We start from the raw sequence: 70,039 nt of genomic DNA on the forward strand, positions 1-70,039 counted from the left end.
TGAGAGGGAGTTAACAGTCCACGGAGGAGAGGGGGCAATCAGCCCACAGAGGAGAGGGGGCGATCAGCCCACGGATGAGAGGGGTGAACAGTCCACGGACGAGAGGGGGCGAACAGCCCACGGAGGAGAGGGGGTGAACAGCCCACGGATGAGGCACAAGCAATCGCCAGGTGGCTGTGACGGCGATTGTCTCGAAGCAATCAGCTGTGACAATGAGCGGGAGATTCGGGGATCAGGGCAAGTGGAGTAAGCCAGAGACGAGAAGAAAAACACAGGCTGATCTCACTGTCAAGTCCAGAAAGATGATGGAAAAGAAGACGAGGAGACGGAGGCGGCGAGCAGAGCAGGGGCACCAGGAGGAGCGGGACCGGGGAAGACGTGGGTCCCAGGGCGCAATGCTGCGGTTCCGGAGGGCTAGGGAGTTTCAAGAGCCAGGGAGGAGCCCCAGGACCGAGGCTGGGAAGATGGCGTCGCCTGCTGGGAACCTGCCGAGAGGAGAGATTTTAGGTATTCTCACCACCGAGAGAAAATCAATAAAACAGAGGCAAGAAAGGAAACTAGGGGATGATGGGTGTGCTAATGTTGTCGACTCTGGCAATCATTTCACTGTGCTGTATGTAAAGCAAGACAAATGCATCAAAGCATCGTGTTGAGCAGCTTAAGTAAAAAAGCCAGAGTTGTTAAAGAAATAACTAAAGTATTACCAATTTTCTGGAGACTGGTGTTGTGGCATAGCAAGCTAAGTGGCCACCTGCAGTGCCTGCATCCTGTATGGGTGCCACTTCAAGTGTTCAAGTCCTGGCTGCTCCACTTCTAATCCAGCTCCCTGCTAATGCACTTGGGAAAGCAGTGGAAGGTGGCCCAAGTACTTGGGCCCCTGCACCCATGTCAGAGGCCTGGAAGAAGCTCCTGGCTCCCGGCTTCGGACCCACACAGTTCCAGCCATTGTGCCTATTTGGGGAGTGAACCAGCAGATGGAAGACCTCTCTCTCTGTCTGTAACTCTGCCTTTCAAACAAATAAATCTTTAAAAAGCAAGAAAGAAAGGGGATGGCTTGACCAAGGGGACACACATCTTGACGCGGGACACAGGGTATTACTTAGGGAAGTCTGGGTTTAAGCAGTAAGAGCAAAGCAAGCCAACTACTTGCCTCCTTCCCACGCTCTTTTTCTTCAAGCTGAGTCCTGGGCAAGGTCCAGGTGACCGTGCAGGGGTGACTGAATGACAGGGCACATTCAGGTCAGACGCCTGCCCAGCAGGGCGGTCATCGGGAATCAGTGAGGGGCCGAGAGCCCCCGCTGCTTGCAGTTCTCCCAGCTTCAGCCCCCGCCCCGCCCCTGCGGTCCCCACAGAGCACAGGGAAACCCAGAGACCTGCCTTCGTCACTTCTAGTGCAGAGCTTCTAGTCAGTGCTGTACCAGGTGAGGACGTTAAGAACAACAGAACGAGGGAGGAAGAAATGAAAGGGTCCCCATGTGCCGGTGACCCTGACTGTCTGTGTAGAAAGTCCCAAGGGATCTACAGAGATTCCAGGAAGACTTAGTGCTGGGTCACAGGATGCGAGATAAACATACAGAACCGACAAGGTCGCCATGCACTAGCAACGAGCATGGGAACGCCAGTCAGAAGTACAAGTTTGCTCTGGTTTGGGCTGGTTTGGGTTGCTCCTAACGCCTATGTTGGAACTTAAATACCATGGTCATGGCTGTAGGAGGTGGGGCCTTTGGGGCCAGCACTGTGGTGCAGTGGGTTAAAGCCCTGGCCTACAGTGCCGACATCCCATATGGGCGCCGGTTCGAGTCCTGGTTGCTCCACTTTCAATCCAGCTCTCTGCTATTGCCTGGGAAAGAGGTGCAAGATGGCCCAAGTCCTTGGGTCCCTGCACCCATGTGGAAGACCCCAAAGAAGCTCCTGGCTTTTGGCTTCAGATCGGTGCAGCTCTGGCCATTGCGGCCACCTGGGGAGTGAACCAGCGGATGGAAGACCTCTCTCTCTGTCTCTACCTCTCTCTGTAACTCTGTCTTTCAAATAAATAAAATAACTCATTAAAAAAAAAAAAAAGAAGTGGAGCCTTTGGAAGGTGATTAGGTCATTCAAGGGATTAATGTCCTTATAAAAGGTTTCACTCTCTCGCCCTTCCATTCCACATCATTATATAAATATATTATATATTATATGTAATGTATAGTTATGCATGTAACTATATCTAATATGTAGGTATATATGTAACTTAAATAATTGCTAAATAGATGTACTTGGGTATAAATATATATAATATATTAATACATAATGTTAGTATAATATATTGTTATGTATGTGACTATACATAATATATAGGTGTGTATGTAGCTTAAATAATCGCTAAATAAGTAGAAGTACTTGGGTATAAATTTAACAAAACGTGTCTAGATCCTACATGTTGAAAGCACAACATTGATAAAAAGAAAAAGCAAGAAATTCTAAATAAATGGAGACACATACTGTGTTCACGTATTAGAAGACTCGACACAGTTAAGATGCAATTTCTCTCCAATCTGACACATAAATTTAACATAGTTCCACCCCAGCAGGGGTTTTTGTAGATATAGACAATATTCTTACTCGCCCATGAAAGTCAAAACAACCAGAATAGCTAAAATTTTTGAAACAGAAGAATGGAGAGGGGAGAATCTGCCTGCCCCGCTTCAAGACTTACTGCGTGGCTACAACAGTCAAGACTGCGAAGACGCAGGGTCAGCCGAAGGACACACACGCAGATCAAGGGAGCAGAGCAAAGAGCCAGAAAGAGACCAGCGCAAACGCCTAACTGATTTGTTAAAGATTTATTTATTTATTTATTTGAGAGGCAGAGTTACAGACAGACAGAGGGAGAGACAGAGAGAGAGGTATCTTCCATGTGCTGGTTCACTCCCCAAATGGCTGCAATGGCCAGAGCTCAGCCAATCCAAAGCCAGCAGCCAGGAGCCAGCAGCCAGGAGCCAGGAGCTTCTTCGAGGTCTCCCATGTGGGTGCAGGGGTCCAAGGACTTAGACCATCTTCCACTGCTTTCCCAGGCCATTAGCAGAGAGCTGGATAAGAAGTGGAGGCCCCGGCCGGCGCCGTGGCTCACTAGGCTAATCCTCTGCCTTGAGGCGCCGGCACACCGGGTTCTAGTCCCGCTCGGGGCACCGGATTCTGTCCCGGTTGCCCCTCTTCCAGGCCAGCTCTCTGCTGTGGCCAGGGAGTGCAGTGGAGGATGGCCCAAGTGCTTGGGCCCTGCACCCCATGGGAGACCAGGAGAAGTACCTGGCTCCTGCCATCGGATCAGCGCGGTGCACTGGCCGCAGCGCACGGGCCGCGGCGGCCATTGGAGGGTGAACCAACGGCAAAAGGAAGACCTTTCTCTCTGTCTCTCTCTCTCACTGTCCACTCTGCCTTTCAAAAAAAAAAAAAGATTAAAAAAAAAAAAAGAAGTGGAGGCCCCGGGACCCGAACTGGCGTCCACATGGGATGCCAACACTGCAGGCTGAACCTATTACGGCCCAGAGCCGGCCCCCTAATTGATTTTTGACATAGATGTAAAAGCAACTCAGCGCAGGAAAGATACAAGACTTTCCAAGAACTGGTGCCACAGCAGGTGGGTAATCTCAGGCAAAATTGGAACCTCTGCTGAATCTTACATCTTATGTAAAACTTAACTCGAAATGCAGAACATAAAGCCATAAATCTTTTAGAAGTATAAAGGAGAAAATCTTCAGGATCTCAAGCTAGGCTAAGAGTTCTGACACTTGACAGCACAAAATACAGTCCCTAGGAATCAAATGGATAGACTGGACTCACGAAGACGTAGAGGGATGGCTTTGTACATGATCCTCTGAAGGGTTGGAAAGACAAGCCATGGACTGCGAGAAAACATTTGCCCACCACTCTGTGTTGGAGGAATTGTTTCTAATCTATAAAAAGAACTCTGAAAACTCAAGGGTACAAACAAATAATCTAATTAGAAAAGTGTGAAAAACTTGACTCCATATTTTACTAAAAAGGATGCACAGATGGCAAACGGGCACTTGGAGAGCTGCCTGCCATCATTAGCCATTAGGAAAAAGCCAAGTAAACCCACAGTGAGCCATTCCTACACGGCTCTCCAAGTGGCTACATCACCACATCATCACCCACCCGGCCTGTGTCAGCCAGGGCTCTCCAGGGAAACAGAAGCAGCAGGAAATACACAGATATATAAGAGCAGATTTCACTGTTAGGATTTTATTTATTGAGAGGAAGAGAGAAAAGCAGGGAGACAGTTGGACAGAGATCTTCCCTCTACTGGTTCACTCTGTAAATGCCCCTGACAGCAGGCCTGGGACCCACACCCGTGCCCCTCACATGGGTGCGGGAACCCAAACACTTGAGCCGTTATCTGCTGCCTCCCAGGATGCACAGTATAAGGAAGCTGGAATGGGAAGTGGAGCTGAGATGCAAACCCAGGGGCTCTGAGGTGTGGGAGTCCAAGTGTTGTTTGAACTTCTAGGGGGGCCGGCACCGTGGCTCACTTGGTTAATCCTCCGTCTGTGGCGCCGGCATCCCCTATGGGCGCCGGGTTCTAGTCCTGGTTGCTCTTCTTCCAGTCCAGCTCTCTGCTGTGGCCTGGGAAGGCAGTGGAGGATGGCCCAAGTCCTTGGGCCCCTGCACCTGCATGGGAGACCAGGAAGAAGCTCCTGGCTCCTGGCTTCAGATCGGCGTGGCGCCGGCCATGGTGGCCATTTGGGGAGTGAACCAATGGAAGGAAGATCTTTCTCTCTGTCTCTCTCTCTCACTGTCTATAACTCCACCTGTCAAATAAATAAATCAAAAGCAAAACAAAACGAAACTGCTAGGCCAGCTGCCCACTCCGGAGAGGAGGTTTGCTGGAGAGAACTGGCTCTGGTCGTTTGTGGGGACTGCGACATTCCACTGTCTGCCGTCTGCATGCCAGGGGCTTAGTGATGTCACCCACCACAGACTGAGCACCAGGGAGCCCAGGGTGAGGCTCCTAGTCCGGGAGCAGAAGATGAAGAGGTGAGATGAGATGTCCCAGTCCAAGCAGCCAGGCAGGCTGAAAGGTGAGTTCCTTCTTCCTCCTGCCCTGGGCCTGGATTAGAAGATGCCTGCCCACGGGGAGCAGCTCACTACTGTGTCCACTGCCGACTCCATCCAGAAACACGTTCGTGGCTGGGCCTGGAAGTAATGTTTACCCCCATCACCCACGGGCAGCCAAGTTGACCCCAAAATTAACCATCACGCTGCAAGTGCTGAGGAGGCTGGGTAGGCGTCTCTTACTCACTGCTGGTGGGATGCGAGCCGGTGCAAAACGGTTTCTTTAAAGGCAAAAACTGCAGCCACCGTATGCTCAGGCAGCCGGAGTTCTGGCCACTGCTCACAGAGAAATGAAGACTGGTTCACGCAAAAACTCGTACATGAGCCCAACGACCCGGAAGAACTTCCGAAGGGCTGTGCTGGGGGACAAATGTTGATCCCTGTGGGAATGTCACCCTGGCCCCTGGGAGCACGGGTGGGTCTCCGCAGTGAGGCTCCTGGACACAACTTCCCATCCGGGACACACCCAGCGGCTGAGCGGTTCTACCACTTCCCGCAGCGGGGTGGCCTGAACGCTCACCGGGGGTGACCGGGTGGTTAACGTCGCAGCATCGTGCCAGCTGCACCATCCACAGCTGGCGCTCTCGCTGACCTAGGGCATCGCTGTCACCTCCTTTACAGATGAGGACACGGAGGCTCAGTGCAGTCACACCTTGCTCTGTCCAGTGCTGGGGCCAGCAGCACGGCGGGAAAGCCAGGGGCCCCGTGCCTGCCAGATGCTAGGTGTCCGGTCGACGCCCGCCAGCTGCAAGGCAGCACCGCCCCCAGCCTAGGCCCCGGGGCCCCGGGCTGGGCTCCCAGAGCTCTGGACTCGAGTTCCAGGCCCGTGTTTGCGCCAACGAGCTGCGCGACGCCAAGCCTCAGTTTCCCCACGCGGCCCACCCGGGCAGCGCGCGAGGGTTCTGCGGGCCCCACCCCGGGGTGGGGCTGGGGCTGGTCACGTGCAGGGGCGCGGGTCCCTCGAGCCCCGCCCCGCCCTCGGGGTCCCAGCGCACTCGCTGTCTGGAGCGCGGAGCGCGGAGCGCGGTGCAGGCTCGGGACGCGAAGCCACACTGGGGCTGCGAGGTGTGCGCCGCCGCCGCGGGGTCCGGGGGCGCCTGCTCGCGGCTCCGCCCGCTCCCCCAGCAGCAGCAGGAGCAACAGCAGCGAGGAACCGCGGCGGCAGCGACACCATGGACCTGTCCTTTATGGCCGCGCAGGTAACGGGCGCCTTTCCCCCCCACCGCGAGCCTCGGCGGGGCGCGGCGGGAGGGGCTGGGGCTGGGGCCGCGGCGCCTCGCCGGGATCCGCTTTGTCCCGAGCCAGGCACCCCGACCTGGTGCGCGGCCCGGGCTGGGGCGGGCGAGGCGCCCTGCTAGTCCACATACCGAGCTGCTCCACCCAGGCCCTGCTGGCTAGGGGGAGGCTGCGAGGACCCCGGGCAGCATGGCAGCATTCCCTACCCATCCCCCACCGGCTGCCCCCTACGCGAACCTGGGTGTGGACGGACTCGCTTCTCCCACTCCTTGTTTTCGCGAGCCTCGCTCCTCACCGCCTCGCAGCGGAGACCGACCCTTTGTGCCCGGCCATGCTGGCCTCCTCCGTGTTTGCTTTGTGCTGAGTCCGTGTAGCCATGAGTGCCTTCTTCCCCACCCACCGCACAAAGCAGGCTCCCAAGAGACCTCTCGCCACCTGATTGTGCTCCCCTCGAGTTCTGAGTTCGGGGATCCCTGTGTCTCTGAGCCTTAACTCTCCTGAGCCGGAACAAAGGGAAACACCGCCTTTCTCCAGCCCAACGTGGCCCCTGGGAACGCCAGGGGCTGACTGCTGCGTCTGGCTCCAGAAGGAGCCACATGGGGTCTGGGGGACGAAGCCTTGGTCCACCCGATCAGACTTTGGGTTCTGGGGGCCTGTGGGCTGGCTGTGCTGGGAGCAGAGGGCCAGAGAGGGCCAGGGAAGGCCCAGGCTCCCTCGTGTGCCCTGGGCAGGAGCAGGGACCCCACCTGCTGCAGAGAATGAAGTCCAGGGGACACTCTCTTGGTCCCCAGGCGTCACCTGCAGTGGAAGCCTCTAAGTGCATTTATCATTTCTTTATGGTGAAAATGCGCAGAGTCCTTTCTTCTAGGTTTCTAACAAGCTTTGTGTAATACTTTGTCATCACCCACGGACACCCTACTACGCTACAGCACCCTTGAACTTCTCTCCCCTCTAACTATGGCTTAGCACCCACTATCAGAAAGAAATGGTAAATGTTGGAGGAGATACATGTGTTTACCCGATTTGGATATCACACAATGGATACCCGGATGGAAACATCGCACACTGCTCCATAAATATATACAGTTTTCATGTGTCACTTTAAAATAACCAAAAAAAAAAAAAAAGAGCAGCAGAATCCACACTGTATGTGCACAGGAAGTCTCTGCGCTGGCTCTGGAACCCAGGGAACTGCTGCCATTTCCATGGTTACAAAATAAATTGATCATTGCTATCCCTGGGCTGGCTAGAGCATCTCGGTTGCTATGGTAACACGAGGCTTTGCTCAACACCTGCAGGCGGAACCAGCACAGAGACCGGCTTCTTTCTGTTCTCGTTTGTTTACAATTCAAATGTCACTCGGTCAGTTTATTGCTGCTGGCAGATGCTTAGCGCCTGTTAAACGCTTGGTATTCTGCTGGTGCAAGAAACAGAAGCATGAAGTGCACACAGATGCAGGAGACATTAAGGTTTGGTGAGCGCCTACTGTGTGCCCGGTGCCAGGCACTCAGCACCCTTTATTCCAGTAACTCTTTACAAGTCTCTGACCCAGAGCCTGTCGCCCCCACTTCACATCAGCCAGATGAGAGGATTTGCCTCAGCGTGCCATTAGTAAGGAGGACAGCTGGACTTCAGAGCCGAGCCACTGGGGTCTCCACCTCACTGTGTCACCCCGAGAAAGACACAGAACAGGAAGGGGCTGGGCAGATTCCAGGGTGACACAGCTCTTTCCCCGCCACGTGGAAAGTGGTCTCTGAAGCTCCTAGTGGGCGTACCCCTGTGGGTCGCTCTCCGGCGTTGGTCTGTCCCGTCTACCCTCAGGTGGGGGCAGTGTGTGGCCAGAGCCCCGGGCGTGGTGTCTGGTGCTGTCCCTGCAGGCACTCCTTCTCTGCGCAAAGGGCAGCTTGCAGAGAAGGTTAGTGCAGTCCATCCACGTGTCCAGCAAACGCTGATGGCCTGCCCTGCAGCAGGCACCGGGAAGGGGATCCGGGAGACCGAGGTGAGGGGGCGTGGCTCTCCTCTCTGGGTGATTCCAGAGTGCCGGAGAAGTGCTGGGTCCGGCCAAGGCGCAGCAGGGAATGGGCCAGATGTGGGGCCAAGCTGGGGGCCTGGCACGTAGTAGGTCTTCAGAAAAGCATTTCTTAGAAGAATGGGTGGGATCAAGGCCAGGTGGATGCTAATAATAATAATCACTTTAAACAGACAGTAAAGGGAAGACAGTGTGAGATATGCAGTGCCCTCGCAGGTTGGGCATTCATCTTCGGCTCTGCGGCTGACTCCAGCTTCCTGTCAGTGCAGATCCTGCAAGGCAGAGGTGACAGCTCAAGTAATTGGGTGCCTGCCACCCACCGGGGAGACCTGGATTGTGTTGCTGGCTCCCAGCTTCAGCCTCCCAACGGGAGCCATTGCAGGCGTTTGGGGAGTGAGCCAGCAGGTGGGAGCACTCTGTCTTTGTATCTATCTCCCACTCTGTCTTTTTGCCTGCCAAATAAATAAATAAATAAGCAAACACACCTGCTGCAGGTGGGAACCTGTACTGGGCAGGTGTGCCTTTACCGTCCCCATCGGAGTCAGGGGAGAAGTGAGGAGCCAGGGAGGCTCAGCTGCCAGCCAGGACCAGGATGGAGCGGACGGGCACACGCCTCCTTCCGTGGTCCATGCTCGACTGCGAGGGCAGTCCAGGAACCTGGGCACCAGAGGCCCTCTGCAGGCCGGCTGAAGCTCATCCATCCACCGATTTTGCAGAATATTGTGCTCATGTGCATTCTGAAACAAAATCTTAAAGAGGTTCCCATTCATTCCTTTGGGTGACAAATGACCCCTTAAAACAACAGAGATGCGTTCTTCCCAAGTCCTGGAGGCCAGGAGCCCACCCTCAGGCCTCTCTGAAGGCACTGGGAGACGATCCTCCCAGGCCTGTCTCTCTGAGGTCCTGGTGTTGCCTGCAGTCCTGGATGGAGCTCCTGGGCCTGTGGACGCCACACTCAGCCTCTGCTTCTGTCGTCACGTGGCATTCTGCCTGTGCGGTGGCTCCAATTTTTTTTGAATATTTTATTTATTTGAAAGGTGGAATTACAAAGAGGCAGAGAGAGAGAGAGAGAGAGAGAGAGAGAGAGAGAGGGAGAGAGAGGTCTTCCATCCGCTGGTTCGCTCCCCAGATGGCCACAATGGCTGGAGCTGCGTCAATCCGAAGCCAGGAGCCGGGAGCTTCCTCCAGGTCTCCCACGGGGGTGCAGGGGCCCAAGCTCTAGGACCATCTTGCACTGCTTCCCCAGGCCATAGCAGAGAGCTGGATCAGAAGTGGAGCAGCCAGGACTTGAACCGGCGTCCATATGGGATGCCAGCACTGCAGGTGGCAGCTGTACCCACTACGCCACAGCACCGGCCCTGCAACTCCTCTTCTTATAAGGACACCAGTCACAGTGGCCCAGGACCCACCCTCATGCTACATCTTGGTGGCAACTGCAGAGATTCTGTTTCCAAATAAGGTCACATGCAAAGGGACGGGGGTTAGAATTCAACATATCTTTGGAAAGGGACACGACTCTACCCATTTGGGGGTCTGATGACTCATAGAAGATAAAGATCTTGGCTGTCGGATTAGTGACCATTGTTCATAGGCAGTGAACAGTCCACTTCTCTTGATCTTAGTTTCACCATCTGTGAAATGGGCACAAGACTGCCTTCCTTAGGGAACTGTTCATTTAGTCATTCAGCAAGTGCTTCCTGTGTGTCAGGCCCTTCCTACATGAAATGCTGGGTGACGAGGTGGGACAGAGGCGCTGTGCTGTGACACGTGACAGGAGGAAGGTAAACACAGGTGCTCTGGGGGCCCAGGAGAGCCACTGACCCCGCTCAGGAGGTCGGAGAAGGCTTCTGGAGGTGGGGCTCGAGCTGAATTTGAAGGCTGCATTGCTGTTATGCAGATGTAGGAGTGAGGGCATTCCAGGCAAAGTGGAGGCACGGAGCTTGCAGGAGCTGTGGGAGGTGGGAGGTGCAAGTGCTGTGTGGTTGGAGCAGAGGGGGCAGGTGACGAGGGAGGAGGAGACAAGGCCAGGGAGCTGGGCTGGGGTGGGGTGGGCAGAGACCCCGTGGAATGGAGTAGAGTAGGGCGGAGGCTGTGTTGGCCTGGAATGCGGGGCCTGGTTGGAGGGGGCACTGGGAGCTGTCCCCGAGCTCCAGCCCCTTGCCCGTGCACACACACACAGGCCCGGGGCTGCAGGTGCCTCTGGCTTTTAAAGAAACCTGAACCCCTGTGTTCACGTGCAGCCTGGGTTTTGCAGCGCTGGCCAAAGCTAATTAGAACAGAGCTCCGACCACAGTGAGTCCCTCGCGTTGAGTTCCTCGCTGCTTGTCGCTTCTGTTACTTAGTGGCTTACGGCCATCGAGATTCCGCTCACGGTTCTATGGGGCCAGAATCCGGGAAGGACTCGGCTCAACGGTTTGATTCTGCAGCGGTGGCACCAGCAGGGTCAGCTGGAGACGCTGGCGCCCAGACGTGCAGAACACAGCTTCTGGGCGCGTGTCTGGTGCCCCCAGGCCACTCGGCCCCCGGCTGCCATCTTGAAGCAGTTTCTTCCAGTGGCGTGGGCTTCCTCCCAGCTCAGAGGTCTCAGGGTCTCTGTTCCTTGCACAGCACCGGCTTCCCCGACAGCGACCGTCCCAGCAACTACAAGTCACAAAGATACAGGCTTCCTAGGACCCAGCCTGGGAGCCCTGGGCGTCCCCCAGTGTTCTCTTGGCCTAAGGGCAGCCCAGGTTAGGGGGAGGGGACTCGGACTGCAGCTGTCGATGGGGGAGCTGGGGGCACGGGTGTCTGGAGGGGAGGGAGGACTGGACAGGGCCGTCTTTGGAGACCAGGACCACATGGGCCAAACAGAACAGGGGTGCCGGCTGGATTCATCCTGGGGCTGCCAGTGGCTTTCTCTAGGGCAAACAGGTGTCTGTAGATCTTGGCCAAGCCCCGTGCACTGCGGCTGGGAGAGGATCCAGTGACTACTGAGGAAGGGGGCCATCTCCTTACAGGCTGTGCCCTGTGGAATGGCTGCTGTGGGACCATTTTCCTCTGGGTCTCCCACGTGGGTGCAGGGGCCCAGGCACTTGGGCCATCTTCTCTCTTTTTTTTTTTTTTTGACAGGCAGAGTGGACAGTGAGAGAGAGAGACAGAGAGAAAGATCTTCCTTTTGCCGTTGGTTCACCCTCCAATGGCCTCCGCGTCCTGCGCTCTGCGGCCGGCGCACTACGCTGATCCGATGGCAGGAGCCAGGTACTTATCCTGGTCTCCCATGGGGTGCAGGACCCAAGCACTTGGGCCATCCTCCACTGCGCTCCGTGGCCACAGCAGAGAGCTGGCCTGGAAGAGGGGCAACTGGGACAGAATCTGGCGCCCCGACCAGGACTAGAACCGGTGTGCCGGCGCCGCAAGGCGGAGGATTAGCCTAATGAGCCACAGCGCCGGCCCTTGGGCCATCTTCTACTGCTTTCCCAGGCCATAGCAGAGAGCTGGATGGGAAGTGGAAGATTCCTGTGCTTGAGGGCTGGGAATCCACCACTTCTGTCCTCAATGCACAGCTCTGGGTGAGGGGCACAGTCTCGCCTGGAGCGCCCCGGTGACGCCGGGCCTGTGTTCCCGGGAGAATGTCCCGTGCGGGTCTCACAGTGGCTGAGCCGCCGGCAGGTCCCCTGCCAGCCCCCTTCTTCTCACCCCTGGACCAGGGGAGACTCTCAGTTAATTTGCATGTTTAAATATGCTTATTATTTGTTTAAGAGGCAGAGAGGAGTCGGGGTAGAGAGAGAGAGAGAGAGAGAGGGAGGGAGTTCCTGTCTGCTGGCTCATTCTCCAGCACCCACAACAGTGGGCTGAGCTGGAGCAGAGGCTGGGAGGTGGGAGCTTAGCCCTGTCTCCTTGTGAGCGGCAATGGCCCAGCTGCTTGAGCCGTGAGCACCGCTTCCCGGGTCTGCACTGGCGGGAACTTGGAGTCCGGTGCCAGAGGCTGGAACGGATCCCAGACACCCTGATGTGCAGGTGTCCTAACCCCTAGGATGCTAATTTGCATTTTAATCATTTTTTTTATGAGGGAAAAAATCATGGAAGGCACCTGGTAGTAGCTGAGAGGCGAATCTGGTACCTCTTGAAATGGCCATAGTTACAAGCAAGGGCCTGGTGGATGATCTGACGGATCTGCAAGGAACTAGCAAAGGCTAGTCCCCACTGCTGGCTCCGAAAACTGAACGGGAGGGGGTCTGGCAATCTGCTACTTTTTCCTAAAGAATTATCATTAAAATACAAGTTGTCTATTATCTCAAAAAAAAGTTTAAGATTTATCTGTTTGAAAGGTAGAGTTACGGAGAGAGGGAGAGACAGAGACAGAGATCTTCCATCCTGTGGTTCACTCCCCAGTCAGGGCTGGGCCACGTTGAAGCCAGGAGCCTGGAGCTTCATCAGGTCTCCCCTGGATCTCCCACGTGGGTGCAGGGGCCCGAGCACTTGTGCCGTCCTCTGCTGCTTTCCAAGGCACATTAGCTGGGAGCTGGATCTCAAGTGGAGCAGCCGGGACTTGAACCAGCAGCCATATGGGATGCCAGCATTGCAGGTGGTGGCTTAACCCACTGCACCACAATGCCGGCCCCTCTGCTTGAAATCCTTACTTAGAAGATGTAAATATTTTATTCTGATTAGGTCTTCCTGGGAGACGTCACAAGGCTGCATTTTTGTAAGGGGAGTGTGAGCATTAAGGAAACAAAAATCTAGAGAAATTTCGTAGGCCGGGTTCCCAGGCAGTGTCTGAAGCCTCTGGGCCTTTGGCTGGCGACAGGGGTTATGTCTCTGAGCTAAGACACTGGGGCGAGTCTCCAGGGAGGCTGGAGTGTTTGTGGGCACCTGCTGTGTGCTCTGCCATGTGTGGGGGCTCCTCCACCCCCAAGAGATGGAGACCCAGCCCTGGTGACCCCTCCTCGGCCCCTCCCATTCAGGACTGCCCCTTACCACGTGCTGGGAAGGCTCTCGGCCAGCCCTGTGTGGAACCAGGCCCAGGATCTCACCAAACCCTTACGATAGCCCCTTGGAGCTGGCACTTTTCAAGTCCATTTTCCAGGTGAAGAAACTGAGGCTTAAGGAGACAAAATTACTTGCCCAAAGCACACATCTGGGATTCAAACTCACGTGCCACTTCAACCTATTATTTAAAAAAAATATTTATTTGAAAGAGAGAGAGGGAGAGAGAGAGAGAGAGAGAGTAAGAGAGAGAGAGAGAGTAAGAGAGAGAATCTTCCACCCAAGTGCCGGCAACAGCTGGGGATGGGCCACGCCGCAGTCAGGAACCCGGGGAGCTCAGTCTGATTCTCCTGCGTGTGTGGATGAACAGGAAGTTGGAGTCAGAAGGGGACCGTGAACTGAAACCCAGGCGCTCTGATACGCATGTGGGTGTCTCCCGCAGCTTCTTTTTAAAAAAATATTTATTTTTTATTTATTTGAGAGCAGAGTCACAGTGAGAGGAGGAGAGAGATATTCCATCCACAGGTTCAGCCCCCCAAGACGGCCACCATAGCCAGGGCTGGGCCAGGCGGAAGCCAGCAGCCCGGAGCTGATTCTGGATCTCCCACACAGGTGCAGGGTCCTGAGCGCTTGGGCCATCCTCTGCTGCTTTCCCAGGCGCATTAGCGGGGAGCTGGATTGGAAGTGGAGCAGCCAGGACTCGATCCAGTGCCCATATGGGATGTTGGTACCACAGGCAGAGGCTTAACCTACTGCGCCGGGGCACTAGCCCCTCAGATAAGTTTAAAGTCACAGAAACACGGGCAGGAAGGCACCGTGATTTCTCAGGAAGGCAGGCTGCCCGTCATCAGCATCCCTCACCGTGCAGTACTTTTTGCCTCCGCTGAGGAGCCTGCACCCACGCGGCCCTGTGGGGCTCACCCGTGGTGGTGGCCGCGCTCTGGGTTGGGCAGCCCTGTAATGCAGGGGCCTCACGTGTGTATTTTCAGGGTCTGGCACCTGTTTATCGCTCCTCCCCCGCAGTCACTGGCGACCGCTGACATGTCCGCCATCCCTATGGTTTTACCCTTTGCTCTGTGGTTGGACTCAAACCGCTGACAGCCGTTTCATACTGGCTTCCTGCCCTTAGACGTGTGCACTTGGGTTTCCTCTGCGTCTCTTCGTGGCTCCGTCGCTCATTTGTTTCCGGCGCTCAGTCTTCTGGGTGGGCCACGGTTTATGTATCCGTTCGCTGAGCACAGAACATCTTGGTTGCTTTCGCGGGTTGCCATTCGAGAGTAAAGCTGCCGAAAGTGCTGCAGAGCCGGCTCTTGTCTGGACAGACGGTGCAGAGCCTATTTTTAAAATCCACTCTGCCTGTCTGCTCTTCAGTGCAGAGCTCACGTCGTGTGCACTGGACGCGTGTGCTCAGAGGGGCGGTTGGATGTAAACGGCCCGCGGTAGCTCCTGGAGCTGTCTCCTGTTTTCCTCATCTGTTCTCTGCTCGTTTTGGCCTTCTTTTGGATTGCGACAGTGTCCCCATACTGGCCCCTCTGTTAGCTTATCACACACAACTCTTCTATTATTGAGATAATATTATGTTCTGTTATTGAGATAATAATATGTTTAGCGTCCGCGCTGGCTCCAGGGGCAGACACGCACTTGACCTGCAGCAGGGAGGTCGCGGCAGGCTGCTGGGTCTCCCCACTCGGTTTCCTGCTCCTGTTGTCACACGTCTCACTTCTCCGCACAGGGGCACTTGAAAAAGCCAGCGACGATGGCATTAAAAGCCAAGTTTATTTTGGTCCCAAAAGGTTTTGAAATCCATGCATATGAGGGATCTTTAAACGTTCAGGGGAGTGGATGAAAAACCAGAGAGATATCAGGATCTTTTATACCAGAGTAACCTCACCTTTCTTTGTTTTCCACACATGTTTTGAAGCGCCCTAGTATGTTACAAATCGCATACTGGACTGTTGTTGCTTTAGTTTAGCACTTTGCAGATCCATTTTACAGGTTAAGAAACTGAGGCTTAAGGAGACAAAATTACTTGCTGAAAGCACATATTTGGGAATCAAACTCACAGTGCTGCTCCAATCTATTACTTTATTTTATTTTAAAATTTTATTTTATTTATTTGAAAGTCAGAGTTACACAGAGAGAGAAGGAGAAGCAGAGAGAGAGAGAGAGAGAGAGAGAGAGAGGTCTTCCATCCGCTGATTCACTCCTGAGTTGGCCACAACAACTGGAGCTGAGCCAATCCAAAGCCAGGAGCCAGGAGCTTCTTCCAGGTCTCCCACACGGGTGCAGGGGCCCAAGGACACGGGCCATATTCTACTGCTTTCCCAGGCCACAGCAGAGACCTGGATCGGAAGTGGAGCAGCCAGGACTCAAACCGGCGCCCATATGGGATGCCAGCACTGCAGGTGGTGGCCTTATTCACTACACCACAGCACTGGCCCCTCCAATCTATTATTTTAAAAAATCACATTTATTTGAAACACTGAGAGAGAGAGAGAGAGAGGTCTTCTATCTGCTGGTTCACTCCCCAAGTGGCTAAAGCGGCCAAGGCTGGACCAGGCCATATTCAGGAGCCAGGAGCTTCATCCAGATCTCCCAGCTGTGTGACAGGGGCCCAAGCACTTGGTCCATCTTCTGCTGCTTTCCCCAGGTCACTGTCAGGGAGCTGGATTGGAAATGGAGCAGCCAGGACTTGAACTGTTGTACATATGAGATGTCAGCATCGCAGGCTGCAGCTTAGCCTACTTATGCCACACTGCCGGTCCCCTCTGACTGTCCAAGGTTTCCTCCTTGTCACTGGCTTTGAGTAATCTGAGTCTGAGCTCCCTTAGCGCCATGTGTCTTGGATTTGGGATTTGCGGAGTTTCTTGCATTCTGGGTTTATATTTTGCAACATGATTGGAAATTCCACACACAGTTTTTTCTGTCCCCTCTTTGTTCTTTGGCGATTCTGTTTGTACATATAGGCCACCTGAGGTTGCCTCACAGCCCACTGATGCTCTCTTCATTTTTTAAAATCTTTTTTTCTGTTAATGTTTCATTTGCATAGTTATTATTGTTCATTATTCCAATTCAGAGCTGTTAATCTCTGCAATATCTAGTCTGCTAATAATTCCAGCCAGCGTGTTTTTCGTTTCAGACATTGTAGCTTTCATCTCTAGAAGATTTTTTTAAGATTTATTTTATTTATTTGAAAGGCAGAGTTAGAGAGAGGCAGAAGAGAGAAAGGTCTTCTGTCCATTGATTCACTCCCCAAATGGCCGCAATGGCCAGAGCTGGGCTGATCCAAAGCCAGTAGCTTGTTCAGGGTCTCCTACGTGGGTACAGGGCCCCAAGGACTTGGGCCATCTTCTGCTGCTTTCCCAGGCCACAGCAGAGAGCTGGATTGGCAGTGGAGCAGCTGGGACTCAAACCGGTGCCCATATGGGACACTGGCACTGCAGACGGTGGCTTTACCTGCTACGCCACAGCGCTGGCCCCTCTAGAAGATTTTGAGTCTTTAAAAAAAAGTCTTCCATTCTCTTCTTAACATGTTCAGTGCTTCCTCTAGCTTTTTGGAATGGCTACAGCTGTTTTAACGTTTATCTGCTAATTCTAAATCTATCAGCTCTGGGTGGTTTTGATTGATTGTCTTGTCTCCTCCAGTGTTCATGTTTTCTTGCTGTTCTGCATGCGTCATAATTCTGGACTGATGCCCGGCGTGGGAGTTGCACCTTGTTCGATGCGAGCTGTTTCTGTATTCCTGTACACATTCTCGGGCTTTGTTTTCAGCTGCCCGGGTGAGCGTGTGTGTGTGTGTGTGTGTGTGTGGTCAGGTGTTGCTTTTATCAGGCAAGACCAGAGCTATGTTTAGTCTAGGGTTTATTACTCCCTCCACGGAGGCGAGGCTGTTCTACGTATGCTACCCAGTGTCCTGGGAGCTGAGATTTTCCAAGTGGCTGGTGGAGACCGGCCCTGTTTCTGCCCTGTATGGGTGCCAGGCACTGCTCTCTGTGGTGCCCTGGGTGATTCTCTTCCTGCCTCTGCACACGCGTGTGCTGGTCTGTCCTGGGCCGCGTGTGGGAGCGGTGCCTGTGCACACGTGTGCTGGTCAGTCCTGGGCCACGTGTGGGAGCGGTGCCTGTGCACACACGTGCTGTTCAGTCCTGGGCCACGTGTGGGAGTGCTGCCTGTGCACACGCGTGCTGGTCAGTCCTGGGCCGAGAGCGGGTGTGCTGTCTGTGCACATGCGTGCTGGTCAGTCCTGGGCCGAGAGCGGGTGTGCTGTCTGTGCACACACGTGCTCGTCAGTCCTGGGCCACATGTGTGAGCCTGCCTGGCTCCCTGCAGCACAGCCCGGAAGCCTTCTCCAGGCAGTAAAGCGGCCGGGTATAAGGCTCACCTTGTCTATATCCCGGCTCTCGAAGGTCATTGCCCTTTATTGCCTGATTCCATAGTATTGAAAAACGTGTTCCGATATTTGATTTTGTTTTTAGTTGGGAGAGTGAATCCGGTCCCTCTTGCTGCACCTTGTCTTGAAGCAGATTTTCTTCAGCCTGTGTTGCTGTTCTTATTGTTTTTTTATTAGAGAGCGAGCGAGCGAGAGCACTTTCATCTCCTGGTTCACTCCTCAAATGCCCACAATGGCCAGGGGGCCAAAGCCGAGAGCCGGGAACATAGCGCAGGTCTCCCACGTGGGTGGCAGGGGCCCAACTGCTTGAGCCGTCACTGGTGCCTCCCGGGGTCGGCATGAGCAGGAGGCTGGAGTCAGGAGCCAGAGCCAGGACTTGAGCCAGGTGCTCTGAACGAGCCATGGGCCTCCTAGCCAGATGCAAACCACCCACCCCAAGCCTGTGTTCTGAACAACCATCTTTCCGCCCCTCCTTCTCCCCTCCTGGGCAAAGGAATGTGACGCATCCCTTGGGAACACCGCCCCCGTGTCCCGGCTCTGGATCCTTGCTCCAACACTGCTTCCTGTCTTCGGGATGCCGACAGGCCTCACAGGTGAGCTGCAGGTGGCAGTTAGAAAGCCAAGTCATGCACGCACCTGCTGGGTTCCTTTGCCGCCTGTCTTGGCTGCTTGGGTTTCTTCCAAGTGCTCCGTGACAGCGCACATCTGGGAGCCGGGGTAGGCTCTGTGCTGGCCGCCAGAAACGGGCAGCTCTGGGATCAGGGCAGGGTTCCCCAAGGGGTCCCTCCCTGCCAGGCCCCTGGCCCCTGGGACCCCTCACTCAGGAAAGGATGGAGGCGAGGGGTGGGGAGCAGCTGGCTCCAGCCCCCCACTCAGCCCCCAGCTAGGACCCCGCGGGGACCCCTGTCTCTCTCCCCACAGGAAGCTCTGCCAGCTGATTGGAAATGCACTGAGAGCCGCCTGCCAGCAGCATGGGGGTGACGAGTGAGCTCTCCAGGGCCTCCTGCGCCCCCTCTTTGCCAAGTCGTAGCAGTACCTCCTGCGTCTCCTCACCCTTCTTCGACTTCCTGCCAGCCCTGCCTCCCGCCCCCCCCCACCATGGGGAGTCCCACTGCACCTGCTGTGTGTCCCCATAGCCACATCAGTCAGGCACGGCTGGCCCTGCAGACAGGCTGTGTTGGGAGTGTGGAGAGACCAAAAAGAAGCGATCACGGCCTTCCGTCATCTTCGTCAGCGTCACCCACGTGGCACCAACACACGTGCTGCATGGAGCGGCACCCTCTCACGTGAACAGTGAGGCAGGAGCCTGCCGCAGCCGGGGCGGGGTCCTGCACACCCACCCTGGAAGTGCAGGTCTGCCAGCACACCCACTGTACAGAGCGGGGCTCTGAGGCTCAGAGCCTGGGGTCTTCCCAGAGCCACCCAGGTGGGAGGCGGCTAAGCTGGGGTCCACACTGGGTCTGAGCCAAGAGCTCATGGTCCAGCAGCGACAGCTGATGGATCGCAGAGTGTTAGGACGAAACCGATTTGAGCGGCCGTGTCTGGCCCGGCCCTCCCTGGAGCCTGTGTGGGCAGAGTGGCCTCCGGCGGACGTGGCTGTCCCAGGGCTCAGACAGGCTGGTGCCCAAGGCTGGAGGAAGGGAAGCTTGCTCCTCTGGGGGAGGAGTCGTCCCTGCCCCTCAGTCCTGGCGCCCTGCCTGCTTTCTCCGGAGCCTGCCCCTCAGTCCTGGCGCCCTGCCCGCTTTCCCCGGAGCCGTCCTCTCATCCAAGGCCCCCGGAAGGCCAAGGCTACTGTACCGTTTATGTCAGGATTGCTCCCCCCAGCCCAGGGCCAGAGCTGATGAATATTTAATGAGGGATTCAGGGGCGGGCAGAGCTCAGTGGAAGCAGGAGAAGACTGGATCGAAGTCAGGTCTCGTGCCACCTTGCCGAGCAGCCCTGGGTCTGGGCTCCGGCTTTGCCCGGAGCCACCAGCTCATGAGCCAGCAGCCCCAGCTGCGCCCCGCGTCCCGTCCCTGAAACTTCCCGGCCCCAGCGCCGCCAGCTCCCGGCTCCTCCCGTGCAGAGGGTGCGCCGTGTGCGGGGCTCGGCGCTCTGGGCTTTCCTGGCTGCATTTTTTTCTTTTCTTTTTTTTTTTTTTTGACAGGCAGAGTGGACAGTGAGAGAGAGAGACAGAGAGAAAGGTCTTCCTTTGCCGTTGGTTCACCCTCCAATGGCCACCACGGCCGGCGCACTGCGGCCGGCGCACCGCGCTGATCCGATGGCAGGAGCCAGGAGCCAGGTGCTTTTTCCTGGTCTCCCATGGGGTGCAGGGCCCAAGGACTTGGGCCATCCTCCACTGCACTCCTGGGCCACAGCAGAGAGCTGGCCTGGAAGAGGGGCAACCGGGACAGAATCCGGCGCCCCGACCGGGACTAGAACCCGGTGTGCCGGCGCCGCTAGGCGGAGGATTAGCCTAGTGAGCCGTGGCGCCGGCCCGACTGCACTTTTTTCATCCTGGGACCAGTCCCGTGGTGTGAACCTGCGAGGTGGCCAGTGAGGAGATGGAGCCCAGAGAGGTGGACGCTCGCTCGAGGTCTTGCGGCCGATGGCTCATGGGGCGTTGCTTGCGGCCCTTGCAGCTCTGAGGGACTTTGCACGACTTCAGACTTTTGGTGCTGAAACCAGGACAGTGCCGAGGTCGCTGGGACGATCGGTCACTGTGGTGAGAGGCCATCGAGGCTCGGAAGGGCTCTGGGATCCCTGCTGGAAGGCTGAAGCGCTCTGCCAGGGTGTGGCGCCCCTTCCCTTCCCTTCCCTTTGTAGCTCACTCCTACTCTTGCTCTGTAAAATGCGTGGGGCCGTGGGACCTGTCCCTGGAATGAGCGCTTTCTCTGCTCCATTCATCTCCCCAAACAGGCACCGAGTGTGGAGTAGGCCCTGTCCTGGGCCCCGCAACGGTGCGGAGCAACACTGAAGTTCCTGCCCTCCCTGGAGCCTGGAGGTGCCTTGTCCTGACACCCCGTCACTTCCCGTGAAAGGCGACAACCTACGGCCCCTACTGTCTGCTCACCTATGGCTACCTGGGAAATGTCACACAACCCCTTGGTAGCAGGTGGCCCAGCTCCTCCCCATGCACCTCTGCATGCGTCAAGGTCGGCACACGTGTAGCTCATCTCCCTGTTTCAATGCACAAGTTCACATGGGAGCTACTCGTTCCAGTGTTTAGCGTGTGTGACTACCAGGACAGAGCGTGTGGGATGGGCACGTGGACCACCGCGGGAGGTGGGAGTCCCTGAGAGTCCCCTTGAGGTACGTGCACACATGGGTAGCTTCCTTATTAGGCACCAGGTAACCTGCCTGTGACCAATGATGCCTTTGGCTGAGCAAGATTCAAGGCAATGAACTCTTAGGGTAAATCTGCAGCCCGCTCGCCAGTCCTCAAGGGAGCTCTGTTCCAACGCCTCGCTCAAATGAGGAGGTGACCAGAGCTGAGGGTGGAGCCTCCCTCCAGCTGACCTGGCCCTCCGCCCGTGTGGAGTCAGAGCTGCAGGCTGCGTTCCCTGCCCACTCACTGGGTCTCCTCCCAACATGCCCACAGTCCGGGGCTGGGCTGGGCTGTGCTCCCCCAGGTCAAGTAAGGGGCAGGGGCTGGGAGTGACATGATGTGACTGTGTCCGCCCCCCCGGCAGGGGACAGAGCTTGGCGCCTCCTGCCCTCCACCAACCACACTGAATGTCGCCAGCCGCAGTTGCTCCTGGTGAATCGAGAGTGAACAGACCCAGGCAGGGAGCTCTGCTCCTTTCCCTCCTCCCCCGCCCCACCCCCAACCCCTCCACAAGGGCCAAGGCTGTGATCACAGCCTCCCAGGGGCGCCTCTGGGCCAGGGAGGCGCCAGCGTTCAGCTGCCAAGGAGGCGTCTTCTTCCCGGGGAAAATGCCTCCCGGCAGCCCGGGCAGCCGCAGCGTCCTGCCGCGCTCTCAGACTCCCCCGGGAGAGCCCCAGATCCTCTCCAGGTGCGGTTGGACCAGGCTTTCCCGTGGGGAGGCCAGCTCCGTCTACACCCGGGCTGGCAAGCACGTTCATCCGGGGATGCCCCTGCAGACTCTCGGGAGGCAGACAAGCGAGCTTCTGAGAGAATTTCCTCTCCACCAGGGCTTCGTTTTACCCAAACGAGCCAGGGAGCATTTATTGAGTGCCTGCTGTATGCAAAGCATGCACGATCAAAGAGACAGTGCAGTTCTTTCTGAGTCACGCGGGGGTGGTGTCAGCACACAAAAATATGACCTTTACCCCCTGCCAGGAAAGAGCTGCTCACCGATGCTTGCAGAAGGTCCAGGAGGTGGTGAGGCAGGGCCATCAGTCACGTGGGATTCAAAGCTGCCGCTGTGGGTCATGGTCTCTGCTCTTCCAGCTCCTGGCTCCACCCTCTCTGTCCCTGGTGCAGCTCCCCCACCCCCACCCCACGCTTGGGACGCCTGCATCCCTCACCGGAGTCCTGGGTCGAGTCTTGGCTCCCCTGCTTCCCGGTCAGTTTCCTGCCAGTGAATACCCGGGGAGACCTGGGTTGATTTCCAGGCCCCCGGCCTTGGCCTGGCCCAGCACCTGCTGGGGTGGGCATGGAGGGAGGGGACCCGTCGATGGAAGATCTGTCCCTCTCTCTGTCTCTACCTTCCAACAAATAAGCAAGACTTTGTTTTAAAAAAGTCCTTCCTGACCTTGGCATCCTTTCTGAGGCACAGCCAAGTCGTTTTCCTGGCATTTGGCTTCCCCCCTGCCGGAATCCTGCCCAGGCCCACTCTGCTGAGCTGGTCACCTCCTTCTCCTGCTCCTCCCACGTGCTGGGGTGGGGGGTGGGGGTGGGGGCTGGACGCCATCTTTCTCCGGCTTCTGACCCTGTTGTGGCACCAGAATGACCGTGAGTGACGCTGAGCCTATTGAGCCGCGGCGCCGGCCCACTCCTGTTGTCTTGTGTTTGCTTAACTGCTGCCACCAGTGAGGACGGCAGGAGCTCCCAGGGGTGGAACCCTCAAAGGCGTGGCCGCCTCAACATGCACGGGAAGCCACAGCATGTGGGGGAGCTCACTGGGGCAGTGGGGGGCGTGGAGTCATCTCCAGAGGGTCTCCGCCAGACTCCTCTAAAACCAAGCTGGGGCTCTGGAGTTCCCCCAAGACCCCCAAGGTCTCACTGTGGCCCGTGGTCTGCCCAGCCCACCCCCCTGCGTGCCTGTCTTCCCCGCTGGGCAAATGTCCGTTTATCATCGCTGATCACAGCCACGCTCTGCAGCGACCGCGTTCTCTCCTGCTGCGTCGGCTGTTACTACGGCAACGGTTTCCAGCAGGGTGAACTTGCTTTTCCCTCTGATTCTGGAATGCTCTCAGGCTTTCCAACAATATTCGTCTTTTCCCGAGTCCTGTGGGTCCGGGCGTGTGGGGCACACAGCGGAGAGCTGCCCCCACCCCGTGTGTATCTGCTGCAGAAACGGCTTGCTCACGGCAAGTAATTGAGCAAACTTTCTAAAATAGGAAATGTGCTGAACATCTGTCTTGCTGGGCACTGGGACCAAAGAGAACCCAGACTTTGCTCCCATCCCAGACGAGCTCACGGTGTCAAAGATCAAGTTCACCGTGAACTGGGCTATGTGCGATGTGCTGTAACCATGTGTGATGGCTCCAGGAGTCTCCCTGTGCGTGGGCGTCCCGGTGTCTTCCTGCCCGGGCGCATCTAGGCTGCCGTGGCGATGCCACCCGCCTTCCCTGCCCACACAAACGCTCTCTCGGTCCACTGCGATGCTGGCATGCAGACGTGGCCACGTGCTGTGGCTCTGGCATGCGCTGTGGGGTGATGCGCTTCCTTCCCACGTGTGCCTCAGTTTCCCTGCCTGGAAACGAGGATGATGATGGCAGCACCCACCTCAGCAGACTGCCAGTGGTGCCCAGGAGACGCACGGAGCGCCCACACATGCCTGACGCTGAACACCGGCTTTTCTTTGGCCTGCATTCACCTCATTTTGTAAGGCGGGCTCTCCAGCACAGGAGCTTGAGCCCAGAAGGGCAGCTTACGAGGGGGCCTGGGGCTGTGTTTGTGTTGGGGGAGGGGGCTGCGCATTTCCATGGAAGGGCAGAATCGCCTTCTTCTAACAACAGAGCCAAGTTGAGACCAGCTCTCTGCAGGGCTACGCCCAAAGCATGACAGGGCTGGCTCAGCCTTCGGGGGGGACTGGGGACCGGGAGGGGGCCTGGACGCCACTCCCAGGAGTGGGATTTGAGTGATCTTGGGTGAGGTGCCCAGAACCTGGGCCTGGGGGACTCTCAGGCCAGCCTCCGTGGTGTTCACTCCAGCTGGCAGCCTCCCCAGCTGCAGAACGAGGCGGAAGCCACCGGCAAGTGCCCTCCCAGGGAGCAGGAAGGGACTTCTCCCTTCCAGACAAGATCAAAGCAGGGTCCATCAGGATGAGCACGCGTATGACGGAGGGCCCACCACCGGTAGGCTCTGCTGGCACTGGTGGGGATGGCGCAGCCCCAGCCAGCAGCCAGAGCCTATGCACCAGGCTTCCAAAGAAAAGCAACTTTGTGTCCACGGGCGCTGCGCCTCCTGCCGTGCGTTCTGTGCGCAGGCACTGAGCCAAGCACTAGCAGACCTGGTGATCCATCCACCTGACTGCGCCGGGGGTGACTCGATTCGGCACTGTTTCCAGGGCGTTCGTGACTGTTTCTGGATGAGGTTAGCATTTGGACTCAGTAAAGCAGGTGAATTGCCCTCGCTGCCGTGGGCAGGCCGCCTGCTCTCTGTCCAGGGCCTGAATAGAATGACAAGGTGGAGGAGAGAGGGACTTGGCTCTTGCTGCCCACCTGCTAGAGGTGAGACCTGGGTCTTGTCCTGTTCTTGGACTGGGATAGGCACCATCGGCTCCCCTGGTCCCTAGGCCTTCTGGCGCCAACTGAATCACACCATGGCTTTCCCCGGTCTCCGAGGGGGCAGATGGCCCATGGGGGCCTGTGTGACCATGTGGGGGCAGTGGGAGCTGGGGCCGCAGCAGGGGCAGTGAGGGCTGGGGCCGCACTGTGGGCAGGTAGGATGACTTTTGGGGCTTCAGCCGGCTCCACAGGTCTCCTGATCCACCTGCTGCTTGTCTCTCAGAGTTGGTGGAATTCTGTGGGGTTCTTAGTTATGATCTGTTACAGGCTTGCTCCATCTGGCCGGCACCAGCAGGCCTTCTTTTTTTGTTTGTTTGTTTGTTTGTTTGTTTTTACTTTTTTATTTTTACTTTTGTGTATTGGTCCCCTGGGTGCAGGGTTAGAATCCTCACACTTAGACAGGAAGCAACTCAGGAATGGAAGCGGCCCAGCCAGGAGGCACAGCTGGGCCAGAACCAGCGCTACCTCCTCCTGCGGGAAACCCGACAGCAGGTGCCGTGCGCTCCTTCACGGCCACACAGCACTGCCCTCCCCAGGCCGGGAGACCCTGGACACCATTCACGCTGCCTCCTAGGAGCCTGGGCCGACCTGAATCCACAGGGAGGAGACAGGAGCTCGGAAGCCAATCTGGCTCGTGCCTGGTCCTCCGCTCTGTGGGCTTCAGATGCGGTGCAGGGCCCACCGTTTCTCCCTTCCTTTCGTCGTGTCCCTGGTGGAACTCACATCGAATCAGCCAGATCTGGGTGTTTGCACGTAGTCGGATGGCACTCGGGACGCCTGTATCTCGTGTAAGAGCACCTGCTCTGCTTCTGATCCAGCTTCCTGCTGATGCGCACTGTGGGAGGCAGGTGACGGCTCAAGTAGTTGGGTCCCTGCCACCCACATGGGGGACACAGATGGAGTTTCAGCTCCCGGCTTCAACCTGGCCCCGCCCTGGCTGATGCAGGCATTTGGGGAAAGAGCCAGCAGATGAGAGGTATCTCCCTCCATCTCCTCTGCCTTCAAATAAATTTTAAATGACTAAACAGATCCAAAAAATGGGAAAAGAAGATGGGCAGAGCCCCATGGGGTGAGACCTGGGGAGGCGGCAGGTCCAGCTCCCTGCCCTGAGCAACTCGGCTCCACGCAGCAGGGCCAGCGAGCACAGCACCTCCGAGGACCGCGTGTGTGATTGCACACTGGCAGCCGGGCAGCCGGTGAGTGTGGTGCCTCCGAGGACCGCGTGTGTGATTGCACACTGGCAGTCAGGCCGGGGCCTCATCCTACGCTTGCCTCTTCAGCCCACGTGATGACCCCCACTCTGTCCTGCGTGAATGCCTGCCTGCACCACAGCGATCCTGCCGCCTTCATCCTGCGTTTAGGGGCAGGCGATACACTCTATGACTGTGTGTCTTAGTCTGTAGCTTTGTAAAGGTCAAGCTCTTCAAGGCCAGAGGTCATTGGGAACCCCCTGGCTTCCCCAGGGTCTGTCCAACACCTCCTGCTGCAGAGTGGGCATTCGGCGTTTGTTGAATGACTATCCAATAGATGGCTGGCACTCTGCGTTGATCCATTCTTTATATTTAGGCCATAGAGACCCTCCAAGAATTTGTCTGTGAGAGAAGTTACCGCATTTGGGCTCTGGCTGGAGGCTTCTCTGGAATTCCTGATAAACTAGGTCACCCAGATGGCAGGGGCCACAGATGGTGTTCTCAGAAGAGGTAAAACCCAAGGCCCAGCCAGCGCCGTGGCTCAATAGGCTAATCCTCCACCTAGCGGCGCTGGCACACCGGGTTCTAGTCCCGGTCGGGGCACCGGATTCTGTCCCGGTTGCTCCTCTTCCAGGCCAGCTCTCTGCTGTGGCCAGGGAGTGCAGTGGAGGATGGCCCAGGTGCTTGGGCCCTGTACCCCATGGGAGACCAGGAGGAGCACCTGGCTCCTGGCTCCTGGCTTCGGATCAGCGCGGTGCGCCGGTCGCAGCGCGCCAGCTGTGGTGGCCATTGGAGGGTGAACCAACGGCAAAGGAAGACCTTTCTCTCTGTCTCTCTCTCTCACTATCCACTCTGCCTGTAAAAAAAAAAAAAAAAAAAAAAAAAAAAAACAAACAAGGCCTGGGGCCCGCGCAAATTCTGAAACAGCGGCGTTTCTCAGGTGGGAGGTGGGCCCTGCACGAAGTTGTCAGGTGTGGAGGAGGAAAATGGAGGGCGCCAGGTTTAACTTGAACGCTTGGTGGGCTGTGAGCAGCCCGTAGCCTGCTCCGTCCAGTGCAGGGATGGGATATACTTACTCTGGGAACGCCGTGGCTGCTGCGGTTTAACTGGGCAGCCTGTGTTTTCCCTGGGGATTTTATCCAAGGGCTTCTCTGACAGTCCCGGCCTCGCAGACTCTCCCTGGAGGCCCCCCTGTAACGGATTCCGGCCTCTCTGCATTTAGCAAGGACTTCTGAGCACCAGGCTCCCCAGCAAGCAAGGCCCAGAGAGGGGTCGGGCTGGAGCAGGGCCAGAACCCAAGTCTGGGGCCCAGAGCCAGGCGGCAGCTTCAAGCCCACAGGGAGCAATGCGGATGCTTCTGCCGCTCAGAGGTCACCCGCAAAACCCACCGCCCAGAAGCCTCGCATCCCACCTGCGGCTGGGCCAGGAGGCCGCCGGCCATGCGGGCTGGCCTGGATCCAAGCCTGGACCCAAGGGGGCCCCGGGTGTCGGCAGCAAGCCCGCCTCACAGAACCCCACGAACAACGTCCCTTCTCTCTCCTTCCCCTCCTCACTGTGCAAGAAACACCCGCCCAGCCCTCGTCTGGAGGCTTTGCGATAGAGATGTCCTCTGTCCCTGCTCTGACACGGGGGAGGCTTCTGTGAGCTGCACCCCCCCCCCGCAGTGACAGAGGGGCCCCGGGGGCTGGCCCACTCCTCGGAGCAGCTCTGCTTCCTGGGGGCAGGCGGAGGCTGTGTGGGTGGACATGGCCCTGCAGGCCCCGGGTCAGGGAGGGGGCACTCCATCTGACTCGCTCCACCAGCTTGTGGGCAAAATGAGTGCGAGGTTCGGCTTTCGATTGTACCTCTCGTGTAGTATTGCTAGGTCGAATATCCCTTACCTGAGACGCTTGGGAGCAGGATTCCCACACGCTGTGAGACAGCAGGGGCGGGGACCCAAGTCCAAACCCAGAATTCTTTTCGCTTTATGGACACCTTGGACATGTAGTTGAAGGTCGCTTTATGCAATTACTCTCTACTTGCTTGAGAGACAGAGACACACAGAGCTCCCATCTAATGGTTCACTCCCCAAATGCCCACAACAGTCAGGGCTGAGACAGGTTGAAGCCAGGAGCCAGGAGCCAGGAGCTTCCTCCAGGTCTGCTAAGTGGGTGGCAGGGACCCATGTATTTGAGCCACTCTCTGCTGCCTTCCAGGGTGCATGCAACAGGAAGCTGGATTGGAAGCAGAGGTGGGGCTCAGTGCCAGTCACTCTGATTGCCTGGAATGGCCAGGGCTGGGCCAGGTGACCTCAGTCCAGATCTCCCATGTGGATGCAGGGACCCAGCTCCTGAGCCATCACCGCAGCCTCCAGGGTCCCTATCAGCGGGAAGCTGGAGTCAGGAGCGGACACGAGGCGCTGACCCTGGTACTGCAGTGCAGGGATGTGCATCCTAACCGGCATCTTCACTCCTGGGCCAGACGCCTTGCCCCCTGTAGGATCATGCCTAGTGCACCTGCACTTTGCCTGCAGTTGGTCACACGAGGTCAAGTGTGGAAGTTTCCAGGCGTGGCATCACATTGGTGCTCCATTCAGATGTGGGAGCATTTTGGATTCGGGGCTCTCAGCCTGTGTGAACTGTTGTTACAGTCTCATTTGTGTTTGTCAGTCTATTTATATTCACACGGTGTGTTATAATATGTACCTGTATAAATGTGCCACTGGAGGGATTTGCATGCTATGAGCACCGCCCAGTCGCCAGCAGCCCCCAGCAAGGCATGGGGCCCAGCGCCCCCTCGTGGCCACTTTCAGTCACTACACCCTGGAACATAACTGCTCCTCAGAGCACAAGCCCATCTCAGGTCGCCCTTCTCAGCTGAGCCAGGTGCTCAGGGGCCGCTTGTTGACTTGTCAGCATGGATGAAGCCTGGGACCACCTCACAGTAGCCATCCAAGCACCCTTGTGCACCTCCCTGTGCTCCAGGGCCCAGCATGGAGTCTGACCCTGGAGCCAGGGAGGCTATGTGAGGGTAGGATGCATCCACACTCCATCCAGACACACCTGGCTCCACCACGCATCGGTGCTGTGGCCGTAATCACTGCTTGCCCATCTCTGCAATGGGTATATGAGGGCACGTTCATGGAGGGGCAGGTGTGGTGGCAAAGTGGGTTAAGCCACTGAGTGGAGGGCATGATCCCCAATCGGAGTGACTGGCACTGAGCCCCACCTCTGCTTCCAATCCAGCTTCCTGTTGCATGCACCCTGGAAGGCAGCAGAGAGTGGCTCAAATACATGGGCCCCTGCCACCCACTTAGCAGACCTGGAGGAAGCTCCTGGCTCCTGGCTTCAACCTGTCTCAGCCCTGACTTGTGGGGAGCAACCCAGACTAGACTAAGTTACTGGAATTAAGACTTATTCTATGCATCTGCTCTCCCACAATATGGCGCTGGGAGAGGAGAAAACAGCTTCTACACAGCTGCCTCCAGTTCAGCCAATAAACTGTAGGACTTGCTCCTGATTGGAGGAGAGCAGCGTACTCGGCGTGTGGGCAGCCGAGTTGGGATTGGCAGAGGAGGACTATATAGGAGGAGAGAGACGGCATGCACCAGGAACATCTAAGGGGAACATCTAAGGGGAACACCTGTGCAGCCCCCGAGAGAGCCGGCCGGCGGTGTGCCGCTCCCCTGCGGAAGTGGGGAAAGTGGCCAGGGGGAACCGCCCTTCCACGGAGGTGGAAGGGACGGCAGCCAACCCGGGAAGAACCAGCAGCAAACCCGGGGAGGGCCGAGCAGACGAAAGAACAGCGCAGGGTCCTGTGTCGTTCCTCCACGAAGAGGGGGAGCGACATAATGGTGCCGTGACTCGGATAGGAAACTTAGGACGAATAGGAAACCTAGGAGGGAAGAAACGGGAAGAAATGGGAAAATACCGGAGAGAGAGACTAGCAAACAGCCTAGGGAAAAGCCGGACGAAAAAGGTGCCGGAAGAAGCTATTGAAAGCCTAGGCATAGACTCAGATACAGACTACAGGGGGAAGCTGGGAGAAATCTCTAAGGGCGAAAGTGAAAGCTAGAACAAACAGACTTGGATACGGACTGTGGGGAGAAGCCAGGAGAAATGAGGGAGGAATATTGTTGGAAGAAAGCTTGGGGAAACATACCGGGTAGAGAAAAATGTTAGGGAAATTGAAGCCGCGGGGGGCAGGCCGAGGCGGAGACGAAAGCCACTTTGGGATTCTCAAGTTAGCCCGGGAATAAGGGGCGAAAAGTTAAAACCAGAAGCGGAAACGTAAGCCAGGATGGAATCCGTCTGATTAGCCTGGGGAGCAAAGGACGGGAAGCCAAGTCGTGGGGCGGAAACGTGAGCTGGGTTGAATTCGCCAGGTTAGCCCGGGGAACTTAGATTGAATGCTAGTGGCGGAGATGTAAGCTACGCTGTGTGACTCGCGGAGGCTGCCGCGCGCAGAGAGAGCGTGCGGGGCACAAGTAGATAGGGAACGCTGGGCTGGTGCGAGGCCGTGGTGTGTCGCTCCCCCCCTTCGTGGAGGAACGACACAAGACCCTGCGCTGTTCTTTCGTCTGCTCGGCCTTCCCCGGGTTTGCTGCTGGTTCTTCCCGGGTTGGCTACTATCCCTTCCACCTCCGTGGAAGGGCAGTTCCCCCTAGCCACATTCCCCACTTCCGCAGGGGAGCGGCACACCGCCGGCCGGCTCTTCTCGGGGGCTGCACAGGTGTTCCCCTTAGATGTTCCCCTTAGATGTTCCTGGTGCATGCCGTCTCTCTCCTCCTTTATAGTCCTCCTCCGCCAATCCTAACTCGGCTGCCCACACGCCGAGTACGCTGCTCTCCAATCAGGAGCAAGTCCTACAGTTTATTGGTTGAACTGGAGGCAGCTGTGCGGAAGCTGTTTACTTCTCTCCCAGCGCCATATTGTGGGAGAGCAGATGCATAGAATAAGTCTTAATTCCAGTAACTCAGTCCAGTCCGGGCTGCTCCCCACAGTGGTGCAGGCGCAAAGCCGGGAAGCCGCACAGATGAGAGAGGCGCGGGCTGAAGCGGCTCAGAGCCGGGAAGCCGCCGCGGGGCGGGTGCCGAGAAGCAGCCTCGGGGCGGGCGCCGGGAAGCCGCAGGGATAAGAGAAACAGAAGTTTAGAAGTAAAATGAGAGAAATAGGAATGCTGGTAGATAGAAGTAAAATAGGAGAAATAGGAATGCCCGGAGATAGAGAAACAGAAAAATAAGGCCTCCCATCAACATGGCAATGAGAGAGCTTGGATTCGGTCTGCCTGATTAGTAAGGCGGTAAGCACCAGCAGGCGGCTCGACCAGAGTATGAGCTGCAGGTCACCGAAGATAGGCACGAACCAACACTAATAAGTCTCCCCACAAGACGGCAATGAGAAGGCTTGGATTCGGTTTGCCTAATAGGGCTTGTAAGCACCTGCAGGCAGAGCAGAGCATGCGCTGCAGGGCACCGAACACAGGCACGCATCAGCGCCTAAAAACCTCCTCACAACATGGCGAAGAGAGGACCCGGATTCGGTTTGCCTGATTGATAGGACTTGTAAGAACCTGTGGGCAACTCTAGCAAGCAGAGCAGAGTGTGTGCCGTGGGGCACCGAAGACAGGCGCGTATCAATGCCAAAAAATAAAAAGAAAGGGGGATCTGTGGGGAGCAACCCGGACTAGACTAAGTTACTGGAATTAAGACTTATTCTATGCATCTGCTCTCCCACAATATGGCGCTGGGAGAGAAGAAAACAGCTTCTACACAGCTGCCTCCAGTTCAGCCAATAAACTGTAGGACTTGCTCCTGATTGGAGGAGAGCAGCGTACTTGGCGTGTGGGCAGCCGAGTTGGGATTGGCAGAGGAGGACTATATAGGAGGAGAGAGACGGCATGCACCAGGAACATCTAAGGGGAACATCTAAGGGGAACACCTGTGCAGCCCCCGAGAGAGCCGGCCGGCGGTGTGCCGCTCCCCTGCGGAAGTGGGGAAAGTGGCCAGGGGGAACTGCCCTTCCACGGAGGTGGAAGGGACGGCAGCCAACCCGGGAAGAACCAGCAGCAAACCCGGGGAGGGCCGAGCAGACGAAAGAACAGCGCAGGGTCCTGTGTCGTTCCTCCACGAAGAGGGGGAGCGACACTGACTGTTGTGGGCATTTGGGGAGTGGACCAGTGGACAGAGCTCTCCCCTTCCCTCTTCTCCCACTCCCTCTCCCACTCTCTTGTCACGCCTTTCAAAGACGTAAAAACAAACTTTTTTAAGTTCACGGGGGAAATGGGATGAGAAGATAAGTTTGGGAGCAGATGCTATAGTTGGGTAGGTTAAGCTGCCGCTTGGGGTGGCCTTATCCCAGAGAGGAGTGCCAGCTCGAGTCTCCTCCTCCACTCTGATCCAGGCTCGCGCTCACGCACCCGGGAGTTAGTTGGTAGAAGCTGGCCCTCGCACTTGGGTTCCCACCACACACGCGAGAGACCTAGAGGGAGTTTCTGACCCAGACCTTGCTGTTTCAGGCATTTGGGGAGTGAACCAGCAGGAAGGAGATTCTCTCTCTCTCCCTCCCTCCCTCCCTCCCTCCCTCCTTCTGCCTTTCAAATAAATAAATCTTTTCGAAGGAGATAAGTTGAGCAGAAAAGCCTCTTGACCTCGATCCGCAGCTTTTTCAGGATGGCCTTTCTCGTGAGCGCTCTGTCGTGCCCTCGGTGGGACGCTGAGGCCGGGAAGAGCGCGGTTTCCTGTCTCCAGCTCTCCGCCTGCCCGCCGCAGGGCCCCGGCTGATGGCTGCAGGTCTTGGCAGATGCACACCCATCGAGGGCGTTGGCTGCGCCATGCTCCCACACCCAGGTCCCAGGCAGGACAAACATCTGTTATGGGCCACACAAGGGCCAGCGCCAGCCCTGGGGCTTCCTGCACACCCGTGTTCTCGCGGGAACTTGGGCTGCTGGGCGGGGAGTAGGGAGGGGCCTTCTGGATGCTGGGTCCTGGGTCACTGCCCCCTCCCCGTCCACGCGGGAGTGCTGGCAGCAGATACAGGAAGATCTGTTGCCGGGGCACCGATTAAAACCCAGCGAGACTTTGAGGTCCAATTAGGAGTCTTCATTAGCCGGCTGGCCACTAACTTTCCCACAGAGCAAGTCCGGGGTAGACGGCAGCGAGTTGCAGTAGTCGGGGCGGGGTGTGGGGGGAGTTTTAAAGACAAAACCACATTCTGTTATCCGCAGTTAATCGTGCGGGCAAGGTGAGCAGGAGGGAGCAGTCAGCCAATCAGCAATCAACACCTATCCCCGCCTGACGTCAGTGGCTGGTGCCAGGGGTCCCGCATCTGATGCCCTCCGGTACCGGTACCGACTGTCTCCTTGATGTTCAATCAACACAACCCGCACGCCTTTACCTTACTTTTACTGGCTTGAGGTTTTAAATTTTTAGAACGCCCCACCTTGTCACAGTTCCAATCCCAAGATGCAGCAAGCCAGCATCCTCACGTGTGCGGCTCTGGCGGGGGGTGGAGGGGAGTCGGAACCCCCCAGGGAAGGGGGAGTCTGAGCTCTCTGTGCGCCAGGAGCTGTAAGGTGCTCGGGAATTGTGTACCCGGAGATCCGCTGTAAGAGGTGTGTACACCCGGAGACACAAATCCAAACGGTGTGCACGGAGACCTGTTTATGATGGAGGGGGGCTGGTTCCTAAGCCTCCAACCCTAGGGAAATGGGTAGAGTACGGCCCGCCTCCGTGAGTGGATTCTGTGCAGCTGTTGCGATGGAACGCTGGGCAATGTGCTGAGTTTGGGGAGCCACACGTCTGCGTCGTCTCCTCTCACGCACACTCACGCACTCAGAGGCTCTGTCAGCAAGCCCACGGTGCTGATGCCCCACGCACCCCGTGCTGAGCAGTGTGAGTTATGTTTGGGGTCCCAAAGCCATCAGGGCATTGGACAGGGCCTGGCGGGGTGGGGCGGGGGCTGTGCGTGTCCATGAGCTACCAGCCAGCTCAAGGTGGGCACAAGGATGACAGCGTCCCCTTCAAGAGACAGCTGTGGATCCTGCCGTTTATCCACAGAAATGCTTTGTCAAATGTGTTGCGACAAAGCCACGTTGTGAGGTGGCCGGGAGAGGCCGGCGGGTCCGGGGCTCATCTTCTCTGTCTTCCTTCCCAGCTGCCCATGATGGGAGGGGCGTTCATGGACTCACCCAATGAGGACTTCAGCACCGAGTACTCCCTGTTCAACTCCTCGGCCAACGTCCACGCGGCCGCCAACGGCCAGGGCCAGCCGGACGAGCCCCCGCGGTCCTCCAACGACGCCGTCCTGCTGTGGATCGCCATCATCGCCACGCTGGGCAACATCGTGGTGGTGGGCGTGGTGTACGCCTTCACCTTCTGACGGAGTGCGGCCGTGGCTGCGCCTGGCACTTCCTGATGCCAGGGCTGAGCGTTCCGGCCATGCACGCACAGCCCCGTTGGGTGCAGCGGTCTCCAGGCATCCGGAATTTCTCTGGTTTCAAAGAGTCCCTGCTGTGGCCGAGCTGGTTCAGAAAACATGGGGACCTGGGCTTCGGGCTCCCAGAGGTCTGACCGGGCAGGGGCTGCAAGGAGCAGGTGGTCAGGGAAGCTTTGCCGCAGCATCCCCAGGCCACGAGGCCGGGGTCCTGCAGGACAGACGAGGCTGGTCGGTGCAGACTTCTCAGACCCGCTGTGTGGGGGCCGGGGCAGGGCGGCCCTCAGAATCCTGAGCTCGCACCCTGGTCTTGGATTCGCCATCTGCCCCTTGGCATTGTTCATGGCCGTCTTGACTGTCCCAGTTCCACTTAGAAATGGTACCTTTGTCCCCAGACGCCTGGCCTCTCACACGACCCAAGCCCGTCAGGAGCTGCAGGCTAAGGCAAGAGGAAATCCGGGGCTGCCAGGGCTCCCCCCTGCCCCACTCAGTGTCACGACCATCATGGGGTTTTAGAGATGAAGCAGACGCGTGTCCGCGGAGGGCACGGAGAGGGGAGGGGGACAGGCTCTGCTGTGGCCTGGGCCAGCATGTTTCCTAACTGTGCACCCAGCACTCCCTCGGCCTGGCGGAGCATGCCCGGGGGCAAGCCGGGGCCTCTGCAGCCACAGGGGGCCTTGAAGCTGGTGCGAGGTGGGCAGTTCGTTCACGCGCCTGGATTCCAGCCTCGGGGTGCAGCCGTGCGCGCTCCCGCGGGTGTGAGCGTCTCCCCTGAGCCAGCTCCCTCAATTTCTGACAAATCCATGCTGGGGGTCCTGAGTTGAGATGCAGGGTGGGGGGACGGGACTGGGAGGCAGCCACGGCTTCCACCCCACGAGGGCAGACGAGGAGGGGAAGGCCCCTGAGAGCCGTGCACCTGCAGCCCCCGTCTGCCTCCTTGCTCCTGCCCGTGCCGCGTAAGAGATGCACACATCTGCCTCTGTGGCGAGGAACCTAAAAGGCGGGTGCAGAGGCCCTCCTGTGTGTCCGGGGCAGGGACAGGAAAGCCGGGCTTGGTGCTGTGCTCTCAGGAGACACGTGTGTCCCTGATGACCGAGGTGGCTGCAGTCTCTGGAGCTGCCCTGATGACGGTATTGCCGCCTGGGCCGCCAGCCCTCGTTGGCCACGTCTGACCCTGCAGTCCCACATCCATCTACAAACGCTTCTGTTCCAACAGAGGCCGAGAGAGCTGGGGAGAACCAGCCCGAGGCCTGTAGCAGGGACAAGGGACGTGGGGCCGGCTGCCCGGACGCCTGGATCCTGGCCAGGGCAGGAGGCTGCCTGGGGGTTAGCGATGGAGCGCACCGGGGCTTGTGCAGGTGCGCCCTGGCTGCTTCCCCGCAGGCCCCACCTCCAAACCCCAGCTGGGCCTTTCTTGCATGGACGCCTCCGTGGAGAAGCCGGGGCCAGGGCAGAGGCCGGGGGATGCTTGCTGCCTGGTGGGGGTCACTCCAGTGCCCTGATTCTTCACCTCCTGCCCCAGCATCACAGGGGAGCCTGCAGCCCCGTGCAGAGTTGGGTGGCGGCCCCGTTCTGCAGGCGGCCCGGGGGGCTGGTGTTGGGAGAGTGGTGTCTGCCAGCCGTGGTAGAGGGAGAGGAGAGGAAGTGTCCGGGTCTGGAAGGGGCTCCGGCGTCCAACCCCAGTCCAGCTTCTGTGTCTGTGCTTCCCAGCGGCAGAGCCGTGGGCGGCCAGGCGTGCTGGAGGCCGGGGGCACTGCCTCACGCAGATGGCCAAGGCTTGCTCGGGGCCACCTGGTCTTGGTCTGCTGTAGTCTCCTTATCTGCTTTTCCACCCTAACGGTGAGGAGGGCTGTGCGTGTCGGAGTCCAGTGCAGGAGAGATGGAGAGGCCCGGCCTCGGTGCCTGCCCGCGTGCTCCGGTGCCCTCAGCCCCTGCCCCTGCACGCGGACCCCCGAGGCCTGCGGTTCTGCCCGGTGCAGCCCTGAGAGACCAGTTTCCTCAGAGCCAGGAGCCCCCCTAGGGGCCCCATGTGGAGGGGGGTCCCGGAAGTGCTGAGTCAGGGCGGGGGACAGCCCTGCTGTGTCAGCCGGCTGCAGCCAGGGACAGGGACCCTCCTGTCTGGAACCACAGCCAGGGGCCCCATTCTGGTTTCTCCCTGTGCGTCAGGCTCAGAGCCCCTGTGACCTGCTGAGTCAGTGCTGAGGAAGGAAGGGGCCTGCCCCCCCCTTCACGTTCTGGAATGTTCTCGTGCTTGCCCCCGCGCACCCCTGCATTTCTCCTCTGTGAGCCAGGAGGGTCCCAGCCTGGGCTCCTGCCCACCCGCGGGGCGGGAGTGTGCTGCTGTCACACAAGGCCTCTGAGACGCCTCGCCTGGACGCCTGGCAGGGCCAGCGCCCCCTCCTGCCCTGGGCTGTCACTGCTGCCCCTCCCCCTTTCCATGAAGTCAAGGTTAAGAATGAGTGCAGCTCCTCTCCCACTGTGCCCTCTCCCCGACAGGACCCCCAGCTGGCTGGGAGGGGCATGGAGAGGAGGGCCAGCACCACGCAGCTGGGCGTGCACCAGGCCATGGGCCAGCCTGTTTCAACTGAAGGCCTGCGTACCCAACGGGTCTCGTTAGTCCAGAGCCTGGAGACCCTCAGCCACAGCAGCCTGCGGCTGGCACTGCTGCCTGGTGCCCCCTGCCTCAGCAGTGTGATAATATCGTCAGGAATTATTGTCACTGTTCCTGGTGTTGTGTGCTGGATCTTATCACATGTAATTCTCAGATCGCCTGTAGGGGGCAGGAGTGAGCACACAGTGAGGCGTCCTGTTTGTTGAGAAAACTCAGGCCAGGCCATGTGCCCAAGAGCCCACAGCTCCCAGGAGCTGCAGTTCCGACCCAGGCTTGTTGGCTCCACGAGTCACCTGGCTGCCCTGTGTCTCTCCGTGGTGGGGTGGGGTGGGGGCCTCTGGGGCTAGGGCTGAGGTTTGGCCCCGTGGAGCCTGTGGCCAGGTTGCCCATTGCAGTGAGCGTGGAAAGTGGCTGGTGGCACTGCACGCATCCTGCCTAGAGCCACGGACGCTCACAGCGGTAAGCACTCCCCAGGGCTTCTCGGGGGAGAGCAGCTGAGGGCACCCAGAGATAGTGGCGAGCTGGCGACTTCCGGGCATCGGGCCCGGGGCTCCATGTCCCAGGGCATGCGTGGCTCCAGGAAGCAGAGGGACCCCCTCATGAGCAGCTCAGCCCTGGGATGGAAGTGGGTTCCCAGCCAGCTGTCGCCAGCTCCCTTTGCTGCTGTCCCAAAAGCAAGTCCCGGGGTGGGCTCAGCTGCTGGGACAGGGAGCCCAGGGAGTGGCCTGAGGGAGCCAAGGGGCTCTGGATGGCCCGTATGCACCTGTCGCAACCTCTCCTGCCCAGCCCTGACCGTGGTCACTCTGAGAGCTATGGGGGGGAGGGCGGGGGGAGGGGCTGGGTCCCGAGATGGCAGGAGGAACGGGGTGGGGGGCGGCCTCTCTGCGAAGCCGGGGGCCAGGTTGACAGCACCGCCCCACCTCCCAGTGCAGCCGTCCGGGACTGGAGTGGGCGCTTAACGTCTTTCTTTAGGGGATGGGCCGGGATGGGGGGAGATGGAGGAGAAAGCCATGTAAAGCGTGGTTATCACAGAAGAAAGAAGGACCCAGTGAGAAGATGGTGCCGTCGTAAGCACCGCAGAATGGGCGGAAGCACAGAGAATCGACCGCATGGGCAGGAGTGAAGTCCTGAGCCGCCGTGAATGCCACCTGTTTTCCTATCAGGAGATAAGAGCTGGGGGCGGGGACAGCCGCCCCGGCAGATGCTGGCCTTGGGACCCCCGCGGTGGCGACGGCCCCTCCAAACACGCTTCTGTTCATCCTCTGTCTTGGCTCCTTTTCCAAGCTGGCTTCCGGCCTCCCTGAGGAGGTCTGAGACCTGTCCTGCCCGGCACATCTGTAGAGCGCTTAGGGGATCCCAGGGCCCCCGTGCACCGAGGACCCCGCCGCGTGGCTGAGCCCCCGCGCACCAGCAGTCTCTCTGCCAGTGTCAATGAACCAGAGAATCGCTCATCCGAGTTCAAGCGCGGTCGTCAACGCGGATGCTTCTGATCCGGCCGCTGCCGGCTGGGAGGAAGGGAGCGCTGGAGGAAACTGAGGCACCAAGCAGTCCTGGAGCTTGGCCAGGGGTCTGGCGGGGGGCAGCGCGGTCTCGAGCCCGAGGATCCCGCCTGCAGCATGTCTGGTGACTCCGCAGAGCTAGCTGTCCTCTGCTGTGGACAGTTTTGCCTCCCTGGGGGCAGAGATGGTTTTGGTCGTTGCAACTTGGGGCAGGAGAGGCTGGATCCTAGCATCCTGTGGGTAGAGGCCAGGAGGTTGATAGCAACCACAGCCCCCCATGATGGAGAATCACCCAGCCTCAAGATGGCAGCTGTGCCAAGCTCGGGACCCCTCCACCAGACCAGACCCACCCTGATTCCAAATCCGCGGGAGTTTTCCAACCCCCTCCTCCCTCCTACATCAAAGCTCTTCTAAGCAGCCGCAGCGGCCGTGGGCACTGGCCCAGGTTCAGATCTTTCCAGCTGAGGGCAGCCGTCTGGAGCGCCCGTGAGTGGGGCTGGTGCTTTGGAAACCGAGCAACCATTCCCAAGCCGTGGGCTTTCACGGGGTCCCCAGGCTTGGTGGAGGGGGAGAGAGCCCTAGTGGGTGCTGGGAGGCTGAGGCTGTGTGTGTCCCCAGCAGTGGCTTTGTCTCTCTGGGCCCTCCGGGACCTGACCCTCCCTGGGGCCTCTGAGAGGCGTGGCCGGGCAGAGCTTAGGGATGGGGTGGTGCAGGGGATGGGGCTGCCGACCACCCTGGGAGGAGCCGCATCTCCTCTTATTTCTGACCCTTTACCGCGGCCCCGAGAGTGTGTGGCTGCTTTAAACTTGGACCGAAGAAGCCGTATTTATCCTGCAGCTTGCGTCTGCCGATGGCGACGTCTCCCGGCCAGAGGATCGGCCATGTCTGGTCGGCCATGTCTGCGTCTTACTCGTGTTTTTGTACTCGACTTGTACATGTGAGCACTTTACTGCCGCCTGGACACGAATTTTAACTGTTCTCGTCCTTTGCTACTCCAGCGCCTGGGGTTGCCGTGAGGTCACTGACTTTTACTACAGGGAAAAGGCTCTTTCTTAATGTAAGATTTCCATGCACTCTTTTGATTAAAATTACCCAACTTTCAAAGATGTAAAAATGTGGCTGTGAAATCTTTGTTAGTATCGGTGAAGCGGATGTTGTTTTCTATTAGGATAATTACAAATAAAAAAAGAAAGAAACGTTGCCTGCTCTGCATCTTGTCCCCATGGGTGCCCCTTGTGAACGGTGCGATCTTTAAGGCTCTCTGCTTGGGAGTCCGTGCCCTCCGAGGCAGGGGTCCCCTCCCGGGCGCACGCCGTCAGCACACCTGCATTGACTCCCCCAGGAGCTCCACCCTCTGCCCACCTGCTCTGCCTGCCATCTGAGCCATCGGAGTGTGAAGTTTGCTTACTCAACTTTTCAATTTTTAAAAAAATGTGCTATTTGCGATGCAGAGAGAGAGAGGGCACACCTAGCCCTGGTTCACTGCCCAGGAGCCGAAGCCAGGAGCGCGATCCCGGTCTCACCTAGTGGGGCAGGGACTCGGTGACTGGAGCCATCACTGCTGCTCTCGGGCTCTGTATTAGCAAGAAGCTGGGGCCTGGTCCCAGAAGCTGGGGTCAAACCCACCTGCAAGTCTCTGAACTGGCATCTTAGCCAGGCCCAAAATCTGCCTTGTAAGCAGCATTTTATCCCCAGCACCTGGCACAGTTCAGAGCCAGCACCCAACAGTCTGCAGCTACGGCATGCATTCCCTAATGACAGTGAGCACCTGGGGACAGGAGCTTCTTCTGGGTCTCCCACGTGGCTGCAGGGGCCCAAGCACTTGGGCCATCCTCTGCTGCTTTCCCAGGCACATTAGAAGGGAGCTGGTTCAGAGGTGGAGCAGCCGGGACTCGAACCGGTGCCGATATGTGATGCCAACATCACAGGCGGTGGCTTTACCCCTACGCCACAGCGCCGGCCCTGGTTCCAAGCTCTTTACCTGCAAATCACACGCAGCAACTCGATGCAGGAGGCACTGTGATTGCCTCCACTTCACAAATGAGGAGACAGAGGCGTGCAGAGGTTCCTGCCGAGGCCAAGGGCTGGGACCCTGATTCTGGGTCAGTCCTGGGCTTAGGCGTCTGGAGGGATTGCTGCGTCCTCTGTGGGTGACTTTGGAACCCTGAGGAGCCTAGGCTAGCCCCCTGGATATGGGGAGACCACAGCCTGAGCAACCCCAGTCTGACAGCTGCACGACAGGTAGGGGGACCACCGAGGCTGGGGGGCGGGGAGGGGCTTGTGAAGAAGGAGCTGTGCTTTTTGTCTCGGGCTGTATGGGGCTCCCTAGGCAGCAAGCAAAGCCAAAAGCATCACTGGAGGACTGCCTGGAGGAGGCAAGACTCAGCTGTGCCTGGAGACTGCAGAGGCTGGGAGCGCAGGCCTGGAGGTCAAGGCCTAGTGGGGATAAAGCCAGCGGGAGGGGCCTCGAATGTCAGTGTAGGGAGCCTCGGTGGGCCACGGCTGTCGCCAGCTGCCCCTAGTTGGGCTGGTGCTCAGAGTCGAGGGGGGCACGGTGTCCAGCGGAGGGCGACCACAAGGGAACCGGGAAGAGACCCCTCGATCACGCCTCCCAAGCCCGCCCCTTCACTGTCTTCCCTTGCGCAGCGGTTGGCGCTTCCGCCCAACCATGGCCACGCCCTTGCCCCGCCCCCCCATCCTGTACCGGTGAAGACGGCCACGTGCCGGTGCCGGAGGTGGACAAGCATCGTCGTAAAACAGGAGAATGCTGCGGCCAGGAGCTTCCAGAAAAGACGACGGCGACCCCAGGCCAATGCTCAATGCTGAGCTGCAGCCAGCGCAGTGCACGCCGGGAAATCCCCTCTGGTCATCCCGTGAGATGTGCACGGAACTCTGGCGTGGAACCAGAGAACGTAAGTGGGCGCGTGTCATTGACCATGCGTCAATGGCTTCATCACAACCCAGCGTGAACAGCGCCCCTCTGCAAAGCGACCTCATGGCCGTCCCGTGTCACCCCAGTGTGAACAGCGCCCCTCTGCAAAGCGACCTCACGGCCCCGTCCCGTGTCACCCCAGTGTGAACAGCGCCCCTCTGCAAAGCAACCTCACGGCCCCGTCCCGTGTCACCCCAGTGTGAACAGCGCCCCTCTGCAAAGCGACCTCACGCCCGTCCCAGGTCCCCCCCCCCCCCCCCCCGAGTTGTTCCCAGACAACCATGCATTGGATTTCCATTCCTGTAGCTAAAGCCTCCTGGAATCTCACGCCATTAGAATCAGTGTCTTCTCTTTTTCTTACAATTGTGGTTTGGTTTGTATCTGCAGCCGCTTGTATGCTGTTTGTTCCCTGTGGCTGTGGCTCGTGGCTTTGGGATGGGAGACACAGACACGGGGTCCAGGCAGAATGTCGGGCTGGGATGCCGGGTATGTGAAGGAAGGCTGTTCAGACACCCCCGGCACCCTCTTTTGTCTGGAGTGTTGCTGGGGTGCTCCCAGGGGACAAGCCTGCCTCCCCTCTAGCTGTGCACCCCACAGGGCAAAGCCCTCCCTGCTCACGGTGCCTGGCCAGGGGTGGCACGGGGCCCTCTTCCAACTAAGAGGGAGTAAGTGAATGAGAGGGGCTGGGTGAAAATCAGGCTCCCCAGGGGCCTTCTGGGATGGCTCAGTCCTCAGCCGCCCGTGGGCTGGGGGCAGAGGCGGGCAGGTGGCTGTGGCGGGGCTGGCCTGTTTACACAGCTGCCCACTCACTTCCCATGGTCTTCAACCCTCTCCGGGGATTTTCCATTGCTGGCTCATTGCTGGGGCTTCTGCCAAGCGCTGGCTTCTAACAGAGCAGCCGGGTCGGCCCCACCATTCGGATTTGTGCAGGCCTGGCTGCCGCGGCCGTTTTCCCAAACAGCACAAGTGGCGTTAATGACCCAGGCACCCAGCACTTGCATGGGGCCGCAGCCAGGCACACACAAGCCCCCCGCCCAACCGTCGCCCAAACGCCAGCACCGGGGGCAGGGAACCCACTCTTCACCAGCAGGGACGACAGTGCCTGCGTGGGGGGCCCTGAGCACCTCCCCCGGCCAGAAGGGCATCCGCTTGTTGTCCAGTAAGCAGTGACTGAGCCCTGCCCACCAGCCAGGTGCTGTTCTGGATGCCAAGGTGTTGCTTTTTTTTTTTTTTAAGTTTTCATTTATGTATGTTTGTTTATTTGGAAGAGCAACAGAGAAAGAGAGAAACAGAGATCTTTCACCCACTGGCTCCCTCTCCAAATGCTCACGGCAGCCCCGGCTGGGCCCGGCCAAAGCCAGGAGCCCAGAACTCTGTCTGCATCTCCCGCACCAATGACCGGCCTCACCTGCTGCCTCCCTGGTGCACACCAGCAGGAAGCCGGATCAGAGGTGGAGCTCAGACTCGAGCCTGGTGTTTGGAAATGGGATGTGAGCATCTCAACTGCCACACCAAGGCCCGCCTCTGGACCCCAGATACAGAAAATGAAAGGAAGCTCCCCCCACCCCCGCCTCTGATGGCGACAGTCGACAGGAAACAGAACGCCCGTGCGTGGGGCACAAGTTCCAGGGTGACGCGAAGTGGGTGCAGTGGGGGGCGGGGAGCAGAGGATGCCAGGTGTCATGTTTCCCGTGAGGGTGGCACTCGGAGAGGTGACCGATGGGGCTGGCCACCCTCAGGCGCTAGAGGGAGAAGATTTGCATACAGTTCTTACAAAATGTTGTCTGGTCCCGGAAGCGCCTTTGGAAACAGCTTCTTTCTTTCTTTCTTTCTCTTTCTTTCTTTCTTCCTCTTTCTTTCTTTCTCTTTCTTTCTCTCTCTCTTTCTCTCTTTCTTTCTCTCTCTCTCTCTCTCTTTCTCTCCTTCCTTCCTTCCTTCCTTCCTTCCTTCTCTCTCCCTTTCTTTCTTTCTTTCTTTCTTTCTTTCTTTCTTTCTTTCTTTCTTTCTTTCTTTCTTTCTTTCTTTCTTTCTTTCTTTCTTTCTTTCTTTCTTTCTTTCTCTGCTGGACAGACAGGAACACAGCCTGCTTCCTGGCCTGGAGACGCTCAGGGCCCAGCCCCCGGGCTGCTCTCTGCTTCTTCTCCCTGGGGAGGGCAGACCTGCAGTGCCGGGGACCCCATCTCCTGCAGGAGCCGGGCTCAGCTGCCAGCTTACCAGGAGGACACGTGCTGGGCTTTTTGGCCCTCTGATGTAGCAGCCAATATTCTTTGGGGGAGCTACACCCCTCAGCCTGGAACTGCCCACGCAGGCTCGGTGGCCAAAGGTGCTATGACCGTGGTGATGTGTGAAGGGTGGGCTCATGCCTGGCTCTGCCCTGGCCAGCCGTGGTGTCCCCAACCCTCCAGAGTCCGGTGACTGGGTCAGGGACAACGTGAGCCAAGCAGGTGCAAGCGGAACAGAGGCACTGGCTGAGCGGGCACACCGGGATGTGGTACGTGCATGGAAGACTGCCCACCAGCATTCGCACCTCCTGGGTCCCCCTCTTCAGACTCACCCCTGACGCTCTGCCCCTCCAAACTCTGCCACCATTTTCCAGCAAACCAGTTCCAAAGACCCCTCCACACCCCGAGCTGTGGTTAATGGCGACGCCCCTGGTGCTCGGCCCCAGTGCTCTGTGTTAGGCAGCTTAGCTCCCAAGTGCCTGAGAGCAGCTCCTTATAAAGGGAAAGTGTCCCTGGGGCTCAAGGTTCTGGAGGTTCCCAGTCCAAGATCTGGCCACACCATTGGCGTGGACGGCAGCCCACATGCACGGGGGGTGGGAGGGTCACTCGGTGAGCCAGGAAGCAGAGGCAGGCAGGGAGTTTGCACATCCTCCCTGTACGGAGCAGCCACGGTTCAGTCACGGGGCCCGATCCAAGCTAATGGCTGCCCCGGCCCTGCTGTCAGACACCGTGATTGGAGTAAGTTCCATCCTTAAGCCACGAGCAGCAGACTCTGGGGACCAAGCCCTGACACATGGGGCCTTGGGGACACCAGCTGTTATCCACACACAAAGCTCCTGGCCAAGGCTTCCTTATTCCCACTCAAGGCCCCCTCCTCCCAGGGTGCTTAGGGCCTCTTTTGCTTTGGGGAGAGGGGAGGGGACAGGAGCACTTCTGGGTGACGGTGAAAATGTGGTGTGACCAATGTCCCTTGGGAGTCTGGGCATGAGCAGCTGCTGGAAGCTGAGTCAGAGGTGGGATCCTTGATGGGGGCACTTGGAGCCCTGAGCCCCCGGCTCCCTTTTACCCCTGGGCCGGGAGCACCAGGAGGGCCCTGCAGGGCTGGGGCCACCTTGCAAGGAGGCTTTGACAAGGGCACGGACTCTTCCTCCAAGGAGGGGCTGTGTGCTTGGGCGCAGCTGTGCACATGCTCACCTGCTGCCTCTCTGGAGCCCATTCCCAACCAGGATGCTTGATTCAGTCCTGACAGTGACCCGGCAGGGCTCTGCGAATGGCAGGCTTGGGGACTGTGGAGTGGAAAATACTGTGAGATGGACCAGCAGGGGGCAGTGTGGTGCCGGGGATGCGACCAGCCCCAGCCCCGGAGGCCTGTTGGCCGGTGTCCCCACTGCGGCCCCTTGCCCAGCTGATGCCGCTGGGGGCTGCAGAAGAGCCAACAGAAGCTTTGCCGTGCCCCCCCCCCCCCATACACACACTGAGCCTTGCAGGAGATCCAGTTCCCACACAGGAAGTAGCCCCCAAACCAGGAGGTCCCAGAGAGGAAATACAAGGGCAACTCCTGTAACCACTTCCCCCTCCCCCACAGTTAAATGCCACATTGACCTCAGAGCCCAGGGCCCAACCGGTGGCCCCGGCCCCTGCCCAAATCCGACTCTCAGGCCACTTGGTTCATGTGGTTAAAGTTTTTTGCTGAAGGCACACAGCAAGAGGAAGACGTGCACATCACGCATGCACAGATGCACGAATCCTCACAGCTGTCGCAGAAACCCATAAACCTGGGATGGGTCAGCAAGGCCGACGTTACCGGGACACCCAGAAGCCCCTCGGCCTGCACGCGGCCGCAAGGGTCCTTGTAATTAGTTTCCAACAGCAACAGCAGCGGAAAACCTGGATTTCTCCGGTTTCTTGCATTGTTTTGCTGTGGACAATATGGGAAGAGACACACAGTGGCTGCCTAGTCCTGGGGTGGGGGCTCAAGATGGCTGCAGCGGGGCTTGGGGGCTGGCACCGAATGAGGGGGACCCTGCTTCTCCTCTCTGATGCCCTCCAGGGAGGCACGGGGTCCAGGGGGATCTGGCAGCCCCCTCCTACACCACGTTCAGTACTCAGGACCCCAAATCTCCCTCCTGCAAGCCAGCCCCATGGCAGGTCTCTGTGGATTGCTGTTTCTGTTTGCTTTGTTTCTAGGTTCATTTCTTTATGTATTTGAAAGGCAGTGCAAAGAGGAGGGGTGTGGGAAAAGAGCTCTCCCGTCTGCCCGTTCATTCCCCAGGTGGCCACAGCAGCCAGGTCTGAGCCAGGCTGAAGCCAGCAGCCGGGAACTCCATCCTGCTCTCCCACATGGGTGGCAGGAGCCCAAGGACTTGCGCCATCTTTTGCTGCCTTCCCAGGTGCATTAGCAGGGAGCTGGATGGGAAAGAGAGCCGCTGGGACTTGAACCGGGGCTCTGATCTGTTCTCCTGGTGCCTGGAGGTGTTGAGGTTACAACCTCGGTTTTAGAGAAGGGTGGTTTTAGAAGAGGTACAGGGTGGATTGACCTGATCTGGCTCTGAGCGCTGGGGCGTGTGGCGAGGGCAGTGGGACTGTTCAGGGTTCACCTCGCTGTCCTGTGGGTTCCAGGAGAAGGGGTCAGCCGGGGCCTCGCACGCGACACTGCTCACACTCTGGAGTCGTCGCCACGTGGGGGACTCACTGCCCTGGGGCACCCCCGCCTCCCATCAGAACCCGTGCCCTCCTGTTGGAAGAGTTAGGGCAGCTCCTTGTTCCTCCCTAAGGTCTATCAGGGAGCACCTGACTCCTTGGTCGCTGTCCCGGAGGAGCCGAGAGAAAGCCGAACGCCCTAGGACAAGGGTCCAAGGGCTGTTGCCTCCTTTTGTAAACAAAGTCTTGTTGGGACGCAGCCACGCCCACCTGCCCAGGGCTCACCTGTAGCGGCTTAGCAAGAGCAGTAACTGCTGAGTGACTGTGACAGCGCCCACAAGGCGGCACAGCCAGATCTGCTTCCTTGTCTGGGCTTTTACGGGAAGCGTTTGCCAACCTGGCCCGAGACGGTCAGTCCGAGAGTTGGCCATTCCTGAAGGGCGGCTGGGTCGGCTGGCCGGCCCCTCCCCCAGCCTCTCTCCCCCGGCTCTCCTCCTGGGTGTCCGTGGGGCCAGCAGCCCGCAGGGAGCTTAGGAGGAGGTGGCTGTGTATACGGCGGCAGGCACAGGAAGGCAGCCCCACATGCCCGAGTCCCAGCACACCGTCTTCACTGCCTGCGGCTCCCCAGGCGGTGCCGTGATAGACTCTCCAAAGACATCACATCTATGAATGCGACACCGTCCCTGGCCAAAGGGGCTCCGCAGGTGGGGTGCAGCTGAGGGGCCGGAGAAGGCGGGCCTGGGCACAGTGCGGTGACCGGGGAAGGCGGGAGGGCAGAGTCAGCGAGGGGCTGATGGGAGCAGAGGTCAGAGAGAGCCAGGAAGGGGCCCTGAGCCCAGGGGAGGGTCCCTGGAAGCTGAGAATGGCGAGGAAATCGGTTCTCCCCCAGGCCCTGAGAAGGACCCGACTCTGCTCCATCATGGTTGGAGCCAGTGAGACCGATCTCGGGCTTCTAGTTTCAGAACAGTCAGGTAATCAGTGTAGGTCTCTCGAGATAAGAGGTGACCTTTGACCCTGGAGGAAGGGCGGGAGGCCAAAGAGAGCCACAGTGGGGATTCCAGTGATTGCATCCCCGCCTCTCCAGAGTCCCCAGAGCCGGGCAGCTGCAGCGAGGCCGGGATTCACACACTGCCGGGTCGTGGGGAGCAAGTGCAGCCACGGTGAGAGCAGCGGTCACCGCGGCCGGGCTGCCGCCTGCAGCAATAAACCCAGTGGGGGCGCTGTCACCCGCACCTGCTTCCCCCGGCTGGCTCTGCCCCCCACCCCTCTGGGCTGCAGTGTTTCTCACCCCGTGACCCAGCCTCAGGGTGAGCAACTCGCTGCAGATCTCCAGGACTTTCCCAGGTCCAGGACGCCCCCAGCTCATAGACTAACAGGGGTGGTGCCTCCTCACCCAGCAGGCACCGAGACAGCGCCCCCAGCGCCCAGAGCTCCCATGGGACTTGGACCCCTCCCTTCTTATTCCCTCAGGGTTCTGCCCAACCTCGGCCCTCCCCACGTGACGCTCGGCCCAGAATCTGCTTTCTCATTGGATCAAGTTCAATGGAATGAAAAGTCAGTTTGAGGCCAAAAATGTTGAAATCCATGTATATGTGGGGGCTTCAAAAAATTCATGGAAAGTGTGTATCTGAGAAAGCTGCATGGATTTCAAAGATTTAGGGAGCACCAAAATAAACTCTTGTAGTTCCATTTTCCACAAGCTGGGTGTTTTTTAAATATTTTATTTATTTGAGAGGTAGAGTTACAGACAGTGAGAGGGAGACAGAGAGAGAGGTCTTCTGTCCACTGGTTCATTCCCCAAATGGCCACAATGGCCGCTGCTGCGCCGATCCAAAGCCAGGAGCCAGGAGCTTCTTCTGGGCCATCCTCTACTGCTTTCCCAGGCCACAGCAGAGAGCTGGATTGGAAGTGGAGCAGCTGGGACTAGAACCAGCGCCCATATGGGATTCCACTGCCTCAGGCCGGGGATTTAACCCACTGCGCCACAGCACGGGCCCCCACAAGCTGTTTTACAAATAAAAAGATTTATTTATTTGAAAGGCCAAGTTATAGAGAGAGAGGGAGAAACGGGGGAGGAGGGAGGGAAGAGAGAGGAAAGAGAGAAAGAGAGAGAGAGAGACCTTCCATCAGCTGGTTCACTCCCTAAATGCCTTTGATGGTCAGGGCTGAGTCAGGATGAAGCTGAGACAGGAGCTTCATCAGAGTCTCCCCCAAGGGTGGGAGAGGCCCAAACCCTTGGGCTGTCATCCACTGCCTTCCAGGTCCATTAACAAGGAGCTGGATCAGAAGCAGAGCAGCCAGGACTTGAACCTGCACTCACAGGCGGCGACTTAACCCTCTGCGCCCCTCCACCGGCCCCTCCACAGCCTTCTGAAATGCGCTGTGTATGATCGCAAACACCACGGCCCCCTCTCGACAAGGCCAGGTTGGTGGCCACTGTGTGCGCTTCACACGCCAGCCTTGCTGTTTGCTTTCCTTTGCAGATGGAGCAGAGGCTGCAGCGCCGGCGATCCCCAGGCAGCTCCCTGCACAGTGGGCACCACTCCCTGCGGCTGCCAGGGAGCCCTGCACAGGCCTTCACAGACGGCCACCGCTCGCCTCTCTCGGGAGCCCCTCTGCCGTGACTCACTCAAGACCATCGTGGAGAAGCGACTGCCGGCCAGGGACGAGAGCTGTGCATGCATCTCTCCTCTCCTCTCCTCTCCTCTCCTCTCCTCTCCTCTCCTCTCCTCTCCTCTCCTCTCCTCCCCTCCCCTCCCCTCCCCTCCCCTCCCCTCCTCCCCTCCCCTCCTCTCTCTCTCTCTCTCTCTCTCTCTCTCTCTCTCTCTCTCGTGCCCTGTGATCCTCTCCTGCTTGCCTTTGTAGCTTTTGGATAAGGAAGCCCCAAACCAGCTTGGCCCCGTGTCTGTAACTACCCCCATGGTCTCTGGCTGAATTGTGCGAAACAGGTTCAGCCGTCCAGGTGTGGCCTCAGGGTGTGTGTGAGACAGAGCAGTTGCAGTGGGAGTGTGAAGCACCATGAATTATCCTTGCTTCGAATTTTTGAAAAAGGAGGTGGGTATTTGGCAGAGTGGTTAAGACGCCACTTGGGACTCCCATAACCACATCAAGGTGCTTGGTTCACGTCCCAGCTCCACTCCCCGGTCCAGCTTTCTGCTTACATGGAGCCTGGGAAGCAGCCGGTGATGGCTCAAGTACTTGTGACCCAGCTACCCACGTGGGTAACCTGGGTGGAGTTCCTGGCTGTTGTGGGCATTTAAGGAAATGAACCAGTAGAGATGTGAGATCTCTCTCTCTCTCTCTCTCTCTCTCTCTCTCTCTTTCGCTCTGCCTTTCAAATAAAGGAAAATAATTTTTAAAGGATTTATTTATGTTTTTGAAAGGCAGAGATATAGAGAGGCAGAGAGAGAGAGAGAGAGAGGTCTTCCATCAGATGGTTCACTCCCCCCAAATAGCCCCAACAGCTGGAGCTGCGCCCATCTGAAGCCAGGAGCCAGGAGCTTCATCCGGGTCTCCCACATGGGTGGCAGGGGCCCAAGCACTTGGGCCATCTTCTGCTGCTTTCCCCAGGCCATTAGTAGGGAGCAAGATCAGAAGCAGAGCAGCCAGGACACAAACCAGTGCCCAAATGTATGTCAACAATGCAGGCTGTGGCTTTACCTGTTAAACCATAACACTGATCCCTTTTGTATATTTTTAAAAGATTTACTCAGTTATTTGGAAAAGCAGAGTAGTACAGAAAGTGGGAGAGGGGAAGACCAATCAGCAGCCAGGATCTCCCAGGTAGGTGGCAGGGCCCAGGTATGCGGGTCATTCTCTGCTGCTTTCCCAGGCGCATAAGCAGGGAGCTGGATCAGAAGCAGCACAGCTGGGACTTGATCCAATGCTCTGATACGGATGCCAGTCTGATGCCAGCAGCTTAGCCTACTGTGCCCCCAATTGCACTGTTTCTTAAAAATTTGAATGAATCCATGCAAAAAATCCACAATACAACGTCCAGAGGTTTAGCAGTGCAGACAGGTGTCCAGCACTGCGCCGGGACAGCCCAGCTCTTTCTCAACTGCCCCAACTCGGAGCTCACAAGGACAAGATGAGGCACCTGCCTTCCAGCGGCTCATGTCCTCGCTGGGGGCCTGGCCACCGGACTGGGAGCCCCCAAGGACTCAGGAACACAAGGCCAGCTCGTTTCCAGAAAATTAAGACAGAGAAACTTATTTTCATGAAATGACTTTTTTTGTTTACTTAGCACCTCATCCAACTGTTCCACACAGTGGGTGGTTAACTGGTGTTTGCTGGAAGAAGGAATGGAAGGTTAGAATGTAGCAGGTCACCGCTGCTTGCCAGAGCAGAGAGCCAATGGGGAGGGACCCGGCGGGTCGGGGAGGGGAGGGACGTCCCCCACCTCTCTAATGCCCCGCCCTGCTTTGAGCTTCCTGCCAATTTAATTGGGGGAATTCTAAAAATACAAATTGAGTATTCCTATCTGAAAAACTTGAGTCAGAAAGGTTTCAGATTTGGGATTTTTTCAGAGTTGGTAAGTTTGCCTGTATGTACTGAGATCCCTTGGGAAGGGGACCCAAGTGTGAACACAGAGCTCACTTATACTCCATGTCTGCTTCGTACAAGTGGCCTGAAGATGACTACACGGCGGTTTTAGCGCACCTGCTTTTTGACGGCTGCCTGTGTCGTGAGGTCAGGTGTCAGACTTCTGCTTACATCATCACATTGCCACTCAGAACTTTCAGATTTTCAAGCAGTTTGGATCTTGGATTTGGGGATTAGGAACACTCAGTTCGTAAGCATAAAGTAGAGAGAATAAGACAATGACAGTCCCCTCCCCCTGTGTCCATCATAGGTCCCAACAGTTATCAACATGGTGTTAGTTTTATTTCATCCATCCTACCTCTCACTTTTTAAAATTTCTTCCCGAATGTTTTAAAGCCAATCCCAGATATCATATCCTTTCACCCTTAAATATTGTAGTTGCTACTTCCAACATTATTGATCTTTAAAAATACATGAACCCAAAATTATTATCATGAGTAATGAAATCCAGAGATTCCTTAGCACCTGCTAACGCACAAACTGTCTCAACAGTGTCCCTTTTAGGGTCAGGTGTGCAGTCAAGTGCCTGCTTGAGACTCCAGTGTCTCAAATCGGAGCACCTGGTTTGAGTCTGGGCTTTTCTGCCGCTAATTCAGACTGGCGCCAGCCCTGGCTGTTGTGGGCATTTGGAGAGTGACTCAACAGATGGAAGATCTCATTCTCATTCTCTCTCTCTCTCTCTCTCTCCCTCCCTCTCTCTCTTTCTCTCTCTCTCTCTCTACCTTCCAAACACAATGGAAAAAAGCAAACATTTCTAATTTGAACGATTGATTGGATCAGGACCGGCAATGATCCAGGCTTGGTTCCTGTCTTCACCTCCCCTTTAATAGGTACTAGTCCCTCCCCTTCTTTCTAGGCTGAAAAACTCAGGCTGTTTGTCCTGTAGGATTTCCTGCATTCTGGGCACATCCTTATTATTCCTTATGGGCTCCTCTAACCTTTGAATTTCCTGTAAACTGGAAATTAGGTCTGGAGGCTTGATTAGATTCAGGGCGAGCAATTTGAGCAAAAAACCTCCGTAAGCGAGTGGGGAGCTTCCTGTTTCCGCCCAGGAGCGCACCGTGTCTGTTGGCACACAGCTGGGGGGCGAGGCTCTCCCTCCTAGCCTTGCCTCTGATGGCTGAGCGTCCAGCCGTGGCTGGTAGCTCGTTCATGAAACGTTGAAAAATTCTAATTGATGTGTCAAAGGCAGGGCTTTTGTGCACTCTGAGTGGTGCTCGCCGTCACACTCATGCAGAGATACCTCAAAACATTCGTGGAAAATAGAAGTGGAAGTGTGTTGTAGGGTAGAACAGTTTGAAATCCGTGCGTGATTCTCATTTTTCATAGAGTGAGTGAAGACCCTTGTACTCTCAAGGGCGTCTCCTCGCCTCCCTTCATTCCCAAGGTCAGAAGCTGGTGGCGGTCCCTCCCCCCCCCCCCCCCCGGAGGTGCGTTCCTCTGACTTTCACATGGTTCTGCAACAGTTGCCAATGTGTTAAGAGGAGATGATGTCCATTTTGAAAACGGGGCTCCTGATTCCTTTGAAATATCAGAAATCCAGCAGCGTGGGGTCAGCCCTGCCACTTGGTGGCACCCTATGAAATCCGACTAGTGGCTGACACTCTATCCACCCTGGTGCTCCTGGTCCTCTGTGGTCCCCGCCGCTCTCCTCCCAAACCCCAAAGTGAGGCTGGGCATCAGATGCCTCTCAGGTACCTGCACTTGTTTTGCTTTGTTTTGGTATGTAGTTCTTTATTAATTCGAAAGGTGGAATGAGAGAGAGAGGGAAAAAATGAGAGAGTTATCTTCCATCCTCTGATTCACTCTCCAAAACACAACACCCAGGGCTGGGCCAGGCTAGAGCCAGAAGCCTGGAACTCCATCCAGGTCTCCCATGCGGTTGGCAGGGGGCCACCTACTTGAGCCATCTTCTGCTGCTCTCCCAGGAGCATTAGAAGCAGGGATGGGAAGTGGAGCAGCCAAGACTCGAACTGGCGTCCATATGGGATGTTCACACTGCAGGTGCCACAGCACCCACCTTGCTTGTTTTCTTCCGATGAATAGTTTCATGTGCTAAGGCTGCCATCAAAAATCTAAAACCAAAAGATAGGCCAAATGAGAATCTTGTTGCAAGAAAATTGAGAGAAAGAACCTCTGTTTCAGTTTTTTAAAATGTAGACAATAATCAAATAAAGTGTATCTGTGGTCAAAGAATATGACGTGAGATGTCATAGCACTGCTACAGCCCACATGGCTCATTGAGCTCCACGAGGTGGAGATGGTGGCCCCTGCTCTACTCTGTCTCCAAGGTCATAGGTCACCATCCTCATGGCTCAGGTGCTACCTTGTTGAGGGCTGAATTATGTCCATGTTGAAGTCCTCACCCGAAGACCAGGATGTCCAACAGCCTGCACCAGCTCCAAGCAAAGTCTCCCTGAACAGAGGGAGGAACTGACTGTGGTGCGAGGATGTGGGTGTGGCTAGAATAGGAAGCTGGGAGAAAGAGGTCTGCAAAGTGCTAACAAGCAGCAGGTTTCTGAAGGCCCCCAGGGATTTTCAAAGTGCCATTTTGGGAGGATTAATCAGCCACCCTTACTTCCCTTATTAGGGGCGCTTGGCATGCCTTAAGAATGCTTTATTGCTGTCTGTTGATCCTCAGTCCCACAACGAAACAGAGCAGACCACAATAAATGTTTGTTGAGTTGAATCCACTCAAATCATTCCACATCAGAACAAAAGGGCAGCACAGGCTTGAATTAGGTTGTGCACGCAAACAACATTCAGCTGCTAACAGCCCCAGGGGGAAAAGACTTGGGATTTGGCCCAAGTCAGGGTGGGAATACAATTCATAGAATGAGCTGGAAAAAATTGCCTGTGCCTGTAACCTCACAGCATTATTAGAAACTTCGGAGTTCCAGAGGGAGGGGGGCAGGGAGAACAAAAAATGCCCTTGGCATCATCAGACAGCAGGAGCTCCGAAACGTGCTTACAGATCTACGGCCCCTCCGACGGCCATGGGAAGCACCGGGGGAAGCGATGCTACACAACCAGGAAGGAGAAACAAAATCAAACACAAGTCTCGCCCCCAAAAAGCCTGAAGTTGGCTTTGAGTTTGTGAACCAAATGTCATAACTATATGAAAAAAACAACAACGCTAAGCAAGAGAGTCAACACGCCAAGCAATAGGGTCTTGCCATCTAGAAGCAAAAGTGTTTTGCGAAGCCTGCACAAAACAGACAAGACGTAAGACAGACACGTTCGGGATTCTCAGAGCATTAGAGGAAGGCACTGCACTTGCTAAGAGAAGACACAGCAGACATGGGCAGAACTGAAATAAGACGCAAGCGAAAAACTGAAATCCTAAGGTCTGTTACCCATCGCCAAACTTAAGTTCTCAGAAAACATCACAGAGTTAGAGGGACCAGATGTTTATTTTCACGAGACACCAGTATAATGTAGACTAAACATGGAAAAGTGAGACAACTCTTGAAGTCGACTTTCAGCAGTGGTCTGCATCAAGGTCTTCCAGAGGCAATCTGGTCATACGTGTAAAATGTGGTCACACATGTAAAACGTGGTCATATGTGTAAAATAGGGTCATGCGTGTAAGTAGGACCCCGAAGCTGGTCCTACTGGGGCTTGCAGATTCCACGTTGGGGAGGTGATTCCATAGATGTAACTGAACAGAAGCCAAATGTGACACGCTCAGACACAGCCTTTGTTCACATTGGCTAATTCCTGACCACAGGCAGGGTGTTCATGATGGGGAGAGTTTAATAAAACATAGTGCATCAAAGGAGTGCCGGAATATCGATTCATTAAAGAGTTACAATGACTGCCTAAAAGGATTTTTTTAAAGATTCATGATCAAAAGGTTAAAGTTTAAATATGGATTTTGCCTTCGAGCCATGGTGGAGTCACTGTGCCCAGCTAATCCTCCAGCCATAAACAACCATAAAAGTGAACTAAACACAGGAGGCAGCTGCTTTTCGGCACTGGGCATCCAGCAGGGCCAAGAATGCTCGCTCCAAAGGAAGGGAGACTCACAGCCTGTGCCCCATTACAGCCCCATCCCTTCCCAAGGACAGTTTCCCAACAGTGACGCAGCCAGCAGGAGTCTCAGCACCGCCCACACAGCCAGTGATCTCGGGAGAGGAGTCAGGCTTCCGGGAGGGCGTCGTGGCTGGAAGCTTCTGGGGAGACAGAGCGCAGGGAGCCGGGCAGAGGGAAGGCAGGGGTTGTGTTTCAGGTCCTCCCGAGTCCTTTGCTGAGGGCTGGGCCAGCTGTGTGCAGGGTGAGACCGCTCGGTGCTCCCTGGTAGTAGCCGCTACGGGGTTGAGGGCAGAATGAAAACACCCAAAGTGGGTGCTTGGGGATATCAGAGTTCCAACCAGCCAAGCATCACAAGCATTTAAAGAAAACAGAAGTTATCTGCAAAGACTTAATGCTAACAAACTCAGTAACTTATCGGTAACTTCTCAACACTGGTGGACAGGGTGGGCGGTCAAGATGCCACCTGGGGAGCCTGCATCCCACCCCAGAGTGCCGGGCCTGAGTCTTGGTGTCATCTCTAATGCAGCTTCCAGACAGTGCTCGCCCGCGAGACAGCAATGATGGCTCCGGCACTTCGGTCCCGGCCAGGTGGAGTTCTGGGCTCATGGCTTTGGCCTGACCCAGTCCCGGCTGCTGGGGGCCTTCGGGTGGTGAACCAGCAGATAGGAGATTCTCTCCCTCTCTCTCTTTGTCTTTCAAAGAAACTTTCTAGGATTTAAAACCGTTCCACAGCTACATAAACAACCCAAAGGGCCCTGTCTACTAAGGAAGCGCAGTTAGCTGTGAAAGCCTTCCAGGGCCCATGACACGGGGCTGCAGGTTAAGCTGCGGCTTGAGGCCCCACCCCTGTAGCGGAGTGCCGGCGGCAGGCCCAGCTGCTCTACTTCTGACCCAGCTCCCACTCAGTGTGCCTGGAAAGGCCTTGAAAGGTGGCCGAGTGCCTGCCCCTGCTGCCGCCCGGGAGGCCCTGATGGAGCTCCTGGCTCCTGGCTTTGGCCTGGCCAAGCCCCGATCATGACAGCCACTTGGGAATGAATCAGTGGAAGGAAGGTCTCTCTCTCTCTCTCTCTCTCTCTCCTCTCTCTCTCTCTCTCACTTTCTCTCCCTCTCTGTCACTCTGCATTTCAAGTAAAAATAAATCTTAAAACAAAAATGCCAAGATTGCACAAACTCTTTCAGACAATAAATAAAGAAGGAATATTTCCTAACTTGCATGACAAGACCAGAGTTACCATGAGTCCAAAATAAACATAACCACGTCCAGAAAAGTACAAACTACTGCCACTCACCTACGCAGGTACTAACTCCTCAGGAAGGCGTGAGCAGGTCAAACCAACCATTTGTAGAACAGCCTACTGCCTCATATCCGAGTGTGGGGTATCCCAGGAAATCAACTTGGATTAAATGTTCACTCAGTCAAAGCCTCTCTGAGAACAGCTTGGCCGTTCCTCACGAGTGACACCGAGGACCACCCAACAGCTCGGCAGTTCCGCCCCAGAGCAGCTCAGGCGTGCGCTCAGGGCGACCTTGCACACGAACTCTCACGGCAGCATCACCCACGGAAGTTGGAAACTGCAGCCAACCTGCGTGCTGTCAGCTGGTGACCAGACACGACGGGGCAGGACCGCGCAGCGGACGACTGCGGCAGCAGAAACGGACGTGCCTGCCGCAACATGGTAGACCTCGGGTTCCGTGGCGGAGCCGGACACAGAGGCCATTGCTTCAGGATCCTACTTGCACAGGGAAGATCCAGGAAAGGCCACTGTGGGTTAGGAGACGCTATGGTTAAGGTTGCCAGTAACAGAATCCATCTACAGATTTGAGTCAGAGTCGAGAAAATTCTATCAGAATTCTGGGGGGAAATTAACAAGCTTGGCCTAGAGTTTATATAGGAATGTGAGGATACAGCATTGCCAAGACATTTTTTAAAATTTTATTTATTTATTTGAAAGGCAGAGTTACAGAGAGTCAGAGGCAGAGAGAAGGTGGGGGGTCTTCCATCCACTGGGTCACTCCCCAGATGGCCACAAAGAGGAAAATTGAGAACTGGCGCTCCTTGTTATCAAGACACAATGTGAAGTAGGACAGACCGGAATTGGAATTTGGGGTGAGTAAGTAGATCAATGAAATGTAGCAATACAGCAAGTTGAACAGGCTTCTCCCTCCCCAAACCTTCATGTCTACCTGGAATCTCAGAGTGTGACTTCACTGAGAAGTAAGATCTTTGTCCACGCCAACAAGTTAAGACCCTCAAGGTGAGACCATCCTGGAAGAACCCAGACCCTAACCCCAGTGACCGGTGTTCTTACAGAAAGACAAGTGGGCAGCGAGATGCAACAGGACAGGCCGTGTGAAGACAGCGCAGAAACTGGAGTGGGGCAGCCCCAAGCCATTGGACACCCAGCAGGATCCTGCCCTGGGGACTTCGGGGAGAGCGCGGCCCCGCCCACACCCTGAGCCTGAGCTCTGGCCCCGCCCACACCCTGAGCCCGAGCTCCGGCCCCGCCCACACCCTGAGCCTGAGCTCCGGCCCCGCCCACACCCTGAGCCTGAGCTCCGGCCCCGCCCACACCCTGAGAAAAGTTTCTGCCATGTGAAGCCACCGCGTGTCCTTCCCGCAGTAGCTCCAGGACACGCACTCGGTAGAGAACAGCACTGAACCGCACTACGAGAGTAAATCAGAAAGTTCAGGGAAAGGGAATTAAAAGTTTTTGAAATCCATGCCTAGGAGCAGGCTTCAAAATTTCAGGAAAAATGCGCATCATGGACAAACTACGCACGGATTTCAAAATCCTGTCCAGTGAAAAATGTATCTTGTCCTTAGTGTTCGCATGCATTTAGTGCAGTGCTCCGAGAGTCAAGTGATTCCCAACAAGCCAACGCGGAACAACAACCCTGTCAAGCAGTGGCCCTGGAGCAGCCGGAGGCCAATTAGAAACAACAACTAAGCGAACCCAGCCTCTGCCCAGAGCACACACAGGATCTATCTGAAACGAATCATAGGCCTGAAACCCTAACTTCCAGCAGAAAGCAGAAAAGGATCTTTTTATGATTTCTTTATAGGAAAAAAATTAAAACACAAAATTTTAAAAAACAACAACCACAAAATTAAAAAAAATGAATTGGGCTTCATAAAAATTCAAAGCATCTACCACTGAAGAAACTCCGTGAAGAACATGGGAAAACAGGGCCAGGCTGTGGTGTGCCGGGCGAAGCTGGCAGCACTGTGTCGGAGCACTGGTGAGAGTCCCGGCTCCCGCGTCTGACCCAGCTCCCTACGAATATGCCTGGGAAAGCAGCAGAAGGTGGCCCCCGCCACCCGTGGGGGAGACCTGCATGGGGCTTCAGCCTGGCCCAGCCCTGGCCACCGTGGCCATTGGGGAGGGGACCACGGGGTGGGAGATCTGTGTCTCCCCACCTCCTTCTCTGTATCACTCTGCCTATCAATCTGTAGAAAAGATAAGAAAAGCAGCTCCAGACAAGGAGAAAATATTCTCAGCACACCTGTCTGACAGAGGATCTGTATTCCAAATATGCAAAGAACTCTTCAAACCTCGTTATACGGAGGCTCTACGACCCAGTGTTAAAGGAGACTAGCAACAGTCTCGGACAGAGACTTCTCAAAAGAAGATGTATCAGTGGCTGGTTCGCCACGAAGAAATATTTGGCACAATTAGTCATTCAGGAAATTCCTACTGAGAGCACCAGGAGACACCACTTCACATGTGTTAAAGTGGCTAAAACTCAAAACTTGATAATAATAAGTGTTAGCAAGGATCAGGAGCCACTGGCACCCACGGGCATGTAATGTAAAATTACTTTGTAGTTTTACCTACCCTTTGTAGGCAGCTGTGTAAAATGGCACAGATGTTTGGCCCGCGCCGCGGCTCACTAGGCTAATCCTCCGCCTTGCGGCACCGGCACACCGGGTCCTAGTCCTGGTCGGGGTGCCGGATTCTGTCCCGGTTGCCCCTCTTCCAGGCCAGCTCTCTGCTGTGGCCCGGAAGTGCAGTGGAGGATGGCCCAAGTGCTTGGGCCCTGCACCCCATGGGAGACCAGGAGAAGTGCCTGGCTCCTGCCTTCGGATCAGCGCGGTGCGCCTGCCATGGCGGCCATTGGAGGGTGAACCAACGGTAAAGGAAGACCTTTCTCTCTGTCTCTCTCTCTCACTGTCCACTCTGCCTGTAAAAAAAAAAAAAAAAAGGCACAGATGTTTGAAAACAACTTGGCAGTTCTTACAAATCCATCTTACCGTGTCACCCAGCCATTATACTTCTAGGTATGTACCCAAGACTGAACAGGTGCGTGGATGACAAATCCTCGTGCAGTCCCACGGGGCAGTGCTCTTCAGCAATGGAAAGCGGGAACCACTGATGCCCACAACCAGAGGCGAGGCTCCGAAGCGTAACCTGGTGAGGAAGGGGCGCTCCGTCAGGGCCTGAGCTGGTGAGTGGTCACATTCGGGGGAGCCACGGCCACGGAAACCAGAACCCTGATCGCCTGCAACAGGCGATGCGCTGGAACCCCCTGCGGAGGGAAGTTTTCGGCACTGAAAATAGTTTCATGTTGGTGGAAGAGTGGTTACAACACGAATCCATGTGTCAGAGCCTACTAGGGGGCCGGCGCCCTGGCGTAGTGGGCTAAGCCTCACCTGCAGCACTAGCATCCCATATAGGTGCTGGTTCGAGTCCTGGCTGCTCCTCTTCCGATCCAGCTCCCTGCCAGTACACTTGGGAAAGCAGTGGAAGATGGCTCAAGTCCTTGGTCCCCTGCATCCCATGTGGGAGACCCGTAAGAAGCTCCTGGCTCCTGGCTTCAGTCTGGGCCAGCTCCGGCCGGCACGGTCACTTGAAGAGTGAACTAGTGGATGGAAGACCTCTCTCCCTGTGCCTCCCTCTCTCTGTAACTCAGCCTCTCAAACAAATAAATAATCTTTTTAAAAAAGAATATAGCTCACCTCTGAGTTTTTGTTTTCTTAAGGATCAAAATTAGAAATTGTGTACCCGATGTCTCAGCTGTCGCTTGTAGGAACGAGAAGAGGAGGAAAAAAGGCAGAAGATGACCCTGCAGGACTTTGGTCAGTCTCGCCAAGACGTGGGACTCTGTCCTGTCTGGGGGCAGCAGGGCGGTAAGCAAATGTTCTGGCTCTTCCTCAAATACCCACACTTATGCTGCCGTTACCGTGTCAGGACAACACGTTCATTCCTCGGCGTAGGTGACGGACGGTGAGGCTGATACGCTGTACCCAGGGGGTGTGAGGGTGGTGGACACCAGCTGCTTTCGTGAATTCTGACCGTCAGGGTGTTGATTCAAGTAGGCGGTGGACAGTGTTTGATTTTCTTTTTTATTATATTTCAGAAGCTTCAGGTTATTTTAAAAGGCAGAGAGATTGTCCATCTGCCAGCTCACTCCCCAAATGCCTGCAACCCCCGGGGTTGGCCAGCCTGAAGCCAGGAGCCGGGAACTCAACCCAGGTCTCCTACATGGGTGGCAGTGACCCAGGCCCTGGAGCCATCACCTGGGTGTGTGTTAGAGGAAGCTGCCTCCACTGGAACGGCTCACCACATTAACAAACTGCAGAAGAAAAACCATATGATTATCTCAATAGATGCCGAGAAAGCATTTGATAAAATACAACACCCGTTCATGATGAAAACTCTAAGCAAACTGGGTTTGGAAGGAACATTCCTCAATACAATCAAAGCAATCTATGAAAAACCCACAGCCAACATCCTATTGAATGGGGAAACGTTGGAAGCATTTCCACTGAGATCTGGTACCAGACAGGGATGTCCACTCTCACCACTGCTATTCAATATAGTTCTGGAGGTTCTAGCCAGAGCTATTAGGCAAGAAAAAGAAATTAAAGGGATACAAATTGGGAAGGAAGAACTCAAACTATCCCTCTTTGCAGATGACATGATTCTTTATTTAGGGGACCCAAAGAACTCTACTAAGAGACTATTGGAACTCATAGAAGATTTTGGCAAAGTAGCAGGGTATCAAATCAATGCACAAAAATCAACAGCCTTTGTATACACAGACAATGCCATGGCTGAGGAAGAACTTCTAAGATCAATCCCATTCACAATAGCTACAAAAACAATCAAATACCTTGGAATAAACTTAACCAAGGACGTTAAGGATCTCTACGATGAAAATTACAAAACCTTAAAGAAAGAAATAGAAGAGGATACCAAGAAATGGAAAAATCTTCCATGCTCATGGATTGGAAGAATCAATATCATCAAAATGTCCATTCTCCCAAAAGCAATTTATAAATTCAATGCAATACCAATCAAGATACCGAAGACCTTCTTCTCAGATCTGGAAAAATTGGTGCTGAAATTTATATGGAGGCACAAGAGACCTCGAATAGCTAAAGCAATCTTGTACAACAAAAACAAAGCCGGAGGCATCACAATACCAGATTTCAGGACATACTACAGGGCAGTTGTAATCAAAACAGCATGGTACTGGTACAGAAACAGATGGATAGACCAATGGAACAGAATTGAAACACCAGAAATCAACCCAAACATCTACAGCCAACTTATATTTGATCAAGGATCTAAAACCAATTCCTGGAGCAAGGACAGTCTATTCAATAAATGGTGCTGGGAAAACTGGATTTCCACGTGCAGAAGTATGAAGCAAGACCCCTACCTTACGCCTTACACAAAAATCCACTCAACATGGATTAAAGACCTAAATCTACGACCTGACACCATCAAGTTACTAGAGAACATTGGAGAAACCCTTCAAGATATTGGCACAGGCAAAGAGTTTCTGGAAAAGACCCGGGAGGCACAGGCAGTCAAAGCCAAAATCAACTATTGGGATTGCATCAAATTGAGAAGTTTCTGTACTGCAAAAGAAACAGTCAGGAGAGTGAAGAGACAACCAACAGAATGGGAAAAAATATTTGCAAACTATGCAACAGATAAAGGGTTAATAACCAGAATCTACAAAGAGATCAAGAAACTCCACAAAAACAAAACCAACAACCCAATTAAGAGATGGGCCAAGGACCTCAATAGACATTTTTCAAAAGAGGAAATCCAAATGGCCAACAGGCACATGAAAAAATGTTCAAGGTCATTAGTAATCAGGGAAATGCAAATCAAAACCACAATGAGGTTTCACCTCACCCCGGTTAGAATGGCTCACATGCAGAAATCTACCAACAACAGATGCTGGCGAGGATGTGGGGAAAAAGGGACACTAACCCACTGTTGGTGGGAATGCAAACTGGTCAAACCACTATGGAAGTCAGTCTGGAGATTCCTCAGAAACCTGAAGATAACCCTACCGTTCGACCCAGCCATCCCACTCCTTGGAATTTACCCAAAGGAATTCAAATTGGCAAACAAAAAAGCGGTCTGCAGCCTAATGTTTATTGCAGCTTAATTCACAATAGCTAAGACCTGGAACCGACCTAAATGCCCATCAACGGTAGACTGGATAAAGAAATTATGGGATATGTACTCTTTAGAATACTATACCGCAGTAAGAAACAACGAAATCCAGTCATTTGCAACAAAATGGAGGAATCTGGAACACATCATGCTGAGTGAAATAAGCCAGTCCCAAAGGGACAAATACCATATGTTCTCCCTGATCGGTGACAACTGACTGAACACCAAAAAGGAAACCTCCTGAAGTGAAATGCACACTATGAGAAATGGTGACTTGATCAGCATAGCCCTGACTGTTAATGGACAACTTAATACATTATCCCTCTTAGTAGTTTTTTTGTCTGTTCTACTTAATATGACAGGTTTAATTCTGTAATTAATACACAGTTATTCTTAAGTGTTAAAGATTAACTGAAATGTGATCCCTGTTAAACATAAGAGTGGGAATAAGAGAGGGAAGAGATGTATAATTTGGGACATGCTCAAGCTGACTTGCCCCAAATGGTAGAGTTAAAAACATACCAGGGGATTCCAATTCAATCCCATCAAGGTGGCATGTACCAATGCCATCTCACTATTCCAAGTGATCAATTTCAGTTCACAATTGATCATAATGAAAGGACTAAGAGTCAAAGGGAGCACATAAACAAGTCTAGTACCTGCTAACACTAACCGATGGAATAAATAAAGGGGAGAGTGATCCAACATGGGAAGTGAGATACTCAGCAGACTCATAGAATGGCAGATGTCCTAAATAGCACTCTGGCCTCAGAATCAGCCCTAAAGGCATTCGGATCTGGCTGAAAAGCCCATGAGAGTATTTCAGGCATGGAAAGCCAAGACACTCTGGCAAAAGATCTCTGTGAGTGAGATCCCAGTGGAAAGAACAGGTCTTCAAAGAAGGAGGTACCTTTCTCTGAAGGGAGGAGAGAACCTCCACTTTGACTATGAGCTTGTCTAAACAAGATAAGAGTCGGAGAACTCAGAGGGCTTCCATAGCCTTGGAAACTCATGACCGGAGCATAGGGAGACTACTGATGCCATAGACAGGAGTGTCAATTGGTAAAGTCAACAACAGGAGTCACTGTGCACTTACTCCTCATGTAGCATCTCTGTCCTTAATGTGCTGTGTATTGAGATTCAATGCTATAACGAGTACTCAAACAATATATTTCACTTTGTGTTTCTATGGGGGTGCAAACTGTTGAAATCTTTACCTAATGTATACTAAACTGATCCTCTGTAAAAAAAAAAAAAATTGTCAACTCCCAACTTGACTCTCACTGGGATTAAACATGACAATAGGTCTGATCTGATTTCATCATCATTTAAAAAAAATCATCTATTATTTTTCACTTTTTGTTTTTGTGTGAGCAAACTGTTGAAATCCTTACTTAATGTATACTAAGTTGATCTTCTGTATATTAAGATAATCGAAAATGAATCTGGATGTGAATGGAAGGGGAGAGGGAGTGGGAAAGGGGAGGGTAGTGGGTTGGAGGGACGGTATGTGGGGGAAGCCATTGTAATCCATAAATCGTACTTTGGAAATTTATATTCATTAAATAAAAGTTAAAAAAAAAAGATTTTATTTATTGCCGGCGCCGCGGCTCACTAGGCTAATCCTCCGCCTAGCGGCGCCGGCACACCGGGTTCTAGTCCCGGTCGGGGCACCAGATTCTGTCCCGGTTGCCCCTCTTCCAGGCCAGCCCTCTGCTGTGGCCAGGGAGTGCAGTGGAGGATGGCCCAGGTGCTTGGGCCCTGCACCCCATGGGAGACCAGGAAAAGCACCTGGCTCCTGGCTCCTGCCATCGGATCAGCGCGGTGTGCCGGCCGCAGCGCGCCAGACACGGCGGCCATTGGAGGGTGAACCAACGGCAAGGAAGACCTTTCTCTCTGTCTCTCTCTCTCACTGTCCACTCTGCCTGACAAAAAAAAAAAAGGAAAAAAAACATAAAAAAAAGATTTTATTTATTTATTTGAGAGGCAGAGTTACAGAGAGAGAGGTGGAGAGACACAGAGAGAGGTCTTCCATCCACTGGTTGACTCCCCAAATGGCCACAACGGCCAGAGCTGAGCCAATCTGAAGCCAGGAGGCAGGAGCTTCTTCCAGGTCTCCCATGTGGGTGCAGAATCCCAAGAACTTGGCCATCTTCTACTGCTTTCCCAGGCCATGGCAGAGAGCAGGATTGGAAGAGGAGCAGCTGGGACTTGAACCAGCACCCATATGGGATGCCAGTGCAGCAGGCAGAGCTTAGCCCACTATACCACAGTGCCAACCCCTGGAATGGCTTTTTTTTTTAAATATTGTATTTATTTATTTGACAGGTAGAGTCACAGACAGTGAGAGAGGGAGAGACAGAGAAAGGTCAGCTGGAGCTATGCCAATCCGAGGCCAGGAAGCAGGAGCCTCCTCCCGGTCTCCCAGGTGGATGCAGGGGCCCAAGCACCTGGGCCATCCTTCACTGAATGGCTCATTTCTACACTTGATCTTAGCCAAAAGGCGGAGAAGCGATGAATGATTTCTACATGTATCTCTCCTCCTCCAGCCAGCCAGTCTAGACTCCTCCCAGCCAGCTTTGACAGGGTTCAGAGAGAGAGAACAGAACCAGGCAGGTATCAACGAAGCTAGGTTCAGAACCCGCACCCAGTGAGAAGCCGACCGGGACGCAGCAGGTGGGGGTACACACGCTTTGTGGTGGAAACACCTGCCACGCTCACCGTTCCTGGTGGTACTGGGGCGCAGGGTTCATGTCCAGGTTTGCAATCTACTGCAATTGCTGTCTCCATTGTAGGAGTGAGAAAGCCGAGGCTCGGAGAAGTCAGGTAAGTTCTCTGAGGTCCACACAGTCAACACATGACAGAGCCGCTGTCTCCAGTTCCAGGCCATTTCCACAAAGGTGTGGCTCCTCGTGTGAAGGAACACACAGCAGCTGATGCCTGCTGACCTGGTCTCGCCTCCCACTGGAGTGCTGTGGGATCAGCAGAAGAGGGTGGAGGCACAGGAAGTTAACGGGCAGCACGCATTTTCAGATTCAACCCATCACTTCCTAAGACCCAGCCGGGGGCTGGGAATGTCCCCAGCAGGAGCTCCGTTTGTCCCCACGTTTGTCCCCACGTCCGGCAGGCTGCTCGCCAGGAGCTGTTTGCAGAGGTGGAGTGTCCGTCAGTGGGTGTGGCCACAGCCTACGTGGGTGACCACGGCCAGCTTGGGGGAGAAGAGAGAGGAAGAAGGACCCCTCTCTCTGTAGCTAGGCTGACAGCTCGAGAGCTTGGCAAGAAGACACATGGAAATTTCCCGTTAGAAACGTGATCAGACCACATCCAAAACAAGCCCCTTTAGAACCCAGAGTGGCCAGTGGACATTTAACCTGGAGAGATGGCTGTTTCTGAGACCCCAGCATTGGGTGGGGCGGGGTGCGCTGAGGGAGCGCCCCAGGCCAGTCCTGGGTGGTTGAATAGCCACTCAGGCGAGGGTGTGAGACAGGGAATCTGAAAATGTCCACAGAATGGTCAGCAGAGGGAAGAAGTGACCCACAGAGGTAGACGCCATTACAGCAGGCGCTCTGTAAAAAGGTATGTATTCATTCGAATGGCAGAGTTCCACAAAGAGAATCTTCCATCCTCCGGTTCACTCCCCAAATGGCCACAATTGCCGGAGCTGGGCAGATCCGGAGCCAGCAGCCTGCAGGGAAGACACTCACCTCACCATTCAGCACGGCTGCACTGTGCACCCCACTGAGCAGCCGCGCTGCCTGGCGCACATGCTCTGGGCTCACCTCGGAGGTTTCGGAGTCCCAGACCCTGGATCCGCAGGCCGGCTCCTGCACTCACTGCGTGGCGCTGGCTGTGGAAGCCTCAGCTCCGCCCTCTGCGAGGGCAGGTGACGCTGAGTCCTCCTGCGGGGGCTGTGGTGAACATCAGACTGGAGCCTCAGACCTCAACCATGACATCAGTGTCAGTTTCTCTCTTGCAATCAGTAAATTAAAAATATCTCATGGGGCCGGCGCTGTGGCATAGCGGGTAAAGCTGCCGCCTGCAGTGCCGGCATCCCATATGGTTCAAGTCCCGGCTGCTCCACTTCTGACCCAGCACTCTGTATAGCCTGGGAAAGCAGTGGAAGATGGCCCAAGTCCTTGGGCCCCTGCATCCACGTGGGAGACCTGGAAGAAGCTCCTGGCTCCTGGCTTCAGGTTGGCCCAGCTCCAGCCATTGCAGCCAATTGGGGAGTGAACCAGAAGATAGAAGACCTCTCTCTCTCTCTCTCTCTCTCTCTCTCTCTCTCTCTCTTTCTCTGCCTCTCCTTCTCTCTCTGTGTAACTTTGACTTTCAAATAAATTAATTAATTAAAAAAAGAAGTTAAAAATGTCTCAGATGCCTTGGTGTAGCCATTGTCAGGGATTTCTGATTTTGAGGCAGTTTTCTTTTTCCAAGTCAGTGGAGGGCTTTGAGGTTCATGTACAGGTCCACATCCCTCATCTGCAATGCTGGAGCCCGACAGGGTTGCGGTCCAGAGCCTTCCCGCCCTTGCTCGGCCGCTCTCACCTGCGGGTGCTCCCAGTGGGGCCTGCAGAGGCTCCTTGTGGGCGCTATCATCTGCACGTTGTTCGCTTTGGAAATACCGGTGTCTTAACTTGGGGGTGTTTTCCCCAAAAAGGTAATACAGCCTGTGGTATACACACAGTGTTTTCTTTCTGCAGGCTACAAAGCCATGGGGGCTCAGAGAATGGACTGGAGCCCATCCCCCCTCCCAGAAGTCACAGTGCTGGCGGAGTCTGGGGGCCCATCCCCTCCAGAAGTCACAGAGCTGGCAGAGTCTGGGACCCATTCACTCCCCCCAGAAGTCACAGCGCTGGCAGAAGACTCTGGGGGCCCACCCCCCCCAGAAGTCACAGAGCTGGCAGACTCTGGGGGCCCATCCCCCCCCAGAAGTCACAGCGCTGGCAAACTCTGCTGAGATCACTGGGACTCATGTCAGCGTCTCTTTAGCTCTTCTTTTACAGTTGGAATCTTCCAGAAACTCATTCCCCTGGGGATCACTGCTTCTCTTCAAAGGACCCCTGGCAGCATCCAGATCCAGAGACGCTACAGTGCCTCGTCCAATTTCCAGGGCTCCAGTTTGGAATGAAAAGGGGGGGGGGGCTTGGTTCAAAAAAAAAAAGAGGGTGAGGAGGAAAATGGGAAAATGCCATTAAAAGTACTGAAATACAAAGTGTTTTGTTTGTTCTTTTAATTTGAGAGAGAGCAAGCTCAGCCACGTTCACTTCCCAAATGCCCACACTGGCCTGGGTTTGGCTGGGACCAAAGCCAGGAGCTGGAAACTAAATCTAGGGACCCAAGTGCTTGAGCCATTACTCTACCTCCCAGGGGTGCATCAGCAGGAACCTGGAGCCGGGAGCGGTGCCGGGAGTGGAACCCCGGCCTTCCCATACGGGATGCAGACGCCAAGCGGCATCGACACCGCTAGCCAGAGTCCACGCTGGCAACTTGTTCATTTCTTTCAGCCTTTTTCTCCCTCTCAACGTGCCACGGTACTTTGCACTTGCTAGTAGATGTTGTAAGTAAAGAAAACTAAAGTATCAGACGGTTAACATGAAGCTTCTTCACCTTCGTTTTGCATTTACAGTTTCAAATGAGATGAGGGCATTGACCTTATGTGCAGAGCCATGGGCGGATGCGACCAGTGTTTTTGAGCTGGCGCGGGCACGTGTGTTCTGCTCTTACCAGAGCCCGTGAAACACAGCACAAAACTAACACAAGCGGGGCTGCGCCGCGGCTCACTAGGCTAATCCTCCGCCTTGCAGCGCCGGCACACCGGGTTCCAGTCCCGGTCGGGGCACCGGATTCTGTCCCGGTTGCCCCTCTTCCAGGCCAGCTCTCTGCTGTGGCCAGGGAGTGCAGTGGAGGATGGCCCAAGTGCTTGGGCCCTGCACCCCACGGGAGACCAGGAAAAGCACCTGGCTCCTGCCATCGGATCAGTGCGGTGCGCTGGCCACAGCGCGCTGGCCGCGGCGGCCATTGGAGGGTGAACCAACAGCAAAAGGAAGACCTTTTTCTCTGTCTCTCTCTCACTGTCCACTCTGCCTGTCAAAACAAAACAAAGCAAAACTAACACAAGCATTTTCCTTTCATCGTCCGATACACACACGTTCTACCCAAGTCCTTGCTTTCCTCTCACAGATGAGTGAGGGGTGAAGAGGCAACGGGACGCTGGGGGCCCCATTTTTCTCCCTTGTTCCTACGTCATCACTTTTGCCTTCACTGATTGGTCAATACAGGAAAGTAACAAAAAAAAGAAAAACGGGACAGACCTCAACCATTGCAGGAGGGTGGGTTTCTCTCTTGCAACCATGAAATTTAGACACCTCAGATGCATCCGTGTAGACATTGTCTGGGATCTTTGGTTTCAAGAGTTTTTTCAAGTCAGTGGAGGGCTTTGAGGTTCACGTACAGGTCCACATCCCTCATCTGCAACGCCGGAGCCCGACAGGATTGCGGTCCAGAGCCTTCCCGCCCTTGCTCGGCCGCTCTGACCTGAGGGTGTTCCCAGCCCTTGCTAGAACACCAACACCTCCTTTCTTCTTCTTTTTTTTTTTAAGATTTATTTATTTATTTTAAATTACACAGAGAGAGAAGGAGAAGCAGAGAGAGAGAGGAGAGGTCTTCCATCCGCTGGTTCACTCCCTAATTGGCCTCCATGGCCGGAGCTGCACCGATCCAAATCCAGGAGCCAGGAGTTTCTTCCAGGTCTCCCACACAGGTGCAGGTGCCTAAGGACTTGGGCCATCTTCTGCTGCTTTCCCAGGCCATAGCAGAGAGCTGGATAGGAAGTGGAGCAGCTGGGACTTGAACCAGTGCCCATATGGGATGCCGGCACTGCAGGCGGTGGCTTTATCTGCTACACCACAGTGTCAGCCCCTAACCAATGCCTCCTTTCTGCTTTCAAAGCAAATTGTGGTTCCAGAGTGGAGGGACCTCTTGGGGATGTCAGAGCCCCACTTAGTTGTGGGGGTACACACTTACCTTGCACTCTCGAGTCTGGCGTGTTGAGCGCTGTGTGAATGGTGTCCAGGAACAGAGACACACATGCATTCTGTCTCCTCTGCTCTCACCCATGCTCTGAAGTCCCATCAGTGTGCATTTACAAAGCACACATTCAAAGAGAAAATTGTTGAGAATCGCAAGTCAGCAGCAGCAGAGGGTGGGTCACACACCCATGACCTGGGAGGGCTGCTCCTGTGTTTTCTAGATTTAGAACATCCAGCTTTAAGACCCTGAGGGAGGGCCGGCGCCGCCTAGCGGCACCAGCACACCGGGTTCTAGTCCCGGTTGGGGCACCGGATTCTGTCCCGGTTGCCCCTCTTCCAGGCCAGCTCTCTGCTGTGGCCAGGGAGTGCAGTGGAGGATGGCCCAAGTGCTTGGGCCCTGCACCCCATGGGAGACCAGGAGAAGCACCTGGCTCCTGCCTTCGGATCAGCGCGCGCTGGCCGCGGCGGCCATTGGAGGGTGAACCAACGGAAAAGGAAGACCTTTCTCTCTGTCTCTCTCTTTCTCTCACTGTCCACTCTGCCTGTCAAAAACAAAAACAAACAAACAGACCCTGAGGGAGCACACACTAAGAGTTCTTAGGGGAGGAAGTTCACATGGGCATTTGCCAATGGCCGAAAATGGCTTCCGGTGCAGCACCCAGCGGATGGGAATTTAGTGTTGAGTTACGGCTGCTACCTTGTGCCTAAGAGGAGGCAACCCTAAGGGCCGAAGGTGGCCATCGGGGAGGGCAGAGCAGGGAGATGGAGAGAGCTGGCTCCTTGTCACAGAGCCTTCAGGCTACGTCACCCGCAGGACTT

General features: G+C 55.8%; 1 protein-coding gene across 1 annotated transcript; it reads left to right on the forward strand.

The window, feature by feature from the left end:
- The first annotated feature begins 6,038 nt into the window (after positions 1–6,038).
- On the forward strand, positions 6,039–39,536 carry C20H14orf132 (chromosome 20 C14orf132 homolog). Its single transcript, XM_008249376.4, has 2 exons — positions 6,039–6,311; positions 33,952–39,536. The coding sequence occupies exons 1-2, from the start codon at positions 6,285–6,287 to the stop codon at positions 34,174–34,176; spliced, it is 252 nt and encodes an 83-aa protein (XP_008247598.1). The 5' UTR covers positions 6,039–6,284; the 3' UTR covers positions 34,177–39,536.
- The last annotated feature ends 30,503 nt before the right edge of the window (positions 39,537–70,039 follow it).

The sequence above is a fragment of the Oryctolagus cuniculus genome, chromosome 20 (genome assembly GCF_964237555.1).
Source record: "Oryctolagus cuniculus chromosome 20, mOryCun1.1, whole genome shotgun sequence".
Lineage (NCBI taxonomy): Eukaryota > Metazoa > Chordata > Mammalia > Lagomorpha > Leporidae > Oryctolagus > Oryctolagus cuniculus.

Bases quoted from the DNA above. Each gene is read 5' to 3' on its own strand.
- C20H14orf132 (XM_008249376.4), top strand. From the start codon at position 6,285: ATGGACCTGTCCTTTATGGCCGCGCAG. The intron at 6,312-33,951 runs GTAACGGGCGCC...CTTCCTTCCCAG, and splicing joins TGTCCTTTATGGCCGCGCAG to CTGCCCATGATGGGAGGGGC.